Raw genomic sequence first — 72,089 nt, forward strand, 5'->3', positions numbered from 1 at the left:
AATGCTGTGGTGGGGTTGGGGCCACAGCAGAAAAGGTTCTGCTCCTATATCCCACCAAAGGTTTGACTGACAGGAGCAAGCCCCTTCTGCCACAGTGAGTGGGGTTAGCCAATCCCATTGGGACAAGACTATTCCTTAGATAACCTGATCTCATGCAATCAAGTCCTTTAAAGATAACAGCCAACACCTTGGATTGAACCTGGAAGCAAACTAACAAGAAGTGCAGCTTGGGCATCAGCACTGTTCTGTGTTCCATCCTAGGGGTGGCCAGAATGATCTGAGTTGCCACATTTTGTACCAATTGTAGTTTCAAAATACTCTTCAAGAATATAGCTATCCAAGCACTATAAAAAAAGAGGCATAACAGTGATTCTGTTCAGTAAGCAAAAATCTGCATGTTCACCATTGGCTACCCCATGCCCCATACTGGGAAACAGTACTATTGAGAAGTAAATGTATTTCTCTGACCTTAATAAAGTTCATACTCTTCCCTAAAAGGACAGAGGTGGAAGGTGGGATGCAATAATTCTCAAGATATAAGAGTTTTTAGGTGAAACCTAAAACAAATAGGGAGCCAGCTTGGGTGAAAAAGAGCAGATATTCAAGAAGCTGTTATGGGACCTGAAATTTTGGACAATTACATCCAGTCATCAACTTTTCCCTCTTTTACATGAGGATATTGAGAAAGTAACTAAGTTGTAACTTCTGAAGAACTTCAATGAAGTGGATTATTTGGAGCATTTCAGTCAGATTTTAAGTCTGGGTGCAATACAAAGATGGCATTGATCATATTTGTTGATAATGTTTGGTAGAATAGGGAAGGAGTGGTGCATCTATCTTGCTTCTTCATGATCTCTCATTGCTTTCAATACCATCAATCATAGTATGCTTCCAGACAGACTAAGGAACTTGTTCCTTTGTTGTGATGATACTTTTCTTTCCTCTGTGATTGATTCCAGTCACAGCTGACCTGGAAAAAAGGATCAGCATGAGGAGTGGCTTGGGGTAGTACATGTTTGACATAGTCCTATGTTGGTACAGTTTCATGTATCATCACTATGCTGTGATCCACAGTTATGTGTCTCAACTCCTGCTCAACTAAATGAGTCTGTAAAGAATTGGATGGGAAGGTGGAAAAGGCTTAGGCTGAACCTCAAAGAATAAGTGGATCTTCTGCCCCTGAGGAGTTTTCAGATCTGAATGGGACCTTCAAATGGGACTGGTGCACAATTACGGGTCTTCTCAAGTCAAAGCTTCTTCATGAGAAGTAGATTGACTGGCCAGGGGATCTTCGCTCAAATTCATCTTGTGCATTTAATTGTGCCCATTCATGAATCAGGAGCCCTACTCACAGTGATTCAGGCATTAGTCATACCTCATCTGGATTACTACAATGCATTCCTTTGCAGACCACTCAGAAGCATCAACCGATCCAAAATCACATGAGCAGCTATGGGTACATCTCAGTATAGCCAAGGAACATCTCTGCTATCTAAAATGCACTGGTTACTAGTGAGCTTCCGGGTGCAATTCAAGGTGCTGGTTGTCACATCATGCCATAGGTCTTATTATTTCTGGGACTGTTTTCCTTCCATGTTTTTCTGCCTATCCTTTAATGCCTGATAGGCTAGTGTGCTTTGCCTTCTATCAGCCAAAGCCAGCTGATGCATGTCTTCAGTGTTGTGGCCCCACTTACTCAAGATACTTACTCAATGATAAAGACCATTTATCCAGAGATCCAAAGAGCCCTAAACCTGCTGTCATGTAGATAAGTCTTAGGAGATCCGACTGTTTCCCATGCATTAGGCTAACCCAGGGGTTTAGCTGGGGAATTCTGGGAGTTGAAGTCCACAAGTCTTAAAGTTCCCAAGTTTGGACACCCCTGGGCTAAACATTGTGTGAGCTCATTGTGTACCAGTTGATTATTATAATGTTGGCTACAATCTCGTCTTTTTTATTATTTTGATTATTGTTGACTTTTCATGTTTTTAATTCATGCACCACCTGAAGCTACTCTCCATAGGCTGCCTACAAACGCAAGAGACAAATAGAAACAAAGTAAGTAAGTAAGTAAGTAAGTATCTTTAGCATTCTGATATAAAAGACCTGTGGTTCTGAAAATATTTCCACCACAATTACTTAACATAGAACTCAAAATCCTGAACTGTTCTGTGATGGTTTGTTTGTCGTAATAATGGTTTTCTTTTCTTGTGGTTAACAAGGTCACTTTCACTCTTTTTACAATGAATGTGTTTGCAAAGTATGACAGCGTTCTTTGTTGATTTTGTGTGGGGGAAACTGCATTTATCTAGGAGTGGGCATCACTGAATATAAAGAAACATTCAATGGAAAATTGCTATAAGGAAAGAAAGAATACAGGTCCATGAATGGTCCACACCACATGCCAAGCTATAAAACAGTTTATCTAGTTTTGTTCAGCACATGTTATTAACCCGGCCATTTTGATTTGTAACGAATGGTTTGATATTTCCTTTGAGACCCCAGCAAATTCTGGTTCACCCAATAAACCCTGGTCAAACATGGCTTAGTGTCCTAGTTGAATCCAACCCAATACTTTCTGAAAAGGAACTGACTGTAGAGCTCAGTTGATGGAGATTAAAGGTTAAAGACATATTGGAAAGAAATCTGAGATATTTTCATATTTATATACCAAAACAACAATATTGCTATGAACATACTCATTTTGAATGATATTTATTTTTCATTACTCATTGAGCTACATATTTACTTTTCCATAATGCAATGGGGGTGCATAGTCACACAATTCATTGAGAAAGGAACAGTACAGAAAACCAAATGAAACAGAGTATATAACCCTTGCTTTACTTCATTATGCAAAAGACAGTTGCTAGGTGATATAGGCCTCAAATATGCCTTGTTGTTTTGTTCTCTTTTTCTAAGAAGTTTCATATTCAATGGGTGCGCTTTACTTGAACACTACCACTGCCTTTTAAGAAAAAAAAAGTTAAGCAAAACTAATAAGCTTCCCCCCCCCCCCAGCAATAGAGCATGCTATATTTATGTTTAAAAAACCCAAAATTTGTAAAATTACTTCAGACAAAATTTAAGGAGGGAAACTCTACATGTAGGGACACTGCAATAAGATCAGAACATATGATTTTTATCACATTTTTCCAATTGTGAAACATGCAAGCAATCAGAAATAGACCTACTCATAAAGAGGGATAGCTAATTTGTTTGGGATTTTATCTTCTTCTTCTTCTTCTTCTTCTTCTTCTTCTTCTTCTTCTTCTTCTTCTTCTTCTTCTTCTTCTTCTTCTTCTTCTTCTTCCTCCTCCTCCTCCTCCTCCTCCTCCTCCTCCTCCTCCTCCTCCTCTTCCCCCTCCTCCTCCTGGCGTATTCCCACAAGTGAAGGGTCTGCTTTTCAGATCATTGAATGTCAGTTTGTACAGTCAGCTGCGTCTCCAGGGTGCAGGCACGCACCTTGCATATCTTTGTTGATGGTGTCTTGCCATCTCTTGCCATTTCGGCGCCTGCAAAGTCGCTGACCATTGACTTCTAGTTGGTAGGCTGTCTTAGCAATGGTGGAAGGTGCTGCTCTCCGAACATGTTCATACCATTGGAGCCGGCCTTCTCTCATCTTCTCTATAATTGGTGCCACACCAAAATGCTGTCAAATGATATCATTTGTGATGTGGTCAAGAAGGGAGATGCCCAATATCCAATGGAGCATTTTCATTTTCATGGCAAGCATCTCTCAGTTCAGGATTATAGGTAAGAGTCAAAAATCCAGAACTGGTTAATGAAAATTACAAAGGAGAGGGAGAGGGAAGGAGGGAGAGTGCCATTTGCTTTAGAGGTCAATATAAGAATTAACCTCTGATATTAAGCCAGGAAATGTTTAAAATGTTTAAAAAGCTCAGAGTTGTGCATTAGGATAAGCAACTTTCGTATGGTACTTTTTGCAACAATTAACAGATATAAATCTATTTATGCTGGCTATTGCTATGAGTGCTCTGACCACATCCATTGATTGATTCTGGGAGTCAATTGCTGATGTATTTCTTGGGGTGACAATAATTTGTCTCCCAGGCAGTCATGTTCTGGGACTATCGCTGAGAGCTGTGCAAATCTTGGAAGGACAGTTTTGCTTTGAAGAAGACCTTTCTTCCAAGCTGTTGTACAAACAAATTTACCTTTTCACTTCAAATAATAAGATGAAGTAAGCAACTTGCTTCACATTGCTTTGTTTCTAACCCCTTCTCAGATAACACTTAAACAGTATCCTCTTCTAACTTTGCCAGGTACTGCTGGGATCATTCTGGGAAGACTACTTTCTTCTCAGCCTTCCTGGGTGGCTTTTGCCAAAGTTGGAAAACTGTGGTTGATTAGCATTGTTGACAAGCCCTGTCTTATCAGGATTTGTCAACCATTGGTCAAACCTGTGGGAAATTGTTTGTTTGAAGTAACGTTTATCAAATTACCAAGTTTTGGCAAACAATGTGTGAGAACATAATGTTCACCTGTCTCCAAAGGCACAGAGAGACACAACACTGTTAAAGGTAAAGAAATCCCTGTGGATTTTACCTCACTATTAGTAGCCAACTTTAGGGAGAGGTACTCATCTGCATTTCCAGGGCATTAAGCCTGCACTATCTGAAGACATTTCTGAGGTCATGTGGCCAGTATGACATCATGCTGCAGCGTAGAGCATGAAACGAAACATGGAGTGCTGTTGCCTTCCCACCGAAGTGGTACCTATTTATCTACTTGCATTTACATGCTGCTAGGCTGGCAGGAGCTGAGGCAAGTGACAGAAGCACACTCTGTCATGCAGTGGTAGGACTTGGACCACCAGATTATAGACCAGTGATGGCAAACCTATGGCATGTGTGCCAGAGGTGGCATGCAGAGCCCTCTCTGTGGGCACGCAAGCTGTTGCCAGCTGCTCTTTTGGTTTTTGCGGTCACCAGAAAATGGCCTATAAAACAGCAGGAAAACGCCCCAAAAGCTGGTTGGTTTTCAGGCCCCTTTTGGGCCATTTTCAGGCAGTCTTTCAGGCCAGTTTTGGCTTGAAAAATGGACTGGAAAACAGCCTGAAAACAGCCCCAAAATGGCCTGAAAATGCCCCCCAAATGGCCTAAAAATGGCCCAGAAAATGGCTTGAAAACTGCCTGAAAAACAGACTGAAAATGGCCAAAAAACAAGCATGTGTGCGTCAGCCAGCTGGTCTTTGGGTTTCTGTCACTCTGGTGCGCACACATGGACATGCATACACGTGCATTCTGGTTTGGGCACTTGGTGCCGAAAAGGTTCACCATCACTGGTATAGACCTTCTCTCTTTGTTTTTTTAAGCCACTGAGCCACCACGCCTCTGACAGCACCATTGCAGAAGCATTTTTTTTTTAGCTTTGGCAAACATTGAGAAAGTGAGAAAGTGTTAAGTTAATGTACATTGCTGTTTGTTTCACCAAAGACCATCATCTCATATCACAGTACAAAGGGTTTCATGAAAGCAAAAATTAAGTTCTCTCCCACCTTGTGCATATAAAACCTAGTAGGGAATTTAGAAAGAAATTAAAAAAAAACAAAGGACCCTTTGTGTCAATGTAATAACACACAAGTGATCATACTATGCTATTTACTGCAGTACAAAGCTCATAATGTTTGCTCTGGAACTTATTAGCAGGCAGAAGGGGAGAAAAACTCAAGATAGTTGATGCCAGCTTCATACTCATTAAAGAATAACCCATGTAGAATAAATAAGTTGTGCCCAAGAGATGGCTCACAAAATTGGTTCTTCTCCTCAAGGCTTCTGCAGTAGTACTGTAGAAACCCAGCTAAATTCAGCTTAATTCCCTCAGTTTCTAAATGCCACATTTATGGGTCTCTCTTGCCACAGTCCTCTATTTGAACCCTTGTCCCAATTTCTCCTAATCCGTGTATTGTTCCAGATTCTTTTGCTTTATCAGAGTTATAACAAGACACACATAATACGGTCTTAAGGGGCAAAAAAATATCATTTTTAAAGGCAAGACTGAAAACATCAGTATTTATTTTTAGGAATGTCCTAGTTGCCGTAATTTCTCAAAGCTACTTCTAACAAAAATTTCTCAGCTAATTGTACTTGCCTTGCAATGCCTCAAGTAGAAATGATGCATGGCAATGCCCCCATTGTAATTGCTTTAAATTAAAAATCAATTATAAGCTTGCTAATTACAGGCTAGTAACTCTGGGTCAGAATTAAGAGCAGTGGCTGAACAGACAGAGGGCAGGCATTACACAACCTCGGTTTCATGGAGGCCACATTTATACTAAAGGTGGGTTAGTAATTACTGCTACTACTGACAGTTTTTAGCAAGAAACTTTACCCCGGAACAAACATTGTATCTTGCTTATGCTTAACCTAATGTAATATGACATGCAATGATTAAATGGCTTGGCAAAATAATTGATAATCCAACTCAGATATTCATCAGGCTAAAGATAGTGAGGTTGGCTGGCCAATGGAAACCATATTACTTTGGAATGAAGGTGCATAAGCTATAAAATATTACTATTTTATATTAATGATTCTTGACGAATGTATCTTTTCTTTTTATGTACACTGAGAGCATATGCACCAAAGACAAATTCCTTGTGTGTCCAATCACACTTGGCCAATAAAGAATTCTATTCTATTCTATTCTATTCTATTCTATTCTATTCTATTCTATTCTAATATGAAATATTACACTATGAAATATTACTCTTTATAATACAATACAATACAATAGTAGAGTTGGAAGGGACCTTGGAGGTCTTCTAGTCCAACCCCCTGCCTAGGCAGGAAACCCTATACCGTTTCAGACAGATAGCTATCCAACATCTTCTTAAAGACTTCCAGTGTTGGGGCATTCACAACTTCTGGAGGCAAGCTGTTCCACTGATTAATTGTTCTCACTGTCAGGAAATTCCTCCTCAGTTCTAAATTGCTTCTCTCCTTGATTAGTTTCCACCCATTGCTTCTTGTTCTACCCTCAGGTGCTTTGGAGAATAGTTTGACTCCCTCTTCTTTGTGGCAACCTCTGAGATATTGGAATAATGCTATCATGTCTCCCCTAGTCCTTCTTTCTCTTAAGCTAAACATACCCAGTTCCTGCAACCGTTCTTCATATGTTTTAGTCTCCAGTCCCCTAATCATCTTTGTTGCTCTTCTCTGCACTCTTTCTAGAGTCTCCACATCTTTTTTACATCGTGGCGACCAGAACTGAATGCAGTATTCCAAGTGTGGCCTTACCAAGGCATTATAAAGTGGTATTAACACTTCACGTGATCTTGATTCTATCCCTCTGTTGATGCAGCCTAGAACTGTGTTGGCTTTTTTGGCAGCTGCTGCACACTGCTGGCTCATATTTAAATGGTTGTCCACTAGGACTCCAAGATCCCTTTCACAGTTACTACTACTGAGTATGGTATCACCTATACTGTACCTGTGCATTCCGTTTTTGTTGCCTAAATGTAGAACCTTACTCTTTTCACCATTGAATTTCATTTTATTAGATAGTGCCCAATGTTCAAGTTTGTCAAGATCCTTCTGTATCTTAAGCCTATCTTCTGGAGTGTTGGCTATTCCTGCCAGCTTGGTATCATCTGCAAATTTGATGAGTTCCCCATTTATTCCCTCATCCAAATCATTGATGAAGATGTTGAAGAGTACTGGGCCTAAAACAGAGCCTTGGGGTACTCCACTGCATACTTCCCTCCATGTAGATGCAGTTCCATTGAGAACTACACGTTGAGTGCGGTTGGTCAGCCAGTTACCAATCCATCTGGTGGTGATGCTGTCTAACCCACATTCTTCTACTTTAAAATTGTACTTTCGTACTGTTTCCTGTGTGAAGTACTGATTGATAATTTTCATGACCAAACAAGAGTACTTAAAAGTTGAAGTGTTAAACATGGACCAAGAAGACTTAAATTCAACTTCTTACAGTAGAAGAGCTGTGGTTAGAATGCAGTATTGAAGGGCTAACTCTGCCCACTGCCAAGAGTTTGATCCTGACCAGCTCAGGTTGACTTAGTCTTCCATCCTTCCATCCTTCTGAGTCAGTAAAATGAGATTGTTGGAGGAAATATGTGACTCTGTAAGCCACTTAGAGAGTGCTGTGAAGAACTATGAAGCAATGTATAAGTAAGTGCTATTGCTATTCCTTAACCCAGTGGTCGGCAAGCCGTGGCTCGTGAGCCACATGCGGCTCTTTACACACTTTAATGCGGCTCTTCTGTGTGCCGGGCGCCCGCTCCCCTCCCGCCTCTCGGGCGGCCGCCCCAAAAGTCAGGACTCTGCAGCTAGCCTCTGTAATTGTGCCGCTGCTCCACGCCGTGGAAAACATAGGTGCAATTACAGTCCGGAGCAGGAGCAAAGCCCCTTTCCCAACTGGCCCTTCCTCCCTCGGAACGCTTCGGAGGGAAGCTTCTGCAAAAGCTCGGGCAAGTGACAACAAGTTCCCGCCGTTACGAAGTCTCCGAGGCTGTAATTTTCTGAGCTGTGCGCGCGCGCCTGTTTTCCACGGCGTGGAGCAGCGGCGAGTGATGATTCCGGAGGCCATCAGTGGGGGCAGGGTCCTCCCTCGCGTTTCTCATCTTCCTGGATGGCCCCCGGAATCATCGCTCGCCGCGCAGAATCTCGCCGCTGCTCTACGCCGTGGAAAACAGGCGCGCGCGCACAGCTCAGAAAATTACAGCCTCGGAGACTTTGTAACGGCGGGAACTTGTTGTCACTCACCAGGGCTTTTGCAGAAGCTTCCCTCCGAAGCGTTCCGAGGGAGGAAGGGCCAGTTGGGAAAGGGGCTTTGCTCCTGCTCCGGGCTGTAAGCTTCCCTCCGAAGTCTTGGGATGTTCTGAGGAGCCCCCCAAGGCAAAACGCCGCTGCCAGGTAGTTAAAAGTACCTCTCTGATTCTGTCAGACTCTGTCAGTCTCTCTCTGATTCCCTCCCTCACTCCCTCTCTCTGTTCCTCTCTCTGTCTGTCTGTCTGTCTCACTCACACACACACACACACTGTGGTCACCTTGTTGAGTGTTCCAATCACATTTGAAACACTCAACAACTGGCCTGCATTTATGGTATTTTGCAGCATTCTGCAGTCATAGGACCAATTTTGGTCCTATGACTGCTGAATGCTGCAAAATACCATAAATGCAGGCCAGTTGTTGAGTGTTTCAAATGTGATTGGAACACTCAACAAGGTGACCACAGTGTGTGTGTGTGTGTGTGTGTGTGTGTGTGAGTGAGACAGACAGACAGAGAGAGGAACAGAGAGAGGGAGGGAGGGAGGGAATCAGAGAGAGACTGACTGACAGACAGACAGACAGACACATACACACACAGAGAGGGGGGGAGAGAAAGATAGACAGACAGAGAGAGAGACACACACAGAGTGAGTGATTAAGTGAATGAGTGAGAGACAGACACACCCACATACACAGAGTGACAGAGAGAGAGGAAGGGAGGGGAGAGAGACAGAGGGAGAGACAGAGACAGACACACACACACACAGAGTGAGTGAGAGACAGACAGACACACACACAGAGTGACAGAGATGGGGGAAGGAGGAGAGAGAGACAGAGATACAGAGAGACAGACAGACAGATAGACACCCAGAGAAAATGACAGAGGGAGACAGAGAGGGAGGGAGGGAGAGAGAGACAAAGAGCCAGAGAGAGAGAGAGAGAAAGAAAAAGAAAAAAAGAAAGGAAGTGGGAGAGAGAAATGAAATTAAAAACAACAACATACAAACCTGACTTACTCAAACTACCCAAGGAAATGCAAGGCCAATGTTCACATTAGTGGTTGTGACTTTGTCAGTCATTGTCAGGATGTAATTTTCTCTACATTGTAAGGCAAATTTTATGGAATTTAACATTATCGATAAATAATATCGTTCTAAAGTTTTTGTTTTATTAGTTGTGTTATTTGTATCCTCCCGACCTATGTGGATACTTGCATGCAGAATATTCTCAATAAAAACTTATTGAAACTAAAAACAGTGTACCATCCTATGTATTTTCGGTTTTAAAAATGTGGCTCTCAAAATAAATTTCAATCGTGGTTTTGGCGAGATTTGGCTCAGTTGAAAAAAAAGGTTGCCCACCACTGCCTTAACCCAATTGTATCTCATAGCTTTACTTAGCTATTCTTAGGGGAGATACCATACGTATCACCTGGACTGCATAGAAGAAATGTATGATGAAAAATAAATAAATGAACATTCTTTTCACTTCTCACTTCTATGGCTTGTTTTTCATACATTTTGATATAAAATGGTTATGTATATCTTTGGCCTTTTAACATTATAACAACATGCTTCTAAGACAGTGCTTGATGCTAATTTTATGTTTCCTGTCCTCATTCTCTCCTTAATTCTGCCTTCACCCCATAGTTTATTCTATTTTTGTTCTAGTAACTTGCACTACTTTTACCCGGGGGGGGGGGGGAGGTTTGGGAGTTTTAATGCAAACTTTTTTCTTGGCATGGATTCTGGCATTTGTTGTTTTTCAGACCAATGAAAACTTTTCTCCGATGTTTCCCCCATCAGCCTTCTGGCTGAAATATGTGATGGATGCTTTCCCTTCCCTAGTGAAGTGCTGCATCTGTGGAGGATGCAAAGAGACTAGGCAACTGTCAGGTTTCTAAACATTTGTGTACATCATTTCACTTGCTGGTCTGTATCAAAGTTAGATCACTTGCTATCAGCTTTGCTGCACATCAGAGCCAGCAATTTCACTCATTACAGTAAGATTGTTTTGGTTAAATCAGACTCAGTCTACTCTTGCACCTGTTACTGCTTTCCTCTAGCTCTTCCTTGGAATCTTTATTCCATACAAATAGGTTCACCAGAACCTTTGCTTTGCTTTCCGCACATCCACAGCAAAGTTATTAAATTCTCCATTCTGTAATTAAATAGCTTCTGCTCTTTGGGGAAAACAAAACTTCGTTTTATGGATACAGCTGTCCTTAAATTGTGTTTCCTGCACAGCCCCAATACTACAGTAATTAGTAATTGTGTAAGTTGCTTTCCCCAATAATTTATAATAATGGCAATAATTATGAGATTGTCGGTGTTATGCCTGTGTTATTTAAATACCTGTGACTTTTCACATCATAATTAATATATTTTCTTCTTCATTTTGGAGAGTTAATGGCTAGACTGAAGGATGACAGCATGCCAAACCAGCTGTTGCATGAGTTTATCACAACAATCTTGCAGTTTTTGAAAAGCGGGGGTACACCAGAATCCATTTTCTGTTCAGAATGAACTCCTATTTATCCTGGGAAAGCTTAGGAGAGTACTGACACACTTTAGTCCTCTGTAAATGAAGAAATTACATAACCTGGCATAGATATCTCTTGTGGCTAACATAATTCCATTTTCCCCGACGTCTAATTGCAACACAAAATACTGTATCCAATGCTGGCTGGGGAATTTTGGGGGCTGAAGTCCATATCTCTTAACCTTGCCACATTTGAAAAACACCATTATATTCACAATATCGGGTGTCATAGAAATATTAGGGAGAGAGGTAAATACCTAGGCTCAGTTTCTATGGAATCGTGAACCTACAACTTCTATTATCTTTATTAGTAAACGTTATTGATCAAGGATTATGAGGAAAAGGAGAAAAATAAAAACGCCAGCTGACTATATACATTAGAGATACAGTATTTTTTTTTTAATTCTGAAGGAAAATTTGTAGATAAGGAGAATGACTTGCTGGCTGTCACCAATCTTATAGACCAAATTCCCTCTCAGAAAATCTGGATGTTTGATATTTTTAATTCCTGTTGGGATTTCCCCCCCCCCCCCCTCATGTTTTATCCAGTGTGATTTGATTTGATTTGTTTTATTTGCTTAAGGATAAAATTTCACTTAATATTTTATATTGAAAGACCAATATCAATAGATGAACCTCAGCTACATAAAAGACGAGTAAGGAAATATATTCACATAGGTCTTTCATATGCATCCATAAAGAGATTGAAATGGGTTCTTTTTCTCCAACAGATTTTAACTATACCATATGTTAAGTATTTATTTGCAGCAAGACTAAACAAACGTCCAGCAGAGGAGGGGTTTTTTTTAAAATCAATGACTTACAAGTATACATTTTAGAATGGAACAGACAGTTTTTAGCATAGCAAAGAATGCTGTTTTATTCCACAAAGCTTGTTGAGTACAAAACAAAAGAAAACAAAACCTTGAGGCTAAATAATAGCAAAGCTTCACTTTTACATTTTAAACTACATAAGGATTCTTCCAAATTGATACTTGAAATTGAGAATATATGGTAAATACATAGCCTGAAGTACATCCAAGTGTACACTGACTAGCAGTATGGTGCAGATCCAATCTGGGGCTGAATAGAATAGAATAGAATTCTTTATTGGCCAAGTGTGATTGGACACACAAGGAATTTGTCTTTTGTGCATATGCTCTCAGTATACATAAAAAGACAAGATACAGGAAATAAAGGAAAATAAAGGAAAAGTAATCAGATCCCATGTATGGCAAGCCCTCTTTACTAAAGGCTAGTTTCATTATATTCCTGTCTGGTCAGTCTAATTTTAGGTCACTGTGTCTAGAACTGGAGAACAAGTCAGAGAAGAAGTCGTCGAAGCAATTCATATGAAATAAGATTGAGGAGAAACATGATAAACAGTTTCATTTTCTGTTGCCTCAAAGTCTTGGACTAGAGGAGAAAGAGTGCATAGATATGGCATATAAATAAATGTGAGTCGACTTCCTTGGGGTTTGTGGGGTGGTGGGATCTCCCTCACTAGTGGTATCTAAGCAGAGACTAGAAGGTCATCTTTCAGGGATGCTAAAGCTGCCTCTTGCACTGTAATTTCTCCATTGAATATGAAACTGTCAAAGTCACTTCCAGTTCCTAGGAATCAAGGATTCTGATCTGATTTTGCATGTAAAATTCTTTTACCTGCTGTTTTCCCTGCTGTTCCACCTAACGATACGCCACAATCTGCATAGCAATTTCTCAAAAAGTGTTTACAAAAAGAGGCTTTCCCCACTTTCATGTGAGGATGCTTTAGAATTGCTTTCACATTTATCTTGGCTGGTTTTGATCTTCATTAATTGCTGGAGTGGCAGATCTCCTTTCTTACTTCAACTTCCTTCACAATTTCTTTCTTTTCTTCTCTCATCTTCCACCATTCTGTACTTTCTGGTCCAAACCCTGCAATGGCTTTCTATCCATTGTTTTGTTTTGTTCTTCCACGTACTTTTCTAAATATAATCTGACTATGCTATGGTAACAGCCTCTAAGGTAGGGGTCCCCAACTTCTGGTCTTTGGCCCAGTACCGGGCCATGGCCCATTGAGACTTGGGCCATGCAAGTACTGGGCAAGCATGCAAAGCTGCATTTCTGCAAGGGGCATGCCCATGCAGGAAACCATCTCCTCTCCCTTCCCACTGCCAGTCCACAGAGCCAGAAAGGTTGGGGACTGTTAGATACCCACACAAGCTGCTGTGGTTTTCACCCCAGTCCTCTGATTAGGCAGGAACAGAGGTTCAATCTGATTGGTTGAGAGGTCTGACAGCTCCCTATAAAAGGAGAGCTGTCAGACCTAAGAGTTGATGGATTGTACATACTTGTCTGTTGAATAAAGAGTTGTTGTTATGTTGAACCTGAGTCTGTCCTCTCATTGCCCTGATCTAACACTGGCGATGAAGGTGGGATCGAGAGGCAGATAAGGCGGAGAACCAGCAACCAGGCAATCCAGCAAGTGAATCCAGCCCGGAGCATCGGTGCGGCATCGAGCAGCCATTTTAAAGCGGCAAACTCAGATCGAGCTAGAACAAAATGGCCATGCAGGCCCCGCCAACTCTGTACGACCCAGTGGCCGAACACTGGGAATCCTACATGCTGAGGTTCGAATGCTTCCTCAAGGCAAACGACCTCATGGGGGTTCCAGACTCAGGAAAGAAAAACCTGTTCCTGGGCTATTGCGGCCGAGACGTCTTCGAGATGGCCAAAGACCTATCGGAGCCAACTCCGATCCAGGCAGTAACGTGGGCGGCCCTGCAGCAGACTCTACGAACACACTACGTGCCCAAGCCTTCAAGACATGTCCGCCGCCACGAGTTTAACGTGCGAAATCAAAAGGAAGGGGAATCCATCAATCAATACGTTGCAGCCTTACAAAAAGCAGCAATGTATTGCGACTTCCGTGACCTGGACAACCAAATCTTGGACCGTCTGATCTGCAGAGTGCGGGACATTCATCTGCAGAAACGCTTGCTGGCAAAATCCAACATGTCTCTGCAGATCGCACTCGACGAGGCCAGAGCATCAGAGTCAGCCGACAGGTCCACGGAAGCCCTGCAGTGCCAGCACATCGCACCTCAATCCGTCCTTAAGCAGGCGCGCGTCCACCACAAGGCCGCAGACCAGGAAACCGATGACAGCGAATGTGATGACAGCTACCGCATGCGCAGTAGCTGCACAAAGCCGGTGCGAAGATTTGACTCTCGTTTGCCGCCCTGCACAAGCTGCGGAGGGAACCATGCCCAGTCTACCTGCAGATTCCGGGACGCAACCTGCCACTGTTGCGATAAAAAAGGGCACATCGCAAAAGTGTGCCGGAGCGAAGTCCCTGCCACCACTTGGCAGCCAAACGCATACCGCCAACAGAGGCCCGTCCCAGGGGCCTGGCAAAAAAACCAAGGGCACCCAGAGAGATAACCCAGGGAGAGAGCCCAGAGAGAGTACACCCAGAGAGAGTACACCCAGAGAGAACCGTTGTTAACCTATCAAACTACAATAGGACAAGTTCGCACAAGGTGGCCAAAAAAGCGGAAAGTCACGGTCCTCATTGAGGACGCTCCCTGTGAGCTTGAAGTTGACATTGGATCGTCACTCACGATCATATCCTGGGCGACCCTAAAACAGGCTATCCCAAGCCTCAAAAAGCGGCAGCTTCTCACGCCAGACATCATGCTGCGCGACTACCAGGGGAACCGAGTCCCCATCGTGGGCCAGGGCACCTTCCGAGTCCAGTTCAAGGGCATCACCACCAACCTCCCTATGACCGTGGCCAGTGCACCACTGCAAAGCCTCCTGGGGCTAGACTGGTTCGAAGCCCTGGGCTTGGAAGTCACTGGCATCAACACCATCGCGAACGGCGGCGCCATGGCAATATTTAAGGAGTTCAAGGATGTCTTCAGCTCCGGCCTCGGCAAGTATGTGGGGACACCAATCTCATTTAATTTGGACCCCAACATCGCGCCTATCAGGCTTAAGCCCAGGAGAGTGCCTTTTGCCCTCTGCCCTAAAATTGATAGGGAAATTGACAAACTGGTGAGCCAGGGAATCCTAGAACCAGTCGACCATGCTCGCTGGGAGACCCCTATAGTGACCCCGTCAAGCCGGACGGGTCAGTCCGCATCTGCGCGGACTATAAATGTACAATAAACAGCACACTACAACAAAGCGCCTACCCTGTGCCCATTATACAGCACCTACTACATTCGCTAGGGCCAGGAAATTTTTTTGAGAAATTAGATATGGTGCAGGCATACCAACAGTTGCCTATAGATGGCGCCACAGTGGAGGCCTAAACCATTGTGACGCATAGGGGTGCATTCAAATGCCACCGCCTACAATTTGGAGTTAGTATCGCCCCTGGACTGTTCCAAAGCATCATGGAACGGCTTTTGCAGGGGATACCAGGAGTCGTCCCCTATTTCGACGACATCTTGCTATCGGCTGCAAATGAGGTGCAACTTTTAAAACGTGTCAGGGCTGTTTTGACCAGAATTCGGGAAAAAGGCCTCCACCTCAAAAAAGAAAAATGTAAAATTAATGTGCCCAGGGTAGAATTCCTAGGGTACATGATTGATGGTTCTGGGATCCACCCAACATCCCAAAAAGTTAAAGCAATCCAGGATGCCCCTACACCTCGCAATCAGACCGAGTTGCAAGCTTTCCTTGGGCTCCTTAACTTCTACAGCGTCTTTCTCAGGTAGAAAGCAACCGTCGCTGAGCCATTGCATCGACTACTGGCCAAAAACGCCAAATGGACCTGGGGCCGAGCCGAGGCCGCCGCATTCGCCAGAGTAAAACGCCTGCTCACAGCCGACTCCCTGCTGGTCCAGTACAGCCAAACCCTGCCGCTGGTTTTGACGTGCGACATTTCCTGCTTCGGCATCGGCACCGTCCTCAGCCACCGCATGCCCAATGGCGCTGAAACCCCCATCATCTTCTACTCGAGAACCTTGTCTCCCGCTGAACGGAACTATAGCCAACTGGACAGAGAAGCTTTGGCTGTTGTAGCGGGAGTCAAGCGCTTCCACGAGTACCTCTACGGTCACGATTTTGAACTTGTGACAGACCACAAGCTGTTGCTGGGGCTGCTGGCTGGGGACCGACCCACTCCGGTGTTCCTTTCTCCACACATGACCAGGTGGACTGTTTTCCTGGCTGCCTACACATACAAGCTCATACACCGCCCAGACTCCATGCTGGGACACGCTGATGCCTTGAGCCGTTGTCCCCTACCTGAACTGTTGGCCAACCCCACTCCTGAGACACCAGTCCTATTGACTGACTGTTTGGACTCTGGATCTGTCTCCTCTGCTGATGTTGCCCGCTTTTCTGCGAAGAACAATGTAATTAATCAGGTGCTTAACTGGGTGTGGAGGGGGTGGCCCAAGGGGCCTGTTGGGGCCGAATTTAAAATGTTTTATGCAAAGTGTGATGAGCTGTTGGTTCTTAAGGGCTGCTTACTGTGGGGGGACCGGGTGGTTGTTCCAAGCAAACTGCGACAAGCAGTATTAGATGCATTGCATGTGGGGCATCCTGGCATCGTCAGGATGAAGGCATTGGCTAGGAGCTACATCTGGTGGCCTAACATGGACAGGGAAATAGAAGAGTGGGTGGCTACCTGCGCTCCGTGTCAGGAATCCAGATCAGCTCCCCCAGAGGCGCCCGCTAAGGAGTGGGAGCGCCCTCAAGCACCCTGGTCTAGGGTGCACATAGATTTTGCAGGCCCCGTTCATGGCCAAACATTCCTAATAGTTGTGGACACATATTCAAAATGGTTAGAGGTAGCCCTGATGACCGCTATCACGGCAGAGGCGGTCATCAAGGTTCTACGGAGACTTTTCTCCACGCACGGCCTGCCTGACATCTTGGTCTCTGGCAATGGGCCCCAATTTACGGCCATGCAATTCAAGACTTATCTAGCTAGCCAGGGAATTCGGCATGCCCTGGTTGCGCCATTCCACCCGGCTTCCAGTGGTCAGGTGGAGAGAATGGTGCGATCTGCAAAAGAGGCCCTTGCCAGAATGGGCCCGGGTGATTGGCAAACACGGGTTGATCACTATTTACTAATCCAACATATTACTCCTAGCGCCACCACCAGGAGAAGCCCCGCCGAGCTTCTAATGGGTTGCCGTCTAAGGTCCCACCTAGACCGGCTTCACCCAAACTACTCTGCCACATCGCCCCCAGATTCCACTAGCAAGATTCGGAACTTTAGCATAGGGGATTCAGTATACGCCCACAACTATGCCAGGGGAACTCTGTGGATTCCTGCTACGGTGATAGGCATCACCGGGCCTCGCTCTTACTTACTAGAGCTGGAGGATGGTAGAAATTAGAGGAGGCACATTGACTAACTCCGCAGTCGCCTATCCTACTCCAATCTTAGAGCACCAGACGAAACTCTGACGCCAACCAGCCAAGGCCCTACCCAAAAGGAGCAAACATGCACTCCTTCCACAGACTTCTCAATCCCGAGAGATCTGGCAGACTTACCTGAGTTTGTTGCAAGCCCACAGCAAGCCCCGAGTGAACAAACTCAAAGGACTCTAGCCATGGCCTGGGGTAAGTTCCAGCAGCTTCCACAAAGCGGAGCTGAAGAGCACACAGGTCCATCTGACCTGCTCGAAACACCAGTTCAAAATGAACTGCGCAGGTCTGCCAGGGTAAAGCAAAGACCTGCCTACCTAAAAGACTACGTCACTAATTGGAACACTCCAACTAAGAGGGGAGAGGTGTTAGATACCCACACAAGCTGCTGTGGTTTTCACTCCAGTCCTCTGTTTAGGCGGGAACAGAGATTCAATCTGATTGGTTGAAGAGGTTTGACAGCTCCCTATAAAAGGAGAGCTGTCAGACCTAACAGTTGCTGGATTGTACATACTTGTCTGTTGAATAAAGATAAGGTGACCAACTTTTTTACAATGAAAAGGAGGACAAATAAATTGGGAAAAAAATATCGTAAATAAAAGAAATATTTTATTCATTGCAACAATAATACACTAAAATATGATATATGCATAATAAAAACATTTGTAACATTTTATATTGTAGCTATGCTTACATGCCTGTTAATTATTATTTAAATGAGTACTTTTTCATTGAATTAATATTTTTTGTCAATGTATCATCTTCTAACAATATATTGGAAATATCTGAACAAGAAATATCCTTCTTATTGAATTTTACGGCAAGTGCTGCAGCTAGAGTATCAACATTCAATCTCAATCTCAGTCTACTGCGTGTGTATGTGCCGTGTCGTGTTTCAGTAAGAAGTAAACAAAGCCACTTGCACGTGACGCTCTCTCTCAAGGTCTCCCATGCGGAGCGCATGCATCTCATAATCGCATCTTATACTGCACTATACCGAGCCTTGACGAATTGTCATGTCAAATACAAATACGTCACATAACGCGCAACAGATTAGTCTTCAAATATCGAAAAGGAGGACATGTAGGAGGACACTTTTCGAGGAAGGACAAAACTTACAAAAGAAGGACTGTCCTCCCTAAAGGAGGAGGGTTGGTCACCTTAATAAAGAGCTGTTGTTACGTTGAACCTGAGTCTGTCCTCTCATTGCCATATCCAACAGGGACCCTGGCTTTAAGTTTCCATTCTGACCCCAAGCTCATGACTTCAACCAGTGGTGGGGTTCAGCTGGTTTGGGTGAAAAATTCGGTTGTTAAATTACTGCCTGGCCCCACCCCTTCCTGCCTCACCCCTTCCAGGAGTCCCAACATGACCCATTTTGGCTCCCAGGTAAATGCAGCGAGGCCTACTAGGCCCGAAATGGCCCATAGGGGGCTGTGGTACGCCCGCCCCTGCAGCCTGATTTTACTCCCAGGAGACTGTTGTGAGGCCTACTAGGTCCGTGGCCAGTTTTTCTTCCCAGGTGGCTTCAGGGAGGCTACTAGGCTCAAAATGGGGCATGGGGACAGCAGGCCCCAGCCCTGTTTTGCTCCCAGGGAGGTGCAGGAGGCCGAGTGCTGCCTGTCACACCCCCTGGCCACACCCACCATGGCCACGCTCACCCAGCTAGTCATTAGGGCAGAGAACCGGTTGCTAAATTATTTGAATCTTACCATTGCTTTCAACCCACCTGACCAATAACTGAGGACCTTGAGGGAATCAGGGAGAATGCATTTTCTCTGGTCAAAACACAAATTTTGCAGTGAAGACCTCAGACTTTATTCACTTTCTTTTCTCTGTCATTTTAACAAGTTGTCAGTCCACTTACTTCTTTCTTTCCACCTTTCCTTCTCTCCTAAAACAGTTGACTGTAAGGTCTACTATTGGACAATTTAATCACGGAGCTGCTAATATATTCAACTTTGCTTCTCATTCTTCTAAGACAAGAAGCCTTCAATATATCACAAATAACAGTGTGTCAAACAGGTGCCAAATTTGTGCTTCAGTAGTAGTTTACTGATTAGAAACAGTTCACTCTTGTTATCTCTTCCCAAGATGTTACAATTACTTAAAGCCTTAGAAGGCCAGCTTAGAAATGTACACAAAATAGAAAATTCGTCTTATTTAGCAGAAAATCCAAATGTCTTTGTTCAGATATTGCCTGCAGTTCTTAAGATCTATCAATGCTTTTTTTTTAAAAAAAAAATGGCTTATTGCCAACATCCTTTTTTTTTATGAATTTGAAAAGCTTGACTATTAGGTACCCCTAGGAAAAAGACAAGATACAGCTCACTCAAAAAAGCTGTAAAAAATTGAAATCTAGCCTCTCGTAATGTGAACTGTAAGCATACCAGAGTCTAGAATTTATGAAGTATGGACCTTGCAGATTACAATTGCACAATTTTGATTGTTATCAGATAGGTGTTTGTTTTTGCATATTAACAAAGACATACAATGCATAGAGATTTGTTTTCCTTGTTTAGATTGCAGCCCATCCTTCAGTTCCTAAGTGCTACTTTAGCATCAATTGGAAGTATATAAATAATATGTACAGTTATATATTTGTTTGTCTGGGCCTTGGAAAGCAGTAAATCAGAAAGCTTTCTAGAGCTAATTCCAATTCCCAGAACAAGACCAATACATTTGAACTACTGTAGATTATTTGGATGCTATGTGTCAAGAGGTTTATTTAAATCAAGTTAGTTTTTTTTCCTCTCTCTTTCCTGCTTCTCCCATTCAGTTTCCTCCCTTTGAAATTGCTGCTATACATTTTAAAGAACAGTTATGAGATGCTATGGTAAAGCAGAAATAGAAAGTGAATACATTCACACAAAATAAGTATCTGAATGAGGGGAGGGGGAATCTTATCTACATCATGGAATCAGCTCAGACATACATTTTATTTTTATTTTTTTTGGCCCCCAGGGTGTCTCTATATCCATCTATGTATGTAAGTATGTAAGTATGTATGTATGTATGTATGTATGTATGTATGTATGTATGTATGTGTGTATGTGTGTATGTATATACTGTATGCATCTATTTATCTTTAAGTTACAAAAAAGCAAGAATGCTTTACTTCTCTTCAACCTGATTATTTGTAGAGTTGCATGATAATTATTGTATTCAGGTCCATTTTTTTCAGAAAAACAAAATAATGTATTAAAGGGTTCTCACTTCCTGCTACTTTGATTTCATACTTAAGAGAGTTTGCTTTTGTGTATTTGAACATGAATATCAAATGAATTTGTAACATTGTTTTGAACAATATTTTTGAAGAACAATATTTTCTTTAAAAACATAAGGTAAAGTTTCCCCCACACATGTGTGCCAGTCGTTCCCGATTCTAGGAGGCGATGCTCACCTCTGTTTCTAAGCCGAAAAGCCAGCACTGTCCGAAGATGTCTCCATGGTCATGTGGCTGGCATGACTAAACACCAAAGGCACTCGGAGTGCTGTTACCTTCCCACCAAAGGTGGTTCCTATTTTTCTACTTGCCTTTTTAACGTGCTTTTAAATGGCTAGGTTGGCAGAAGCTGGGACAAGTAATGGGAGCTCAGTTGGTTACGTAGCCCTAGGGATTCGAACTGCTGAACTGCCGACCTTCTGATCGGCAAGCTCAGTATCTTAGCCACTGAGCCACTGCGCCCCTAGTTTAAAAACACATGACACTATATTAAGAGTATATATTTTAAGGAATAAACCTTAAGTAGACCTGGTCTGCTTGGAGCTCATCAGGGTTCACTTCAGCTATGATGGAATGGATGGATGAATTTGTTTAACTATTCATGTGTATCAACTGTCCTCTTTCAGATTTGAAGCAATGATGCAGAAATTCCAGGTCCAGTGTTAGTTCTGGAGATGAGCTGCATTTGGGCCCACTCAATAATCACAAACCAGTTTCTACTTTCTTATACTGCCTGTGAAAGGCTGTGTCCCTGGCCTTTCCCCTGGAAATCACTTGTGGAAACAGCACCAGAGGAAATTTATTGACTTTCTCACCCTAGTTAGCTCTAGTGGAAGTTGTACATTTTAAGGGAGGATAAAGTTTTCCATTCATTAAAAGGCTTAAATTGTGTGCATTTTTCCTCTCAAAAATATTTTAAATTCTTCAAAAGTGTGCAGGTAAAAGCCATTCCTTCTCAAACGATCTGAAAACCTAGAAAAGATGTCTATAAATTTCAAGCCTTAGACACGTAATTAATCTTCATATATTTCTCCTAATGCAAACACACCTGTGGGATGTTTTCTATTGAAAACATGAAAAGGAAACCTATAATATATCTCAGAGTGATAGCTTTATCATGACTGACAAAGCTGCTGGAGGCTTCTCTGCTAGGAGAATAATTTGGGAGCATATAAAGGAAAGATTGATTTCCACAAAACCTGCTCTTTTCATTCTAACATTTATCCCCAGTGTGCAAAATCCTTCTTCTTTTCTATGCAGAAAAGTGCAGAGAGGAGTTTTTTAAATATTTCATTTACATAGAAAGAAACAGCGTAGGACAAGGCGGTGCAGCATAATCAACACCTTGAGAATGGGCAAGGTCCAATTTCCATGGGAAGGTGCAATTTGCCAGTGTGATGCTGTATCAATCAAATACTTTCCTGTCAAAACTCGTTCTTATTTTGGAGGCTTGGAAGAAGACAAAGTTGAACATGCGGAGCTTTTCAGGAAGTGCAGAGTGGAAACAAAAGGGAAGTTTTAGAGCCTTGACAGACGTTTTTTTAAACAATCTACCAACTGAAGTGCAAAATTCCAAACTCTCAGAAACATGATCAGTTGGACGGGGATGATTTCATAAAATAGTAAGAAAGTCTGGGGAAGAAACAGCATTGGGTTCTGGTTAGATTTTCCCTCCTTATCTCTTGAGCAACAGTATTAATTTTCATAGAATTTCAAAATAATGTTTGTGGAATTCTTGGTACTTTCTGAGCTTGGTTTTTCCCTTGCAAATATTTCAGTACCCACATAGGTAACATCATCACTGCCCTTCATCTATTAAAGAAGTCCATATTTCAACCCTGAGCTACAGATATTCTCTCTCTCTCTCTCTCTCTCTCTCTCTCTCTCTCTCTCTCTCTCTCTCTCTCTCTCTCTCTCTCTCTCTCTCTCTCTCTCTCTCTCTCTCTCTCTCTCCTCTCTCTCTCTCTCTCTCTCTCTCTTCTTCTGAGAAAAAAAATCTCCATATAATCTGAAACATAGGGGGTAGAAGACTGGATGGAATAGTCCCATCAAGAATATCATCCAGTACTTCACACATTTTTAATAGCTTAAAAGCAACACATTTTCACATGATATTTCCAAAAACAACCAGAAAAATGAAAAAGCAAAACAAATTATTATTGGTAAAATTTACTCTAGAATATTGGTCCCCAACATTTGCAGCTTGGTGGCCCAGTGGCGGGGGGGGGGGGAGAGTGGAACTGGGCTGTGCAAGCAGCAGGCCAGCGCACACACAGGAGCCCACAGCTCAACTTGTGTGAACGGTGGGCCAGCATGCATGTCCATGCATACGCAGCTCGACTTGCGCATCTTGCACATTGAGCTGCATGTGCATTGTGCAAACATGTCAGCCTGCCACTCACACAACTAGAGTTGCATTCATGCACCGGCACCAGCCTGCAGCTCATGGGGCCTGGTTCCGAATAGAGCACAGCCCGGTAGTGGACCATGGCCTGGGGTTGGGGACCACCTGCTGTAGGAGCTTTATTCTGCTATTGAGACTTTAGGATCCCTAATTTAAAAGCCTGGATTGATGACACATACACACTGCCAACATATGAATTAATTGCAGAAATTAATTAATTAAATTAATTAATACATTGTAGAAAATCTGATCAGATTGATTGGTATTAAAATTTGAGCTCATTTGGGCATACATTTTCTTTTTTCATAATTTTGTTTATCCTTTTTTTGTATTTTATTCAGTTTGATATTTAGTTATTGCTTTTGTTTTTATTAAGGAATAGAAAACCCTTTTAAAGGAAAATGTAGATTCTAATGTCACTACTGGACTAAAGATCCTTGAACTTCACAATCATGGTCCAAAATTTGAAGGTGATAGAATTTGAATTCCAGTAAGATATGTTTGTAAAGTTGTAATACACAAGAAATAGCTATACCTCATAGGTATTATAAAAGCATATTCATCACTATTTAAACCCATGCCTTTTTAGGAAAAACCCATTGTCTAGACAGAAACATCATGCATGATTTTTCCAGCCGATAGTAAAATTGGATAGTAATAATGCTTCTGGAATACATTAATCACGTTTAGAGTTGTCCATTCTTTTTAATTATTTTTGTTAAAAGAAGCCTGTGTAAGCAGCCTCCCAACATGTATAAAAGTAAATTTATCCCTGGCTGAGTCCTAATAAAATAGAATGGAAAAATAGTGAAGAGACTGCATGGGATACTCATTGAGATAAGAAACATTTCTTTATCTGTAACACCAAAAGAACATTTTTTTCCTAAAATCAAATAGTAAAAGAAATATTTGTACTGATTTCTAGTTACTTGAAGATTGCAAAAGAAAGAAAGAAAGAAAAAAAGCGGGAGTAAGAGAGAGAGAGAGAAAAGAAAGAAAGAAAGGGGAAAAAAAGAAAATAGGTACTTAAGCTTTACACCATTCAATAACAGTTTGCCTAGATCAAATAAATATACTTTGCCATAGCTTATAAAAGGATCTTTTCTAATTTAGCTATTTCCATTAATGTCTGAGTCTACTGATCAATAATAAGCATTGCTTAGTTTCCATGTTCATAAGAATCATCTCCTTGGCAGCTGCAGCTTCATTTTTGCAAAGTAGCTTTCAATGAAATCAAAAACAAAACAAAAAAACAAAGAAACTAAACCAGCTCGCCACATGCAAGTTCAATAAGGAAGTTATAAACATGCTCAGAGTTAGAGTAATTTAATTATTTTGCTTTGTTGAGCCAAAATGCTAAAACCACAAAATCATTTATAATGCTGGGATGGTGGAAGACATTTTAGATAAATCAGAATTTGCAAATGTGACGGCAGTTGTTGGTAGTGAAAAACAGCACCTTGCAATCTCTAGAACAAGTTACTGGATTTTATCTAGGAAGGTACATAAAATCCAAACTACAAGAGCCTGTCCAGAATTCTCCCCCTGAATATGTCTCGCATCTCCTTGGAGTTGTCTGAGGCTTTTTATCATCTTCCTCATCATCTTGAGTATGCACTTACCTTCTTATATCTGATGCGAAACATATTTACGGGTTTAAGGAATGTCCTCTGGGAGTTGGTCTCAGCCCCTTCAATCTCACTCTCCTCACTAACACCATTGTAGACCATATTTATCACAAGTATAACATATTCTGTTTTACTTATTTAGATGACTCACTTTCTCACATCCAACCCTAAATACCTTGCTGCCATTAGCCACAGTTCAAGGTCTTCAAACTTATGGAATCCCGATAAACTATGATAAATCAATGCCTGAACCAGTACAGAACGTTCATTACATTGGGTACTGAATGGTACTGTCAGGACTCTAGGTATTCCTAAAGAATTTCAAAGAAAAAGTACCAACATTCTAAAAGAAATTGATTGTAAGAAAAGGTATGATTGGAAAATAATACAATGCTTATAGGGCATTTAAACTTTCTTGTTGGTTTTTCTTCCTTTCAATGGTCTTTTCTACTCCCTCTGTATGCTATGTGTAATAAGTCTGATATACAATTTTCCAAATAATATAAACAGTTATTGTTAAAAATTATTAAAACATTGACCCACAGAATTATTGTTGATTTAAGAACATCAAATAGTGTTGTAATGAAATTCAAACAATCTAGACTTATCCATTTACAAGAACTATTGATTTACAATATACAATAATACAATAGCAGAATTGGAAGGGACCTTAGAGGTCTTCTAGTCCAACCCCCTGCCTAGGCAGGAAACCCTATACCGTTTCAGACAAATGGCTATCCAACATCTTCTTAAAGACTTCCAGTGTTGGGGCATTCACAACTTCTGGAGGCAAGCTGTTCCACTGATTAATTGTTCTAACTGTCAGGAAGTTTCTCCTCGGTTCTAAGTTGCTTCTCTCTTTGATTAGTTTCCACCCATTGCTTCTTGTTCTACCCTCAGGTGCCTTGGAAAATAGTTTGACTCCCTCTTCTTAGAGTTCTGAGATCTCGTCTGCCAGTTCCTTCAGAACCCTGGAGTGTAATCCATCCAGTCCTGGTGATTTGAACTCGTCTAGGGTAAACAGGTGCTCACTTACCATTTTCTTCCCTATTTCAACTTGTGTTCCTAATCTGATTTTTGTGGTGCTGTTTTTGATAGGTTGAACTGTTTTATCCCTTTCTGTAAAGACAGATGCAAAACATGAGTTCTGCTTTCTCCCTGTTGCTTGTCACGTTCTTGCCACTTTCTCCCAGCAATGGACCACTTTCTTGCCACTTCTTGCCACTTTCTCCCAGCAATGGACTAATTGTTTCCTTAACTTTTTTCTTGTTTTTAACTTGTTGGAAGAAGTTTTTTTTGTTATTTTTTTCTTTTTGTGGCAAGCCTTTCTTCATTGTGAGCCTTAGCTTTCCTCACTTCATCTTTACATGCTCGGGCTATTTGCTGGTATTCTGCCTTAGTTATGTTCCCCCCCTTTCCACTTTTTATACTTATCTTTTTTGTCTTTCGATTTGTTAGAGAGTTCTTTATGCAGCCATGCTGGTTTCTTTTGGGAGCTGTTATTTTTCTTCTTCATTGGTATTGTCCTAGACTGGGCTTTTGTAATCTCATTTTTCAAAATTTCCCAAGTTTCTTGAGTTGTTTTCCCCTTGAGGATTCTCAATCATGGAATTTTTCCCAAGCTCTCTCTAAGTTTATTGAAATTAGCTCTTTGTTCTACTACTTGTGTTTGCATTTGTTTACTTTGTTATTCATTATCAACCTTGTATTGTATTTTCTGATAGTATGTTTGTTGTGCACAAACACTTGGATCATTTACCATGGATTTTTTTCCATGTTATCTACTATGTATTTGTATAAACAAAACTTATACTATGTGGCATCAGAAGACAACCCTGCCGATCATTCTGCCTGCCTTTTGCCACCTGAGGTCAACGAAACTGCTAGTAGCTATACCCCTCTCCTATTTAAGCCTTGGGTGCCCAAGCTTCGATGTAAATGTAACTATAAAATGAATAAAGAACATGCATTTGAAACATGAAAATTTATGCCTGATGATTTCTTTCCTCCTGTTTTTGATATATTGCAGATGGCATGGGATATATTTCATGATACTTCAATTATAACTGATAAGGGAGAATTAATTGAGAAACATTGGATTGCAGCTACCCAATCCTTTCAGGAATTGTGGTTGCTTGCCCCTGTAGTTGCTTCTTTAACAATTATAGTGGATAACAATATAGATATATCAATTGCAGATAATCGATCAGCATCCATTAGGCCTCCAATGCGTATGTTGTTTGTCTTATTATGGCACTGAGGCTGATCCATCACTATCCCCTCATTATTCAATTGCTAGTGGAGCTCAAATAGGTGATCAGCCCCTGGTCAAAGATGATTGGCCTCCAGTTAAAAGTATATCTATTCATGAGTACCTGCCCCACTCCTGAGTGGGTCACTACCTATATTAGGAGAACTGATGGAGTACTGCACATGCTTGGAGATTGGCATCTTCCTGGTAGACATTTCCAATTAATTCAACCTGATCTGTTATTTACATCATCCACTTTGTAAGTTATCAAAGCCTCCTTGAGTAATGCAATGAAAGAGAATAACTGAATTTTATGGTACCATACCAATGTACTTCACTGGTGAGAACAAGCAGTATTTTCTTATCTTGGCTGGCTACTCCTGAGGGATACATGGGAACTATTCCTACAATAGAAGTAGTTTTTGAACATGGTTGCATATCAGGAATTGGAGGACCTACCACCACAAGAACTTCTAGAAATCCTAGAAAATCTTCACAATAGATGATTAGCACAAAAACCAAGATGTTTTATGTTTCCAGATCCAGACATTCCCCATCTCCTAGAAAGAGGTTTAAATCCAAATCCCCTGAAAAAACAAAAATCCCGTAGAAGGTTAAAGAATCTGTCAGGATTATATTAAAACCTGGAAAATCCATTTAATCCTGATTGGCAGATTCCAGATTTAAGACCTACACGTTTGGACAAAAACATAAAACATGAAATACCTTTGAGAAATTGGGACTTGATCTTACCCATTAGGTTTTGGCCAAAAAGGATTAAGTATTCTCAGGCAGTCACTAATAAATATCTTGACCATGAGGTTGATCATCAGCTAAAAGTAAAAGTGTATCTAAGGCAGTTACAGATATTTCATACCGAAGAGAGAATGGGTACACTTTTTCATTTATTGATACTCCTTGTTCTTGGGAACAGTCTTCATTACACCATGGGGAAGGCTGAAAGCTATCAGGAAGCAGCATCAGAGGGAGTAATATTTCTCCTTCATTGCATCTACCAAAAGTTAGGAAAATGGCTGCAAAACCCACCACCAAAAGGTCTGACCCTGGCCCAGCAAATAGCGAGGAAAGGAATTTGTTTCTTCCAGAGAATCAATTCCTAGCTGAGACTTTCAGCAGTCATGGATAGCAGCTCCAACAGACAAAATTCAAGGAGACTTGTCTTCGTCACAATGCTCGTTGCTGTTCAACAGGGCTATAGGACTTTACTTGAACAGGTAAAAGTCCATATTCCAAGTCAAATAAATTGTAGTTTATGCCCTGGAGGTTCAACATGACAACTGAGAGAAGAAGAACCCTGTTACAAGGAATGGGACAAAGCAGAACTGGCTGGCCATGAAATGGGACATTTTCAAAAAATAGGCTCAAATTGCCTGGACAATTGGGACATTGAATGAGTCAATCAATTAAGAGAAGGTGTGACTCCAGTGTATGTGATTCCAAAACGTGTCAGCTTTCCTATTGGTCATAATTGATCACAGAGTTTTGTACACATATGTCAAATTTGCTGACGGGGAATGCCAGATCTATAATAAAAGAGACCAAGAAGCTCATCAATCAGAAAAACCTATCGAGAAAGGAAGTAATACTGACCACTCTTGAAAACAGATATACAAGTCTTAGAAAATGGTGGCTGCCTCATTGAGTCATAGAGAGAGATTTCTCTGGCATCAACATCTGTTTCAAAGCATCTCTCAAAAGGTCTTGCATAATCCTATCAAACACCTACAAATTCCACATGTGATCTTCATCAGGTGACTCCTTAAATTGGTTGTATGACAAAATTGAATTCTATGTTATAAAATTTGAGCTCATCCTCCCACAATTTTCTCTCACAGCCTTAGTATTTATCAGGTTACTATAACCTTATGGCCTTAGTTGTTCAAACTAAGAAATGCTATTAAGTTATTGATGCTTATGTCAAACTTGCACAGAAAGTATATATACTTAAAGCATATAATTTCTGTCAGATTTGCCCTCAGAATTAATTTCAACTACTGTATTAAAGTTATTTCTATTTTTCAGAATCAATGTAATGCTATTGGACTGCAGTTTCTATTAGAAGAGATGGCATTGGTGGTAATTGTGGCAGTAATCACATAATTAAATAATTAAGTCTGAGGTAAAAGTTCTGATCTTCATGGCTCCATTATGGACCATAGAGAATGGTGGCTGATTTTTCCAAAGGCAACAGAATTTACATTTAGAATAACTTTTCAACCTCTCAACATTCAGGCACATATTTTGTTTTCAAGGCATATTTTGCCACCACGACAAGCAATTGTACTTTCAGACACCTTTGTATAAAACGTTGAGGATGCCTGACACCACAGCCTCATGGGGAAATATATATATTTCCCCTGAAAAAGTCCTATCAAATAACAAGACTGAGGTACTACTTCTTAACAATAGTAGTTTTCAAAAGAAAAAAAAGAAGGAACTTGTTTGCTGATAGTGCTTAAAATGTAAGTTTTCTGGTTTTACAAAAAGAAAAAAAATGGCTTCTCTTATGAAAGGCACTGACTAAAAGGAAAATGGCTGTTGAAATGTTTCCTCAACTAGGAAAATTGCATTGCCCACAAGTATACATTATATAATAGTATCCTATTAAAAGCCACCAGCAGCATGGACTAGTTTAGAAATATTAGTGAATGAAGATTGTTTACATATTGGTCTTTATATAAGAAGCTTTATTTAGAACATATGATTTCTAATCTAGTATAGATAAATATTTCCAAGGACAGAGCAATTCAAGGAATTGGGCAGACAATAACCATAATTATTCATCTTTTAAAAACCCAAATCTTTGCATCATCAAGGCTGCATCCCTACCACTGTTGCTAGCAACAGGAGTGAGTTTGTGCTTATTAATTATATTCTAAAACTGAACTGATTCCAGAAGAAATTGTATTGTGAGGACTTCCAGACATCAGCCTTATCTTTAAGTCAAATGCTTTAAGGACCAGTGATCCACATCAGTTTTATTAGTGGCTTTGGTCCAGTTTTAATTAGGTGATGATCCGTATATTATAGTGTGCTTAATAAGAGGGTAATAGTGATTATATGGATACTGCTGTTTTCCTCAAATATTACGCTTACGATGTTCTTCATTAAGCTCTGGGCTTTTCTGGGTCACCTCCGTTTTAAGTGGGAAAGTAGGTAAGAATGTTAAAGTTCATTGAAAAGGAGATCATTGTAGCAGCAACTCTCCGAGCATTATGACATACAGTTACAACCTACCTATTTTATTCATTGTGTGAGTTGGATACCCAAATTTCTCCCTGTAATTAACTGTAGACTAAGGGCCCATTAAGATGCCAGGTGATAGCCCCTGGCTGCAGATTATTGGCATATGCATGGCCTTGGAAAGATTAGAAGACCAATAAAATCATTTCAGTGTGTATGCTGTGAGACTAAAATTTGGTGGGGAGAGAAAAGACAAATGGAAGGACAGAGCAAAGAGAATAGAAGATTTGATGGCTTTAATCAAGAGATTTTTATATACAGTTTTAACCATGTAACAGCCAGCGAAGGAATGAATTAACAAAAGAGTGACTAGAGTGGATTAAAGTAGTAACTCAAAATATCATCCCATAATCATCTTTTTTTTAAAAAAAAATAAAAAAAGGATAGGAAAATTATCAGAATTAGCAGAACTGTTTTACTCAGAAGAAAGTGCCACTCAATTTAATCTTGGTTGATTTCAAAGCACTCAGATCAGAGGTGGTATTCAGCAGGTTTTGACCAGTTCTGGAGAAGCGGTAGCGGAAATTTTGAGTAGTTCGGAGAACCAGTAAACACCACCACTGACTGGCCCCGCCCCCATCTATACTCTGCCTCCTGAGTCTCAGCTGATTGGGAGGAACTTGGGATTTTGCAGTAATCTTTCCCTGCATTGGGGAGGGAATAGAGATTTTACAGTATCCTTCCCCTGCCACACCCACCAAGTCACACCCACAGAACCAGTAGTAAAAAAAAATTGAATCCCATCACTGACCCAGATTGTCTAGTTTGTATTTAAATGAGACATCCCTAACATTTTGTTTACAGAGCAGAAAAATCACCTAGAAGAAGGTAATGGCAAAACTATGGGATATCTCCAGGAAGGACCCCTTACCTTTTTCAAGACTAAAATCAAATTACATTTATGTGTTGGCAAATAAATCCTTTTGGAAATATTTACTCCTATGCAAGACATATGCATATTCACGATTTCTATGAAGGAAGAGGAGGTTATGATATCGGGAGCAACTGTAACTGTAATGTAATAATTAATTTAACTTATTAAATTTCTAGACCGCCCCCTCTCCCCGGAGGGACTCGGGGCGGTGTACAGGAATAAATTTAAAAACATACAAACAATCATATACATAGCTAAAAATCAAATTAAACAACCCCTGTATGAATTTATAAAAATTAAACACATTAAAAACAGACCCTAAAACCAATCCTAAAAATTTAGAAATAAAACTGAGGTGGGAAGGTGGAATTAGGCCAAGCCGGCTAGCTGGAATAGGTGGCTTTTAAGTTTCTGATGGAAGGAGCGGAGATCCGTGGTCATTCTAATGTCGGGGGGAAGGTCATTCCAGAGGGTCGGGCCCATCACAGAGAAGGCCCTTCCCCTAGGCATCGCCCTCTGGCACAGCCTAGTGGACGGCACCCGGAGGAGTCCCTCTCTGTGTGAGCGAATCGGCCGAAGGGATGTATGTACCTATGTAGCTATGTATGTACCTATGTAGATAGGTAGGTAGCACAGGAACAACCACCTATCTGTGCATTTTTCTTCTAGGTATGGGTTGCTGCTTAGTGTGAAGCTCCATTTTAGAAAAAAGTCAGTCTTGCTGCTTTGTTTTGGGGTTGTTGGGGTTTCTTAGCAATGCTATCTAAATGGGCATAATTATTTTGAGTAATTCATAGTTTTAATTTATTTTAATTTATTGGTTTCTCCCCCTCTGTTTTAATTGTTGAAAGCCACTCAGAATTATATCATTAACCTATAAATAGCTATATAAACTATATTAATTAATATTTCTCAATTTTCTTGTAGGGAGCCTAGGATATAGCATATGAAACACTGGCTACCTCTGAACAGCACCTCATGAAGTTGGTCGAGCTGAGCTTTGGTGGATGATCTCTGCCCTAGACCAACATGTTAATGGTTATACATATTAACCACATATATATGGCTTCAATGAATACGTCAACCATTGTAAGACCATATAGTCATTGGCTAAAAAGCAAGGGCTAGAAAAGTGACTACTATATATGTAAATTATACAATTTATTTTAATGGATCTCAGGGATTGCTTTTTTGTCTTATCTTCTAGATTGTATCATGAAAAAAAAAACAGATTTAAAAAGAAAAAGAAAACTAGTAGGGAAATATAAAATGGCTTGTCAATTATAAAATTAAAAAGGGATACAACTATTTTTTATCCACCAAGAAATTCTAATTCTGTTTGAATCTTACAACATTTTCTTTACGTAGCCTTCTTTGCAACAATAATAAAATATAGCAAAGCTAGTTTGTTTTAGGAGCAAGCAATTCACACTTGCTCAATTTGTTATATTTTTCTTTTAAATGAAATAATATTTGAGAAATACTGCAGGAAATGTTTTCTGTACTTAAGGAAAATTCTTATAGATGCACCGCAATAGTTCACAATGATTAGACTGCAGATTTATTATTAAATGTAACATTCTTTTTTAAGGTTATAATGCTTTTAAGGTAGTTTCCACAACAATAGCATAGCACTATAGTCATATAAATAACAAAATCAGTAGAATTATTCAAATTAGCTAAAATCTAATTTGAACTCCAGATTAAGACATTCATGTGCCCTGTTCAATTGAAAAAAAAAACCAATTAGGTTATTTATTTATTGGAAAAAATACAGAAAGTGAAAAGGACAACTGTAACAGATGGCCTATAGAAAGACTGGACACAGAGAATAACAGGAGTTTTAGTACAAATTAGGCAAGATTAAGAGTTCAGGAAGAATATAAACAAAAGGGTATGTAATTAAACAAAAGTAAAGGAAGACAGAGAAAACTGCAAATCAAACTTAAAAAGAGTAGCAGAAAACATATGTCTCTTTATTGATTAAAACAATGATTTTACTGAACCCCCAAATCTGTTTTATAATCAACCATTCAGATTCAACATTTTTTAAAAAAAATAACTTTCAAATTTAATCAAAGCAGCTAACCAAATTGACAATTCAAATCAGATGAGAGATATTGCCTCTATCTTTAATAAAGCTCAAGCATGAACCATCTAAATTTGTAAAACAAGTAAAGAGATGCAGGATTAGTAAAACAAGTAAAGAAATGCAGAATTGGAATTGACATGGGCAAGAGTATTCTGTCTTTGCCCTTAAAGACACCTTTTTTTCTAAGGCTTACATAGTATCCATGCAGGTCAGGAAAAATGCATTTGAGTTAAGGAAGCATTAAAGAAGAAATGTTTAGATGGACCTGTGTTGCTGCCCTTTCTTTACCAACTTAAATCAGACATACATGTCCCTGAGCCTACATGCTTCTGATGAAAGCTCAGGAAAAGATACAGCTAATTTAACAAGCCACCAACATGTACATCAGAGGTAGGTTGCCAATTTTTCTATTAGCAGTTCGGGCACGCTCCTGTGTGATGCTTCTTTGCATGTGCAGAAGCGTCCGGGCAGATGGGCAGAGCCTCCCGCCACCCCAATACCGGTTCGCCCGATCTGGGCTAAACCGGGAGCAACCCACCTCTGAAGTACATAGAGAAAGGGTGTCAAACTCACGCAGTGACAGCATCGTCAAGTGATGTATTGGGGCTTCCCCCCCTTTGCTAAACCGGACGTGGGCATGGCCAGAATGCGACGCATCTGGACCGTGGGCCAGAGGTTTGACAGTCCTCACATAGAGTGACCAATACCAAATCCAAAATACCTTTGCTTGCTTTGATTCCAAATGCTGCATAACAATGAAAAGACCGAAGATTGGAAATATAAAAGCTAGAGCTATCACTCTGCTAAATAACTAATTCCCACAACACTGTCTTATGCCCTGGGATGTTAAATCACCTAGTAGGGCTGTATTACTATTACTATTATCCTTCTCATCTTTCCTATTACCGTAGCTTCTTATGACTATAACTTTGTTGTTTGTATCTCATGAGTTATGCTGATTGCTTTTATTTAGTATCCTATTATGGTTTATGTTCATTGGTTATTTGTTATTTAGTATCCTATGACTATCATTGGGTGTTGTATCTTATGCTTTATGATGATTGTATTTTATGATCATGAACATGATTTATCACTTGTTGTTTGTATGTACACTGAGAGCTTATGCACAGGAGACAAATTCCTTGTGTGTCCAATCACACTTGGTCAATAAAGAATAAAGAATTATATCCCTATGGCGGTTAAACATCAAGGAAATCTGTTAATTTTCCTCCAATCCCAAGGCTTATATTTGCACTTATGAGTCCTTTATTTTGTACTTATTATTTTGCTAATAAGTTGATTTACTTATAATTCACTAATTTTGCTTATGGATGTAGTTATTTTAGTCCTCCCAGGGAAAAATCAAATGACCCAGCTGCTTCTGCTGCATAACCTCTTGCAAGCTACTTTGACTGGAAAGTGGGTTTTTCTAACTGCTAGAGTTACTCTTCCCGTAAAGAAAGTGAAAGATGCCTTTAACAGATGTATTTAATCAAGAATACAAGCTCCTGCTGCTCTTTCCTAAAAGTGAAAGCAGGTTCGGGGTGCCCTTCTGGATGTCTACGGAAAATGGAATACTTCTTGCTCCATTACCCGCTGTGTATGTATGGCCAGTAGGATGACTAGCTGCTAAGCACTTTACTGCCCATCTACATCTAAGTCAGTGCTACTTAAAGCTAATCACATACTAACTACATATCCCAGTGACAAAGCTGCATTCCCACTCTGTCTGTATTGATCTCCCATCAGTCATTTGTAAGTGACCGTGCCAGACATGGCCCTTGGGCATTTTTCCAATACAGAAGCCACTTAACATTAAAATTGCAGGATTGCTCTTGGCTGTTTTACAAGCCTTTATCAAAACCATTTAAAAATCTACCCTTAATCATAATGGCTTTATGAATTCTTTTTACCTTTGAGCCTTGACCCCCCCTTTAACATGACAGAAATATTTGGATCGTCACTCCCATCATAATCCTCTTGGATCACACTGCAGAATGCTGGTTATATGGACCGTTCATGATATTTTAAATTATTTATTTGAAAAATCCATGAAGGTTTACATTTAGCCAGGGAAGGATACATTGTGATGGTTTAATTTTGGAAAGTAGCAGTATTCCTTATAAATGGTATTCGTTCTACTGTTGCTCTATGTAGTTTAGAGAAAGCCGCAAGCAAAATCAAAAACAAATTGAACATGAAATTGAAACCCCTCCCGCAAGCATAGGTCAACTTCGCCTTGCAGTTGCTACTTACCACTGGTGGGATTCAATTTTTTTTTACTACTGGTTCTGTGGGCGTGGCTTGGTGGGCATGGTACGGGAAGGATACTGTAAAATCTCCATTCCCTCCCCACTCTAGGGGAAGGTTACTGCAAAATCCCCATTTCCTCCCAATCAGCTCGGACTAGGGGGCAGAGAATAGATGGGGCAGGGCCAGTCAGAGGTGCTATTTACTGATTCTCTGAACTACTCAAAATTTCTGCTTCTGGTTCTCCAGAACTGGCCAGAACCTGCTGAATACCACCTCTGCTACTTAGTAAATGTATAACATGCTCTCCTATGAGACATTCAGAACGACGAACAATTAAATATTCAATTAAAATACTTTAGCAAGAAGAACAAGATCAAAAGACACGCATGCATCATACAATACAGTACATTTAGAGAGTGACAAAGCATGTTATAGCCTTAAAAGGCAGATGATATGGAACTGTCTCTGTGACCAGTTGAAAGCAAAATAACTGTTAAGGGACTATACTTTGAATACTTAAAATTTTCTGGATGTACTGTATATGAAACAAGGCTTTCAACTGGGGTTTTAAATTATGTGTGGCTGAGGTCTTCCCATATGGAAAAAAGGAGACTTTTAATGGTTTCTTCTGCTCTTTTCCTCATTTGGAGGAAGAAGGATCTGAAACATGGCTTCTGTCTAATCTGAAAATAACAGAGACGCAGTAGATATAAATTCAGATTCAGTCTTCTCTGAACAAAGGCCTCTGTACCTAAACCACAGAAAATAAAATTTGTGCTACACTTCCTGGAATTTAGGTGCTTGTGTGAGTAGCTTTAAGCTCTCAGCCTCTGACTCAAGCATAGGCTTTTTTTGGGTATAAAGAACTATTTAACATCTCAGAGATTGAAAGATTCGCAACCAATAAGTTATTCTTATGTGTTGAGATATGGGAGGCCTGGCTGGTGCTCACCAGCTTGTGGAAACCTGTTGTGGGCCAGAACACCTTTCCCAGCCAGACCTAGGGATACATGGGTCTCCTCCCTTCCTTTCATTCCCAAGAAGCCCATCTCACCATGCCTAGAAGGCCTTAGCCAATGGTGCATGGATCTCTTCTCCTGCAAGAGGCCTGATCTTTTCTCTGCCCTACTATGCACAGGTCTCCTTAACTTTCTTGCTGTGGTTGACAGGCCCACCCAAACGATATCAGACTTAACTATAAAGCTAGCAAAGGTAATCTTCAGCACTAGAGAGGCAAACTTTCTCAAAGCTGGGCAGGAACAGGAAATTCATTGGCTGAGAGAGAAAGCTAACCAAGGCTTTCTGAGCATGGTGGGGTAGCAAGAAGCCAGGGAGGGAGGGAGGAGGTCTGTATCCATTAAGTGTAACTAGCTAAGCCCCCCGCCCAATGAGGTGGTGGAGTTTCAGCAATTCTGTGGTTGTAATGGTGGATATCCTGACAAGTACTCAAATTTTGATCATGGGAGTGCTTCAATGATCAGAACTTCAGACAGGGGTCATAATTTCCTTCATTCACTGCTGTCATAATTTTGAATGATTGCTGAACAAACAGTTGTAAATCAAGGACTACTTGTACTTAGTTAACTTATGCTTGCTGGTGGAAAGAAAGCCTCTAAGCCCATGATGGTGAACCTATGGCATGAGTGCCACAAGTGGCACGCAGAGCCATTTGTCAGGGTACGCTCCGGAGCGCAAAAAACCCAGCCGTATGGGCAAACTGGAAGTTTTGGAAACCAGAAGTCCTGGTTTGTCCCATAGGGCCATTTTTCGTCCTCCGGAGCCTTCAGGGAAGCCTCCTGAAGGTCCCTGAAGGTCCGGAGGACTAAAAACAGCCCTATGGACAAACCGGAAGTGATTTCCGATTTGCTCATAGGGTCATTTTTCGCCCTCCGGAACCTCCGGAGAATGAAAAATGACCCTACGAGCAAACTGGAAGTCCATTTCTGAACTTCAGGTTTGCCTGTAGGACCGGTTTTTCATGCTCCGAAGGCTTCAGGGAAGCTCCTGGAGCCTATGGTAGCCCTCAGGGGGGGGAGGCTGTTTTCACCCTTCCCAGGCTCCTATAAAGCCGCTGGAGGCAGTGGATGGTGAAAAAACCATACCAAAAATGGGAGGGAGTGCTGCTCATGTGCACATACATGATGGGGTCATGTGCATTGCACTATGGGTGTGGCACGCCTGTGCACGACCCCCCTGCACTCCCCCCACTTTTGGCACGCGAGCCAAAAAAGGTTTGCCATCACTGCTCTAGGCTGCTAATGAGATCACCCTTGAATCTAGATGGCTGTTCTAGATCCACACTGGAAGACTATCCAGATCCAAACTATCAGATTAAATGGTATCTATAAACACAATGGAACGAGGTGGGTTCCTACCTATTTGGTCTAGTTTGGACTCATGACCGTACCGGTTCTATGATCGGCAGTGCCATCTTGATTTTCTGTTCTGCACATGCACAGAACAATCTTCATTAAAAATATAATTTTTATTCATTTTTTTATGTTGTGCGCATGCGCAGATTGTTTTAAATGAAAATGCACACACAAACGGAGTGCGCGTCTGATGTGCACAATTTTTTTTTACTACCAAAATGGTAGTAATGGCGGCCGGAACCCACCCCTGCAATGGAAGCTTGGAAGACTAAGCAGCGTAATTCTATCTTACTAAAGATACTTCCAGCAAAATCTACCTGCTGCATTTTGCATTAGCTGTAATTCTGCCTACAAAAGCAAGCATATTATAACATTAAAGGGAGTGATTCAGGAGACAGGAGATCTATTGAGGACTGAGTAATCCTAGACCAGTTCCTCATTCTCAATACTAATCTCCAACAAGTTGGCTGAAAAATGAAAACCCTTACTGCATCTTACTGCATTGAAAAGGTTTATTGTAATAATTAAGAACAGTGAAAAGCAAATGGATCTTGCAACTAAGTGAGACAAATGTAGAAAGGAAGAACTGTCTACAAGAAGAGACCATTCCTTATTACATTTCTACCCTTTTCATAATGTTGTTTCCTCCAGAAAGGAGTAGCTTGCCGGATATTTGTAAATCTATTGAACAGATATTGTTTAATATAAATGCAACTGTTCAGCTGGATATTGAATAGTTTAATTGAAGAAAGGCATTAGACCGTTTTTAATCCCTATTGTTTGGTGAATACTTATTTCTGAATTTTTATTTATTTGTTTTCAACAAAACAAAATCTTCAATTTCAAAACCAATATATTATTCTACAATTATACATATTTTTCCCCTCCTCCTGCCCCCTCTCACACACATCTCTCTATATAAATATGGGGCCGTATAATAGTATAGCTATACTGAATTAAAATTCCTGGATAGAAGCTTTTTAAAGTGCTAATCTAAGGGAAAGGAAAATCAACATTCAAATGGTAATTATTTACAAAGTAAATTGATCAATTTGTCCTAAGCTCCATGAAAATGAACTGAGGTCAATCCACTTTGCCTATTAAGATCGTGAAGATATCTAGTTGGATTACTTTCACAGTAAAAGCATGTTTTCCACTGGGGTTTCACAAGAAAATAGAACATCAAACTCTGTTAGGCATCAAGAAAAAGAAACTTTTTATTTTATTGCAAATTACCCAGCCAGTAAACTGCTCATGTAAATATTTTTCAGTTATTAACTGCTAATACATTTGCCTTCCCTCAGGTCTATTGAACTTAACAGAACTAGTTACTATAGCTTCAGTTTATTACTATTTCAATAAATTGTAATCTTTACTCAGAGTTATACAAATTACATACTACGGTGAATAAATAATTGGAATAGGCTTGATCCTTCAATTTTGTTTAGTAGGTAAAATGCTAAACAATGTCCAAGAATAGAATCTTACTTTGGCTATGAAATTTATCCACAAGGGTTCTTAGGTCAATTATTAACCATAAGAATAATTTATCACACCTTGTTGTTGAGGATAATAGGGGTTAGGGAGAGGGGTGGACAAGAGACTAAGTAAATGCCAAGAACACAGGAGGAAAATAGGAAGGAAGGAAGGAAATGATAATAAATAACTACAAACAAAGAGCTCAGTATATCAGCAGAGAGAAAGTAAATCAAAGAGAAATGTCCACCAGAAAAACTTAAATTCTAACATATTTGCTACTTCCAAAGCTCCATTGGTTCATGTGAACAAGGTTAAAAAAAGCCTGATAGATTTTGTTTTTCATATCCCATTTCCCACACAAAAACCGAAATAGGGGAATCAACGGTACCAAGTTCAAGTATTGATGTCCAAGTTGTTCAAATCCATAGTTTCTCATATGTGTGTGTGTAAGGCTTACTCCATAACACCACATTTGGGAGCTTATTGCTAGTGCAATGAATATTGCTGTATTTCTACAGTCATTATAGGAGCATCCAAAGCAGGTATGTCTGTCACCCACAAAATTATTGTTTTTTCTCCCTTTAATAGGCCAACAGACTACTAACTCGGGAAGGAATTACATTTCAGATGCAAGAACCCAAATTATATTAGCCTTTTTACTGTAGCAAAAATGTACAGTTATTTTAACAAGATGTGGAAAGCAATCGAATTGCTTTGCCCTTCCTTGCCCACTCAGAGATCTCCAAAAATCCTCCAGGGTGTTTCAGTTTAATTCCTGATCTGTAGAAGTTTTTTTTAGAATGAGAGTAAATAGAAATAACTTTGGTTATAAAGGTAAAGTTTTCCCCTGTCTAGCCGTGTCTGATTCTAAACGACTGTGCTCATCTCCATTTCTTAGCTGAAGGAGCCAGTGTTGTCCAAAGACATTTCCATGGTCATGTGACCAGCATGAGTATATACTAGGGTGCAGGGAAAACTGTTACCTTTCCACTATGTGGTGCCTATTTATCTATTTGCATTTGCAAGCTTTTGAATTGCTAACTTGGCAGGAATGGGGACAAGAATGGGAGCTCAGCCTGTCAGGTGGTATTTGGTCTTGAACTTCCAACCTTCCAGTTGACAAGCCCAGCATCTTATCTGCTAGGACAAGACTTATTTTGAAATCATAGATTTAAAAGAAATCATCCCGTTGCAATTGTCTTTGGTCAGAAATAAATGGTTTTGCCATGTCACTTCAAATATATGATAAATAGGCCACCTACGATTTTCCAAATGACAGCCAATCATACAAAACCAAAATAAAAGGACCCCAAAATCTACTGAATACTTCACTTTCAATAAGGACTTTCTCATACAAACAACAGGCAGGAAGCATCATCACTGCAATGAAACATATAGTGATTACTGACTAATCATAAATACATCTATTCTAATTTAGGAAGCAATTCCAGTTGGAAATTCTCAACTTTTGAATGGCAGCGTATTAATTGGGGAACAGAGTCAGAGGGGGTCATACATTAACCTCGGAACTGCTTGAGGGATTACAAAGTGCTTGGAGAAACTGCTTAATGAATACAATACTGCAAAAAGCATGGGACTTTAAAACCAGACAGAAAGCAACCGTGATATACTGTTCAATTCTTTCTAAATTTATTCTGAAATAAATCACATAATGTTCAACCGGTCTTTCTTGCTTTGCATTTCATATGGTAGCTTGAAAATATTGTGGCCAAATTATAGCCCACCATGTGCACAAAACTGTAATTCTGTGATTTCAAAGTAAAGCTCATTCAGTTCCTTTGACTTAAGCTAAGCCATAATTCCACCTATTATCTACCAATCCAAACTCTGTTTCATGATGGCTGTAAGAATAAAATTCAGAAAGTAAATGAACTGAATGGTTCTGTTTGGAGGCATTTTATAACAGATGGTTAAAATACGATAAAAAGTATCCTTTTCAGTTGCATGTTCAGCCTATTTTAGTCAAAGAATGCCCTACTTGACTGTATACAATTACCGTGATAGCTTTCTAAAAACCCAACAAAATACAAAGTTTCTCTTCTTTTTACACTAGTTATAAAAGGAAGCATCAAGATAAAGGATGGGTCCTCATTTTTACACTGGCAGGCAATCAATAACTTTTTGCAACATTTTGTTTTTCTGCTAGACCCTTTGTTAGATATTAGCATATATCGTAGTAAGTCTCCCCTCTGGTCCGCTGCTACAGCGGGAAACAGGTATCGCTCTGATTGGTCGAGGGGCGTACCCGATCCCTATAAAAGGGGAACCCTCCGACCACAGAGCAAGCTGGATCACTACTACTACTAATAAAGAGCTGTTAAGTCACTTCGTGTCCGCAGTCTGTCTCTCGTTGCCCTGATCTAACACCCTTGTTATGGTGACCTACTATACAACTAACTAGATTGTATAACTAGATGGCCCTCTTACATACATTTTTCAGATTTGCTGAACCCATATTCATCTCTTCCTTGATTACCATCTGGTGGGTGGATTTCTTTTTATACAAAGGGTAGTAATTTCACATCAGTGAGGTATAAAAGTAGTGTTTCCATCCTCATATCCACTCTTTTGTATCTTGATCCAATCTTTATCAAGCATGTGTATGCTGCTGCTGAAAGATACAAATTATTCCCTTCCCCATATTTCCTGGCCTGATGGTGTTACGTAATATGGTAATGAAACATTTGCAATATGGAAATCTAATTCAAAGAATTCTGGTAACACTCCACATACATTAAGCCATGTTGCTTAACTATTCAGATAACCAAAAATATTTGTTTATACACATGCATACATACATACATACATACATACATACATACATACATTCCTATATATATTCTACATTTGTACCATTGCTATCATCATTTTTTTCTCCATATACATAAAGTAATATTTTATTAGTTACACTAGATAAATGACACATTAGGTCTTATTTATTTACTCACTTACTTATTTCTTATTTACTTACTGTATTTATTTACCTGGCTAACTAAAAAGCAGAGATATTGGAGAACCAATCAGTTTTGGTTTTTCTCCCCCTCTCCAACTTGCATTCTTCTTTTTTGAAAAGTGAGAATTATTTCTATTTTTTTCCCTAAGAAAACAATTTTAAAGAGTTAAATGCAAATATGAATTCTGATTTCCTGGTGTAGGCAGTGAATGCATTTTAAACACTATTACTTAAGTCACTGGTTGATCCCCACCCCTTTGAAATTTGCTGAGCCTTCTTCCAAATGCTCATTTGACCCGTATTATTATTTGCAACTTTGATACCATTTGTGGCTTATTTTTTATGAATCCTGGTGTAAGTAGTATAGCATATTTACCTAACTAGCACAAAATATCTGGGTTGGCATATGGCTAGTACATACTTTTAAACCCCAGGCATTAGGAAAAGGCATTAGATACAGTTACTAGTATATATCAAATGTTGAAAGAAGCTCTTTTGCTAACTGTAAACCAGTCAACCTCAAAATTCATTAAATTGGCATCAGTTCCACCACTTGTGACTTATGAAGTTCCATCAGGTTCATCGTATGAACAAACAAAGCCAACTTTCAAATGCTTTGGGATTTAAGAACAGACAGGAAGGGACTTAAAGAAACTTTAGGGTGGCATGAAAAGAAAGTGTTTCGGCACTACACTTGTACTATCAGATGCAGTAAATGTGCCTCATAATATCTTGCTCATTTCTATTTTACACACAATGAATCACTCTTCGCATATTGCTTGAATATATATTAATTACAATAGTCTTATTGGGGTTAATCAACTAAAAAAAAGGAATTTGGAAGCCTCAGTTATGAATTCCCTGAAGTGCTGCTGTTTTACAAGGAGCCATGTGTGACACACAGACATTTTTGCTGTAATCTACACCAAATCTATAGAATGATCCAGCAACTGTAGAGCTATACCTATGAAAGCTTTCTTATTACAGATGTATATTATCTATGGGCAAATGCCTTTTAAGAAGAAATGTGACAAACATAGCATGTCTGCATGTATAACTTAATCTTATCTAGTTGAATTACTCCTAACCAGAACTCCTAGATCTAGAGAACAAGGTAATTATTTACTCAATCCAAATGCCAAATGACTTCTCCTAAGCCAAGACCTCAATAAAAATATAATCATAAACTTACCTGCAAAGAAGACAATTAATTACAGTATATCTTCTCCTCATTATTCATAGAACAAGCTTCCAGGAATTCCTTAGCATTTTTGGATTTGGCCTGGTCTAGGTTATAATTTTCCAGCTGAAACTACAATTGATGTCCATGTGTTGTGAGATTAAGATCTTTCATCATTTAACTATTAGTTGGTTTCATGGATAGTCTCTGCAAGTTGTATGTGATTGTTACAATTCCTGTTTTTTCTTTTTAGACCATTGGGTCTTTTGATTTACTTAGTGAGTTTTGTTTTGGAGGATATTAGTTGGTTTGTGTGCTGTGTGGTTATAATTTTATGTTGGTTGTTTCTGAGGTATTTTTGATGCATGATAGTGTTGTCCTCTTCATTGCTCATATTGGTTGTGTTGTAGTGGATTGAGTAGACAGGCACTTTTTGATAAAGTTGCATTATTGATAAAGAATCCATTTTGTTGGAACATGCTGTACAGGCTGTCTGTTTTCTTGTTCTGGTTTTCTGGGTTGCTGCAATGGTTTTACTCATCTGAATAATATTCTTAACGAGTTCCTTTCAAAGGAAAGAGCTTGAGAGGGTAAAGAGAAAAATGTTTTGGAAAAAGGAAAGAAAGGTCATTTTCAAAATCCTTGATGTTGTTGTTCTTTAAAAAACAAGACAACACATACAGAACAAAATCAAGGAGAAAAAACAACTTTCCTCAATTTCATCAAGCATGTCGTTTGGTTAAAAGTCTTTGTGCAACAGTTTTTACAATTAAAAATAAAGTCACTTGTTAGTTGTGAAGTCATGTCTGACCCATTGCAACCCCATGGACAATGTTTCTCCAGGCCTTCCTGTCCTCTACCATTCTAAATTCTAGACTGATGCAAAAAAAAAAATGATCTCAGTTCTTCATGATTTGGAAAGGGAAAATTAGTTATTTCTGACTCAGTTCAAGGTGAACAAGAAAATATAACCCTTTCCTAACTTTCAATAATAACTTACCATCAAAAATGTCAAACTATCTTATGATAGCATGACTTTTATAACTGGGTGTAACTCACATGTTACCTTATTTTACATAAGATAATCTCATCTTAAATTAATACTTAAAATGAGATTGGATCAAAGTAAAAGTCACTAATACACTCATTGCAAATATAATAATTTCACAGCCTTCCTTTAGAAGAAGCCTCCCAATTTTTGCAGAATATCATAAATAAGAATAGAAACTTATAAAAAAGAAGTCAAAAGAACAGTCTAAAGCAAGTTTTTATTGAAATGGCATAGTAAAATATATTTCTTGGCCAGCTTGAACATAATAATTATGATGCAATAGTAAAAGGTCAAGCAGTCAAAAACATGCCATAGACCAGCACTTGAAGAGTAGCAATGAAGGTCTTGGAAAATATATTCCAATGCGGGGATGTATCTATAGCTATGAAACTCAGAACTGTGAAAGTCATAGTTTTTCATGTGACACACTATGGGAGGAAGAAGAAGTTGGGCTTTGAAGAAGGGAGATAGGAAGACTATTGATGCTTTGGAATATTGGGGTTGGAAAAATTCATGGACAGCCAATAAATCAATCAAATGATCATGAAGTAAATCGACACAGAGTTGTCACTTGAAGTACAAATAACCAGGTTCAAATTATCCTGCTTTTGACACCTTATACTCTGTTTCCCTGAAAATAAGACCTCCCTAGATAATAAGCCTTCCCTGAAAATATTGCAACACAACAGCAACCATGAGTGACCACGCTCACTGCCTCCTGCACCTCAAAAATAATAAGACCTATCTCTAGAGCAGGGGTGTCCAAACTTGGCAACTTTAAGACTTGTGGACTTCAACTCCCAGAATTCCCCAGCGCTGGCTGGGGAATTCTGGGAGTAGAAGTCCACAAGTCTTAAAGTTGCCAAGTTTGGACACCCCTGCTCTAAAGAATAAATTCAAGGAAATAAGGGCTGTCACAAATGAAAGAATATTAATGGTAATCTGAACACATAATGCTCAACAAAATATTTAGTTATGTTTAATGGATAACCAGTGACTTTATTTTTAATTGTAAAAACTGTTGCACAAAAACTTTTAACCAAATGACATGCTTGATGAAATTGAGGAAAGTTGTTTTTTCTCCTTGATTTTGTTCTGTATGTGTTGTCTTGTTTTTTAAAGAAAAAAATAAATAAAAATTATTAAATAATAATAAGACCTACCCAAAAATAGGGCCAAGTGCTTATTTTGGGGGGTCAAAAGAAAATAAGACCCTATCTTATTTTTTGGGAAACACTGTTGTAAAACCTAGCAATCCAGAAAAGGCCATAATGCCGGGAAGGAGGGAAGGAAAGAGAAGACTAGGCTGGCTGGCAGCAAGATGGAGAGGTCAGTTACAGTGGAAATGATGCACTATCAAAAGACTTAAGGATCACGTTAAGGACAGATCATCATGGGAAAATTTACCTATGTGGTCATTGAGAGTTGACAATGGCTTGATGACACACAATCTAATTATAAAAAAGACAGAAAGGAAAATCCTGATAACTTTTGGTGTTAAAACAATTTTTCACTTGATTTTTGTGGGGGGTGTGGGTGTGATTTCAGGATAATAAAGTTCAAAAATTAAAATTATAATGGCATGAGCATTAAATCCTATCCCAGATGCTTTGCATATAAAATTGTGGAATCTTGGCTTGCAAGACTAGGGATATAACACTTTCTCTTACAGTGCAACTATATGTTTCTTTGAGGTTTCCTTCACATAGCTTACATTTTACAACTGTATGAATATCATCTGCCCTCAAACATTTATACACAGTCCTAGATAAATCTGCTCAAAAATCAGCCCAGCTAAGTTCAGTGGATCATCCTTTCAGATCAATGTATTTATATGGGATTGTGCATTGGAAAGACTGCTGTCAGATGATAGTTGGGGAACTGACCTTTTCACAGAGCCAACAGGACACATGGAAATCCCTTAACCTTTGGCTGCAGATGCTGGAATCCCTACTTCTAGATGATAATAACCGGTAAAATTTGAAGCATCATATTCAGTGTTGTCTGAAGTACCAAAGGACCAACTTGCTTCCATAGAGATAAGAACTTCTTTCATTGTTTCAAATGACAACGTGTCACATTCTGGAAAAAAACGAGGTCAGGGTTATTCTTAGAGCAGTTTCTCTCAATCCAAATATGAAGATATCAAGAAGAAGAAAAAATGAAAGTGTATATTGTACCTCTAGACATTGGCTGATTGCTTAGATTTTGGTATATTGCCTGAAGTTTTCTTCTGTGTTATTTATACCATCTAAACATGCCAAGAAAGTCTGCAACTGTGTACTCCTAGGAAATGCAGGGGAAGCTTTTGCTGTTGCCAGTTTATTTATTATATAATATATATATATATATATATATATATATATATATATATATATATATATATATGTATGTATGTATGTATGTATGTATGTATGTATGTATGTATGTATGTATGTATGTATGTATGTATGATGTATGTATGTATGTATGTATACACACACACACACACACACACATATATATATACACAAATATATATATACATATATATGTTGTATTTGTGCTGATAAAATAAAGGGAGACTAGTATAGATCCATTTCGAGCTATTTAGCTCTCATCAGCTAGCCATACCCTTACTGGGATTCGAACCTGGGCTGTATTATACACTAGGCAAGAGTCTTAACCACTATGCCACAGGCTTCTCCTCCTTTATCAGCTGAGCCAGGGAAATAAGTATGTGTTTGTGTTACAACCCCTGGTATGACCTAATATGGGAGGGAGCTCACTCCTCCCTCTTTCTGTCCTTTCGGCTCATCACAGAAATGTTTTCTGTGATGAGCCGAAAGGACAGAAAGAGGGAGGAGTGAGCTCCCTCCCATATTAGGTCATACCAGGGGTTGTAACACAAACACATACATACATACATACATACATACATACATACATACATACATATATATATATATATACACATACACATACACATACACATATACATATATATATATATATGTGTGTGTGTGTGTGTGTGTGTGTGTATTTGTATTTGTACTGATAAATAAATAAAGGGAGACTAGTATAGATCTATTTCGAGCTAATTAGCTCTCATCAGCTAGCCATACCCTTACTGGGATTTGAACCCGGGCTGTATATATCTTAGGCAGAAGTCTTAGCCACTAAGCCACAGGCTCGCCTCCTTATCAGTTGAGCCAGGGAAATAGGTATGTATTTGTGTTACAACCCCTGGTATGCCTAAATATGGGAGGAAGGTCACTACTCCCTCCCTATATATATACATACACATACATACATACATACATACATACATACATACATACATACATACATATATACATACACACACACGCACACACACACACAAACACACACAAAGTTAATTTCGTTTTTTGAAAAGGGTTCATAGTGTTGTTGAATAGAGCCAGAATGCCATTTTCAATAGAAAACCACCAGTTACACTTCAGACTCACTAGATTTATTGTTAATACAGCGGCAGGCAACATCAATTGATATAATGTAGTATTGGAAATTATCCTGGCCACTGCATAATAGCAACAGCTGTTATAATCCAGAGATCTTTTTAATAAAAGGAACCATGACTTATTGTCTTTATCTTGGTTGAGGCCATATATGAAGAAAGAGGTAGGTTTGTAATTGTGTGTCAATACCCTGAATATGCCTCTTTTTTGTGGGATGCAAGCAACAGTTATTTTGGCTTGCAAGGCAATCTCTAGATTAGAGATCTGATAAAACACTGAATGCACTTGGGATAAAATGGGGTTTTGGATCCTCTCATGTGTTCTGGAGAAAGAGCAGGAATGGGGAATAAGTGCGCTTTGTATGCACAACATGTAATTTTCATGATTCCAACAGTGTTTCAAATGTACAGGTTTCAACCTGTATCTTTCCAATAACAAAACAATGTTATGTCCTCTGCCATTTGTGGTATCAATCTTCTAAGCTTCTTTCTAATGAGCTTTGAATGGACTGGTCCTAGCAACTCCTTTCTTGTAAGATCTCTCATATAATCCTGATGCCCTCTTTCTGCTTCTTTATTCCACTTCTCTTTAGTTATCAGCAGTGTTATCCATCTTTTCGTTAATAAAGTTTCATAGTCTATACATTCTTTACTTTCTTCTTCTTCTTCTTCTATGTCTTGCCCTTTGAAATAGGTTTCCTCTCCATTTATTTCCTCTTTCAGTATTCCATTCTTTGCATTTTCAAAAACAAACCAATTACCATAAATGTCAGCAAGTTTAATCGCTTTATATTCATTTTCCACCTCAATTCTTTGAGTTTTAATCTCCTCATTTTGCATTTGGTGAACATCATCAAATTTTCAATCACGTCTTTCTGTTAACTGTTCCAAAAGTTCCAGTTTTTGTTCAATCTTCTCATATGTATTTGTTAATGTTAATAATTCTGAAAATATTGTCTCCAGGCTTACAATCTCTACATTTTCCTGACACTCTGCCATCTTAAACAAAGAGCTTTCACTTGGAACGTTTTTTAAAGTTAAAACATGGATTCACAAAAGCTGCTTTTCCCCTCTTCTCTGGTTGAAAACACGTTTCAAAGAGACATTTGGCTTACCCCTATCGCTCTGTAATGAGCTGTCAAAACAAACCGCGAAGAAAGGGAAAAGTTCTGCTTGAATACACAAAGCTCCAATCAACAAAACCTCCCTCCCTGTCAGCGTTCAAAATACCATGCATGAAATCAATCAGAATCAAAGGCAGAATCATCCTTAAAGTTCCAATTTAATCATACAGGCATGTTAGCATGTCTATGGAATTCCAACTCTGATTTTCTTCCTGGAATTCCACCCAGTTGAAAGTTCATAAACTTATGCCCACTCCCATAAATCCATCACACTCCCGGCACGTAGCACTTTTAAGATATTTCTTTTTATATCTGTTTTGTATTTCAAATTATAAAAAGAGGTCCAGTCTTTAAATGAATTTAAAAATAATAATACTCACAGCTATGAAAGAGGAAAACTTTGGTTTATAAATCATCGAGAGTCACAGAAAAAAAGGATAGAAACAGAAAACTTAATCTGTCCATTTTAAAAACCTTGTAAAGGTTTCATCCATGAAGATAGCATATAAGAAAATGAGATAGCCACTGTCCAGAACTGTTGCAAGATTAATTTCGCTGCTTAAATTTTCTATTCTTCAATTTAAATCAATTTTTAAATTTTTATAGGCAGTCTCTCTTTTAAAACAATTAAGGTTCCTCACCAGCTGGAAACACTTTCACTTTCCATTCCTTCCATTTTGGAGCCACCCCGACTTCATCAGCCTTGGCTGGATTTTTTGTCACCGGCTTGAAGAAATTTTTCTTGCTTCTTTTGGGGATTTTGCGATATCCCTGAGTTCAGCAAAGGCGTATTTTTCCTGTTCACTGTCTCTACGGGACAGTTTAGATCCGTTTGGACACCCCCAGTGGCAAAAGTGTCGATTGCGATCTCAGAGCATTGAGATCGCACATCGTATCGTTGCGACTTCGGTCCTGCCCCTCCAAGAGAAATACATCTTAACAGCATGAACTAAAAATGAAATGTACAACAAGAAAATATATATCTGTAAAGAGAAATGGGAAGGATTTAATAGAATTGATTAAAGATGATCTGATTTGTTGAGTAAAGTTGATGAATATAGACAGGGAAGTGAAATTATGTATTTAATTAAACTATAGGAAAATAGTAATAGTAACTGTGTCCTCGAGGTTTCTATGGGTTCATTTAAAAATAAGAATCCATAGGTAGAAGGTAGTTTCATATTTTGTTTTAGTGAATGATGATAATGGAAAAACCAGTAGGCTTTGTGCCTAAGGCAGTGGTGGGTTCCTACTGGTTCGGCGAAACTGGTAGTGGTTTGGTGGCTTGGGTCGCTGGAAGTGGCAGCGACACAGACCTGCCACACCCCCAAACTGGTTCTTTGGGTGGTGCCATAGGTGCCACCATCTTGTTTTTTGCTTCTGAGCATATGCAGAGCACATCAAGTGCATGGTGCACCCACAAGCAAACTGACAGTAGTGACTGCCGGAACTCACCCATGGCCTAAGGCAAGACTATAACTTAATATATATCATAATATCCCAGTTATTATCCTGGTGGCTTAACCACCACATTGAACTGAGTGTCATTGCTTAATAATAACTCTATATTTCATTACTTACTTACTTACTGCTCAGCATAATTTTTGGACATTTGGAAACTGCATCTAGTATTATTGGAAAAGCTTCAGGTTGATCCTTCTATAAAAGGATGATTAGCTAGATGCTCTGACTTTCATTGACATTTCCATAGGGAAGTCAGATGGTGGTTACTAGTGTGCTATTTTGCGAAATAATATTGGTTTGCAATATTTTTTTTTAAAAAATGGTTGAAAACATGAGATTTTTTAACATCTTCTTCTGCAATCGAATTAGGTTCCATGAACGGACAGTGAATATTTATCTATTCCTTTGGGGTTCAATAAATACCCTTTTTGGATATCATGCTATCAACTAAATATGAGAAGGCAGGTTTAATTGTTCAAGCTTGTTCTTGTCATCCATGCCATGCCCAGTATGATACAACCCCTTAATTTATGCTTTCTGATACAAGGCCAATGGCTAAGTGTTGCAGTCATGAAGAAAGGATAAAGCGGAATATTAGCATTGTTTAATTTTTCAGTATTTATATAATTGGAAATAATAGCAAGTTATAGGACTGAATGTTAGAAGTACATGGATTTAAATTGGGATAAAAAGCAATATTGAAGAAACAGTGGCTTTCTTCTCACTGTAGTAGACCAGATAGAGATTTGGCCTGCATGTTCACACTGCTTATGGTCCAAATTAAGCACATTTTCTTAGCCCCGGTGAAAAAGAGTGCAAGTTACATATAGCATAAAGCTTTAAATACATAATAACACACAGTTTTTTTTAAAGGGAGTGAATGGAAACATGGAGGCCAAGGAGGGAAGCTGGTACTTTGAGGCAAAATTTGGGATAGTAATGTACACAGGATATATTTTAAAAAAAACATTTTCCCCAACCTTTCATTTTCTTTCCCGCCACCTCTTAATACATATATATGGCAGATATTTTCACATGAGGCTTTCTTGAATAACTTATCCCAAGTAAAAAAAAAGACTTTTTGGAAGGGATATCTCTTTTGGGGTCCTAGTATTTTTCACTTTCAAAAATAAGATGTAGTCTATTAGGGGAGCTTGCCTCACCAATATTTCCTTCCATAATTTTTGTTAAACACAAACAGGTTTATTCAGCTATTCAGTCAATTATTTTTCCCTTGCCATTATTTGTTGTAGGCTGAGGTGGGATGAAGAGCTTTGAAGTCACTTCTGAGTGACAAAAGAAAAAAGAAAGGAAAAGAAAAGAAAAGAGAAATGCTCCATTTTTTTTCAAAGTTCACAAGCCAGGTGTAGATATTTGTTAATGCTATGGATATCCAAATTATTAGTAAGGTAATAATGGGCAAGGGCATATGAGCATTTAGATACGAGCAGCTCTTTCCTCCAATATTACAATCTTGATTACTAAATTGTCATTCCCCTCTACCAAATTTGGAGTTATAACATTTCAAATTGTTCTTATATTGCAACCCTATGAACCATGCTGCTTAATGTGAATGAAACTACATCATGTAAGAAATGTCCATAATATTCTGGTCAGTGGCATGACAAGCTCAAAAAGAGTCACAGAGCTGTAAATTAGCTGGTTGGAGGAGGTGTAGGGAGGAAAGCAGGTGGAAAGCATCTCTTCCAGTCCAGGACTGAGGTTCCTAATAACCTTAATGCTGTAGCCAGATTGTCACAAAGATCATCATGAGGTGTTCTATCTTGGCACCCTGTCAAATGCAGAATATTTTATGCAAAATCCTTTTCCGAGAAATAATAGAGCTGTAGTGAAATCATTTGCATGTTAAAGTGGGGAGGGTTTCATTGAAAATACGGATTGGCTTCCAACTAGGACACCTTGTAGAGCCCTACAAGGGTTACACTGAAAAGAAATTGATTGTGTGGCATTAGCTAATAGCAAGCAACACATACAAAGGAGAGGTCACAGGCACAAGACAGAAAAAAGGTAAGGCTTAATTGATTATTCTGATCTGCTTAACTAGGTCAAGGAAATTACTTACGTCTGTGAATATCAAAGGAGCAGAAGCTAGGAGCAAAGGGTTGTGATGGATCATGTTGGGCAGGGGAGTACTTTTCTTGTACTCTGAGGTTGTATCTTATTTATTGATGGACCTGGGTCAGATGCCTACAACAGGTATGCTTACAACTGGAAGGAAGAACTGAAGATTTTCAGCCCATTTGTGGGGAAGATTGAAGGTGGAGGGAGTTAAAGTTAGACATGGACATGCTTTACTTTGTCATGACTAATTCATACATTTCTAACCTTCCTTTTGCAAAATTTTGTTCCTGAATTTCAGCAAGATGAACTCAAGGTGCTATAAGGGTGATAATACAGAGTTTTGGGGTCTGCTGGTTATCCAGGGTCTAGGACAACTTTCTGCAGCCACTCACCACAGCCAACACACTGTGGGATAATTGTGGCCAACTTGCTATGGGACAATTCAACACTGTATTAATCATTTCATTCAATTACTTTTATTTTTGGTGACCACATTTTCATCAAAATTATTGTAACTCATATTTCTGGATTAACTTTCTTTGTTTTATTATTATGGGACACAGTTCTGTCAAAATTAATTTAAATTTTGTATTTGTTGTATTGCCCTGTGGCAAGTTGTCCCATGACAACTTGGCGTGTGAGTTGTCCATGACAAGTTGCCTATGGTGAGTTGCTCCATTCCACAATATCCATTCCTGAAGCTGAGCTGAAGATATTTGCATTCTGGAATTCACAAAATGGGATTCAGTGAGTGATGTCCTATCCTTTGATGATTACTTTAAGAAGGCATCATGCTCAAATTTTTTTCCTAATTTCAAAGACTTACATTACTATAAGAAATTACATTTCCCAAGGCAGAAAAGATATTGTAGATGCATCATTACTTGTGGAGTCACATGTAAATAACATTGTGTTCTTAATTCGATATCACTCACCCAACAAGCTATCTATTAGGCAGAATTTCTGGGTAATGTCTTTCTATCATTAAAGAACAGTGTCCTGCACCATTGATAGCATAGTAAAAGGTGGAGTGAATGAGAAGTTAGAATGTATGCAGAAGTCTGGAATCATTTATTGATGACTGCTAGCATCTTTTTAACATTATTTTTTCCTGGTTGATGTCTGTTTTCCAGAAAAAGGCAACAAGCTTATTGCTCTTCAAAAGTGCTTTAATCAGTTCTCAGGATTCTGATTGGCACGGCTAGTTGTGTGTTCAATTGTGAATTATTCTATTAAAATGTGAAGCAACACAGGCTCTCTCCATTCAATTTGCACAAAACCAAAGAGGCAACCATGGGTTCAGAGGTTGGAAAAGTGCCATGCAATGAACCCTCTGCTCAAAAACCCTCTACTTTGAAATATTGTTTATTAAATGCCAATTTTGAAAAAAAAAAGAATATGCTGAGTAAAGTTTGCTTTGAGGGAAAGTATATGTAAAATCTGATAGGTTAATTTATTTTCATGAGGATTTTAACACATTAAAAGATGAAACAGTGATGGATCAAATGGAAATTGATTTGCGTATTGCTATCTCCAAGTGTATATTACCTAAATATCCGGGTGGCAAGTTTGGCTTAGAAAAGAAGTGATGAGTGTGATAATTGTAAATATATTCTATAACTGTAAGGCAAATCCTATACAGCAATATATTTGCAATGAAGGCATGCAAGAAGGACTTTTTCAGGTGATACCATTCTTGCAAATGATGAGGAACTATAGTGATCATAGATTTGCTAGGTCACTATTTCACCTTTTACAATAGGGAAAGATTTTCATCTGCTTTGTTTATTATACCATACAGAAATATTAAATCAGAGGTACTGTAGCTATTTGATTATAATGTTCTCCCTCTTAATTATTTTCTGAAAATGAAACAATCAGGTTTTGTTTTCCCTGAGAAGTAGCTCCAAATATTTTGTAATACATCCCTCACATCTGAGTCAAGTCCCCGTGAAATAGTTTAGGCAGGGCCTGCTCTAGACATTTTGGCAGTCTCGGCACAGTTATTATCTGGCACCCCCTACGGTTTGGCTGAGCTTCTAATTTTGTTAGGAATTTCTTTTCTTTCTTCAAGTTTTTGAACTTTACACTAAGATGGTTTTTTTTTCTCCCTCAGACATTTTCACCCTATTTACACAGTCAGTCATTTTAATTACATCAGCACCCATAATCGTCCTATGAAAACAATTTTCTGAAATCACATTTAATTGTTGAATGGGCTTGTTACTCACAAAGTGCAAGTTACTGCTTTTTTATTGTGTCTATTATTATTGTGTTGTTAGGAAGTCTTTTCAATTTTGGCCTCACTTAAAGTATGGTACTCCTAAGCCTGTTACTACTCAGACTTAGTCTACAGTCGGCCATGAGTTTAGGCCGATGAGACAGAATGAGCAACTTTCCCCCTGGAACTAACAACAATAACAGCAAGAAGACAACAGCAGAAACAGTGGGCATCTGCAGGAAGAGGTTAAAAAATGTTGACCATAACTTTACTATCAAATCCCTTTGAACTGTGCAACAGCCAATGACATCCTTACATCTGCTCGAAAGCATCATTGCTAATGTTGCTTCTCAAACATGCATGTTCCTGGATTGCTGAGCTACAGTGTCAGCCCAGGAAAAAAGGCATATTATTAAAAAAGGTGATAATGAGTATGGTATGAGTACACATGCCGATCCTAGAGCACCTGAGTGGAAGATTCTGATCTGAGCATAACAGAATCCTTCCCCATATCTATATCTGTGTCTGTGTCAAAACCACCGTCAAATCTGCAAAGCATTAGACAGCAGGGGAAGAAAAAAAATGAGATATTTTCTTCATGAGCAGAAAATAATGAGAAGAGAACATTTAAGATGAAAAATAATAAATGATTAGCATAGCATATATGTATAGATACATGTTTATTCAAAAATAACTCCCACTATGATTCTTCACTATAGTAACTAACAATTTTGTGACTTTTAATAATAGCTGCCTGAAGGAACCATCTTGGTCTGTCAAACAATACAATTTCAATCGAACAAGCCTTGGATTTCAGCTCCATTTTGATTTTTTTTTCATCACTGGAACTCTTGATATCTCATTTCATGTAAATTATTTCAAGTCATTTGAAGCCTTCTGCCCCAAGCCTGGTTTTCATCAAATGATTTCTGGTATATTGTTTGAGATCAACAGCACTGAGAGAATATATAAGGTGCTGTCATCTCGTTCTTTCCAGACATCTGCCAGTTCTGTTGCTAACAGAACTGACTACATTATTTGCAGAGGAATTTCAGAGTGAGGTGGTTAAATATGCAACCCAAAAATGAAACACAGAATTCAAATTCTGATGCTGCTTTCCAGTCTCAAAGCATGTGCTTAATCATCAATTTAAAAAAAAAGGGGGGGGGGGACTAACCTTGAAAAGAAAATGCCAGCATTTATTGCTAGGATTTTGTTTTGTCTGTTAACTTCACTGTATCAAAGAATGGAAAAAGTGATAGATTCTTGCGCTAATCATACAGTCTCTCCTGTAGAGATGCTCTGGGAATCTCAAAACTCTCGCGCCACCCTATTTTTCCTGAAATATTTGTCAAATGAAGAACAAATGGCAGGAACAGGTGTGAAAAGTGGACGAGAGCATTTGGGCAGAATGCTTGATATATGACATTCCTTGGCTTACAACAGCAAAATACTTCAGCCTGGCACAGAACGAGCATGAGTGTATTTGTCAAAAGATGTCCAAGGAAGACTTTCATTAATTCTGAGGAGGCGAGGGTCATTTGAAGTAGCATGACTGTATCTTTAATACATTAAAAAGGTGATATAGGAACTGTAATAGATCTTCAAGACATATTTATACTCTGAATTGCAACATGTCTGATTACCTACCCTTGATCTACAAGACATACAGTATCTCTGATGTTAGATTTCTGTACATTTTCTGATATTTGTCTGTCTACAGAGATTGCTACCTGCATCTCTTCAAATAACCCACTGGGAAGGATTTGGTGATCTGAAACGTATCTCACTCCGGTTCTAAACTGAGAAAGGGAGTAAGCTACTCAAAGTATGCTCTTTGACAATGGCTCAAGTCAGCTTCTGAGTTAGAATACAAGAATACAATAGCAGAGTTGGAAAGGACCTTGGAAGTCATCTGGTCTAACCCCCTGCCTAGGCAGGAAACCCTGTATCGTTTCAGACAAATGGCTATCCAACATCTTCTTAAAGAATTCCAGTGTTGGGACATTCACAACTTCTGGAGGCAAGCTGTTCCGCTGATTAATTGTTCTAACTGTCAGGAAATTTCTCCTCAGTTCTAAGTTGCTTCTCTCCTTGATTAGGTTCCACCCATTGCTCCTTGTCCTGCCCTCAGGTGCTTTGGAGAATTTGGAGGGAGAGTTTGACTCCCTCTTCTTTGGGGCAACCCCTGAGATATTGGAACACTACTATCATGTCTCCCCTAGTCCTTCTTTCTATTAAACTAGACATACCCAGTTCCTGCAACCGTTCTTCATATGTATTAATCTCCAGTCCCCTAATCATCTTTGTTGCTCTTCTCTGCACTCTTTCTAGAATCTCCACATCTTTTCTACATCGTGGCGACCAAAACTAAATGCAGTATTCCAAGTGTGGCCTTAGCAAGGCATTATAAAGTGGTATTAACACTTCACGTGATCAGCTTAGTTAGGACCCCCTTTTGCATTCGGTGAATTATTGCTGCTACTTAAATAAATATTTATATCGCTGACTGTTGAACACACTATTGTGACATTTTATTGTTTAGATTTCTTGGGGAGAAAAAGGTTAAATATAATTACCTCTTTGTTCTTAAGTGATAAAAAGTGGGTAACATCTGTGCCGACTGCTGGGTATGCAGCAATAATAGCTGAGTGTTAACAATAACACAATGACCCACTCATGTGCAATGTCACTGCCTTTTACCTGAGTATCTCCAGCAGCTAGGAAAATAATTCCTATTCACCAAAGACTAATTTTCACATTTAAAAAATCTTTATTATGGGTCTACGGCAATAGAATTGCTTGACACAGTAGGGAACCCATACTTAGACTGGCAATATAAGTATGAGGAAACGCCTCAAGTCACAGTCAAGCTGGGCAATAATTCAAGCATCTGCAGCTACCAATTACAGCTGAGGACCAGCAGATGGCACAAGACTTCTCAGAATGAAACTGAGCATGCTCACACAGCCAGCAACAATAAATTATTCAGATGTGATGTTCCTTTTTTTTCAGATGTTTATGAGAGTTCTGTGTGTTTCATTATAAACTCAGGGCAAGCTTACAGAAGTCTAAGAAAACACTTTGTTAATAAAATTGTAGCATGTTCTCCAGCTATCCCTTGTGTTATGATGTTGTAGCAGAATAAAGGTATCAGTCAAATCATCTTGATGATGTCATTATCCAGCAACCATCGTTCTGTTTGGTTCCAGACTCTGATGTTACCACTTTATACAGAAACAATATTTTGCTGTTGACTTGAATCCAACTCAAGATCATGATTGCTTCAATATTGAATGAGATAGCTGAATGCTCTTAATTCCTCTTACAGAGCCATCCTATTAGGAAGGATCCACAAAGCACCTCTGTAGATAGATGAACTGCTTTAGCTAAAGCTCTGTCAGTTTCACACTCAGATGGAAAGATCCACTGTTTCTCCCTACTTCTATTTAAGATCTGGAAGGTTTTGGGGTCTGGCCCCATTCCTATTACCCACCGCACAGCTTGCAATACAACTGTCATTCCTGTTGTTAGAACTTTGTTGTTAGAAGACAAGGATCTTGAAAGAGTTTCCTTGGATAGTGAATGCAAGTTTGGATAATCCCTTAATGGCAGACCTCCTCTTCTTTGTCCCCCTATGACCCAGGAATGTTTATCCAGGATTGTAATCTTAACAAATATGATGGAATATTAGAGAAATAAACAAGTGTATCCTTGGAGACTCATTTGCTTTGCATAGCATAGTATTCTTCCTAATGCTGTATAACTTCAGATAATTGGACTGAATTATGTCACATTTGTCCTCACGTTGTCAAGTTCGAATGTTCTGAGTTGACCAGTGCGTAAGGACAAAGAACATTCAATGTACTAAGCTTCATGGTCTTGTTCTCTCCATATATTTTTGTACTATGGCCGGTCCTGCTGTCAAGACCTCTTTTGCCCAAAGAGAATAAATAATTTTTAAAGGTCGTAAAGGTTATCAGTGGAAAAGCTGGGGATAGAAACCAGACAATGTGCTAGAGGAGAAAATCCACCTCAGTGGCTCAACCGGCCATAGCAGAAGGACTGTTTTGAAAATTAAGAGTGACTGTGCAGCTGAAGAACCATTCAGGTTTAGAAACAGTGATTACCAATGTCTGAATGAAATGTGTTCTTGGGGAAAAAATAGATTATTTTCATCAATTGGGATCTCTTTTTTAATTCCATCTTCCACGCAAGGCATGGCCCAGTTGTATATTTTATTAATTATTTCATATTTGGTAGCTCAATTTCCATGCTTTTTTTTTAACGTGAAAGGCACTAGAGTTATGACAATATGAATGACTGGCATGAGTGATGGTCACTTTTGACAAAGCTAGAGCAGAAACATTTGAATCAGTAACTCCTCTGTTTTATACAGCTGATATCTCCATAGTCAAAGGTAAGGACTGCAGTTCTAGTCACTTGCACTGGTTCAAAATATATAAACCAGATTTGCTTTATTCTGGCAGCATCTACAAACTGCCCCATTGGTATTCTCTTATTCGATCTAGCTGATAAAACATTTCTTGGTTAATATTGTACAAGCGTGGCCGGTGCATTATTTATAAAATGTTTAACAGCTTCTACAGAACTAGTTCACAGCTATAAGACCTTGATTTAGATCCAAAGATATCTTCTCCTTATAAATAGATTCCTGCTCAGACACAGTGACCCTACAGAGGCTTCCTCCACAAGAACAAACTATAATTTTCACTGCTACTCTAGCATGCAGCCCAGCTCCACGACCCTTCGTTTCTTTTTGGGATTGCAATATTAGATTTTCAGGAGAAAGAAGAAAGTAAGGCAATAGCAGGACACTCCTCTACTCCTCTATTCCTTCAGACACTGCATGATTTGAACTAATTTTGAGGATCCATTTTGCTTCATTGGTTATTCTGTGTTTCTATTGTAAGGCTTGTAGGCAATGTTGGAATCTCAATAGTCAATACTTGTATGTAGATATCTTTCTAAAATAATAAATAAAACGTAAATTAAGGATTACACGTCCAGTTTCATGAATGTGTCAGGACTTTTTAATTGTTCGGTATTCTCCTCTCACAAGGTCAGAGAAGGCATCTGACTGAAGGAGTGTTTTGTTCTTCCAGGTCTATTCAGGGATAAAAAGGCCCATTTCCAGGCAAAGAGTGAATGCACAGTGGAATGCATATACGGATGTCTTTCTGGCAAACGTTGAATATACTTGCTAAGGAAGCATGGTGGGATTGGATGATAGGACTCCACTGGGCAGTGCCAGATTAAAAGGAAGACAACCTGAACAATCAGCCAATGCACAAGGAAGATGGCAATGGAGCACTCTTGTGGCCTATTGGCCACCAGCTCCTCCAACAGCTGAATCAGATCTGGAGATGGCTGATGAGGAAGAGGAGGAACAGATGGGTCCAGTCCCTGATGTGCAGATGCGCAGAAAGCAGAGAAGAGGAGAGCAGTGGAAATCTATGGGTTGATCCTTGGGAAGGAAGATCCTCCGCTGCTAGCGAAGACCTACTCTAGCTCTGGGGATAAAAGGAAGGGGGTGGAGATGAATAGATGTGGCAGACATCTATTCATCTCTCCTGCCGGACAGCCCTGAGGTGAAAGAGAAGCTTTTTGTTGAGGCTGCTGGCGCACCTAATAAAGGAATAATTGTTTCAACTACAGAGGGTTTGTTGTGTTTGGGGAGTTGGGTCAGAACAACTACCTGTATATAACCATTACCGTAATGGGCACTAGCGGAAAATCTAAATGCATCTAAACACTCATAATTTCAGGAAAAGACAACTCTCTGAAGAGTTGCCATTTTGATAACTTAGGACAATCCAGCAAACACAGTATTTTTGTCACAGCACTCAAAAATCTCAAGCTTGTGAATTTATAGCCACCATAGTGCCCGTAGACAAAATTGTCTTCAGCATTTTTGTTTCCTTTTTATTTTCTGAAGCCTGAGTGGGACATCCTCCTCTTCCCTTTAACCTTTAACTCTTTCGCCTCAGACTCGATACTGGTTGACACCATAATGTTTCATCATAGCCCAGGATGTAAATTAATTATTTTAATTTATTCCTGTCGCTGACCATTTTTGCAGCCCAGAGTAAGGTTTGTATCATTTCCAAGGATAGTGAATATATAGATAGATGCATAATATGGATACATCTGTCCTAGGGATTGGAATATAAATAAGAAAACGAGAATGCATGGATCTGGATGTGTATGCTAAATAACAGCTCTTTCTTAAAATTAACTGTTCAACTCTAGGTGAAACGTAGTTAAAATTCTAATGTATCATTAGGATTAAATGGCTAATATTTAAAAATAATCTTCTAAGTATTAACAATCTGCAATTTTAAAGAACATTTGTTAATTGAAAGTATATGAATTTATTGGTCTAATTTTTGGCTACCCTGTTCCTTTCCTTCCATGTTCATTTAACTGAATTTATACCTACATTTTTCTAGGCTACAGAGCACATTTGTCCATTAAAATAGCCAATTATAGAGGAGGCCACATTAAAAATGGCTCGAATATTTTCTGTTGCATAATAGCTGTTAATTTTTTTAAAAAAAAATCCCTATTTTGAACATGTGTGATCCATGTGAGGTTTCCCTGCTGTGCAAGTTTACTTAAATTCTGCAAGAGAGCTCTATTTTTCATGTCATAGAGAAAAATAGAAAAGCAAGACAGCTGTGGTATCTTTAAAAACAAGGAAAGTTTTTGTGGTATAAAGTTTCACAGGCTATAGTCTGCTTTAACAGTTAGCCTTCCAACAGCTACCTGGAAATATATCCCCATTATTGGAGAGACCTGATTGTAAACAAGGAGAGGAGAATTAATGCAAAATACAGAGATAGTTTCCTTATCAACAATGCCTGTTTATAAATCAATAGTTGAGCGAGACAGGTTATTTTTGCACCGATAGGCTTTATAAAAACACAAAAGGGCTAAGCATGAGAAAGAGAAGGAAACACTGAATACATCTGGTTCATCAATTTCATATTGCAACCTGTTTTTGAAATTTCTTTCTTCCAGAGCAATTACCTGTAGGTGACATCCTTTTAAGGCCAATAATAGATTACTATGTTCTCCTGGCATCTGAGTCTGCTTCAAAATCTTGTTCATGGGACTGTATTAGTATTTTATGATCTATTGCAAGGATGTCACATCTGTTCAGATGAGTGAATTAGGCAGGACTGCTGAAGCTCTTTAGAGGTGTTGCAATACAGGTAACACCTCTTTTCGGTTCATTTAGTGGCTGTTTGAAGTTACAATGGCACTGAAAAAAAATGTTTATGATCATTTTGCACACTTGCGACTGTTGCAGAATCCCCATGATTAAAATTCAAATGCTTGGCAACTGACTCATATTTATGACAGTTGCAGTGTACCGGGGTCACGTAATCACTTTCTGTGACCTTCTGACAAGCAAAGTCAACGGGGAAGCCAGAGTTATTTAACAACCGTATTACTAACTTAACAACTGCAGTGATTCACTTAACAACTGTGGCAAGAAAACTCACTTAACAAGTATCCTGCTTCGCAAGAGAAATTTGGGGCGCAATTTTGATTGTAAATACTACCTGTAGTTGCAAGGGACCGAACACTCAGTCTATAATATCATTGTCAGTTGTAGGGCATTAGTGATACATTAATGAAACATTTCAATGGTTTTATATGGGAATTATAATTAGCAAAAAGGTATTAGATTATTATTGTGTATCAGTTTGGTCCTAATCTGATTTTTCCTTTTTTAAAAAAACTATTTAGTACTGCAGTTTAATAAGTGCATCAAAGCTTACTGGATACTGGAGAGATCAAACTAGCTTACAAGAAAGTTCAAATGAAGAATAGAAAACACATGACGTGGCAAGGCAAAAATTTTACATGGCCAATGCATTACAAAAAACAGAAGGCAAAACAGATAATAAGACAAAGAGCAAGAAAATTGAATAAAGAAACAAAGGGACTAGTTTTATCTGCAGAAGACCAAGACCTAGAATATCCAATGCCAGAACTGAGAAGAGGAGCAACAGACAGCAAATGCCACCTCTGCAAAGAAGCTAAAGAAACAGTGAACAATTAGCTCCTGTGAGAAGATCACACAGACCGACCACAAACAACGGCATGACCTAGTGGCAACAAGGATGCATTGGAGAATCTGCAAGAAATGTCATTTTCCTGCAAGCAAAAATTGGTGAGAGCACAAAACAAATAAATAGAGAACAAAGAAGCTCAAATGCTCTGGGACTTTAGAATTCAAACAGACAGGCACCTTCTATATAACACCCCAGATTTAACAACTGTCAATAACAAAGACAAAAATGTCTGGATAGTGGACACAGCAGAAAGCAGACTAGAAAAAAATAGGGGGGAATCATAAAATACCAAAAACTATAAATAGAAATAGAATGACCATGGCAAAAGAAAGCACACATAGTGCTAATAGTGGTAGGTGCCTTGTGTGCAATCCCAAAACCACTGGAGCAGCATTTGAACACTATTGGCATTGACAAATTCATCATCAGTCAATTGCAAAAGGCAGCTTTACTTGGAACAACTTACATCCTGCAACCATATCTTTTAATATTATTAAACAACCACATCTGCCTATCCCAGTTCCTTGGGAAGGACTTAACAGGTGGACAAAAATTCCAAATCCAGTCAAAGCCTATGGTTGACAGTTGCACCAATAACAAGGTATTAGATGTTATGGTCATCAATACATAAATGTTTGGTTTTAAATTTTAAATAGTCATTAAATAGGTATGGTTATGTCTTATATATACATAGTGTAGACATAGATATGGATTTCATGATGAGCTCTGGATCAAAGTTGGAACCGTATATACATATGAGCACGTAGTGATTAGTGGCTTTCTAATAGTGAAAAATGTATGCTGACCAGCTCTCCTTTTTTTACTCCAGAGCTTCCTCCATTAGTGGAATAAAATATTTCAACTTGCATATTTGAGTCCAAGAACTAGAGAGGCTAACAGGATAATGGATACTTCATCAAAGGGACACCTATGGAAATCAGTAGAAAATTGTTTTCAGGGTAGAGGTTACCATATAACCCTGTTCTGTTCAGTTCAGGACGTATCCAGATAGCTTTGGGATACCGCTTGGTGCATTGCCCTGGTATTCTCCTTCTGCTGAAAGAGATCTGCCTTCCCCTTGAGAGTTTAGTTGAAAATTTTCTAAGCCAAGAATGGGGGGGGATACATTGTTAATAAATTATATTCATTGATTTGTTATCTATCTATTTAGGTTCATTAGCCTGTTAAAATGCTATTTGGCAGTACGACAAAAGTGTTCCCTGTTTATTAAATAGAGTAGTGTGCTCAGTTCACTGAAGTTAGGCTGATTTACATCAGTCTTGAATTGGGATTTATTTCTTTCGGTCTCCATTTGTTTCCAATCCAAGGTTCCTTGTACTCTGGTTTTCAATTTCAAAAATTCCAAACTCAGCAAATGTGGAATGAATGAAGCTAAATAGAAATTGTGCCATTTTACATATGCCAGTAACTAGCTTCATACATTTTATTACCTTTCAAGTGAAAAATATGAAATGACTACAATGTGAATTGAATCATTTTTTTCCTGCTATAGCAATTGATAAAATGATCAAACTACTATTTCCTGCAAGGGAATGACATCCATTACATTAACCACAACATAGTTACTAATAGCCTTCTGTTTTCAGAGCTGAGATGAACAATGGACTTCTGTGGAAGGTGATGTAGAAGATAACCAGGCTGACCCCAAGGGAGGAGTCAATACAATACAATTCAATACAATACAATAGCAGAGTTGGAAGGGACCTTGGAGGTCTTCTAGTCCAACCCCCTACCTAGGCAGGAAACCCTATACCATTTCAGACAAATGGTTATCCAACATGTTCTTAAAGACTTCCAGTGTTGGGGCATTCACAACTTCTGGAGTCAACCACGTCATCAAGTCCCTTTGCACCCAACAATCTCTAAGTCCAGTCCACTTTGAATTGCATTAATTCTTATCTACCGCCTATTTACTTTGACCATTAGTAGTTCTGATTCTTGTAGAGAGCTTTAGCATACAATAAACCTATATATTCATATATTGCCTGGAATAAAGAAATCATTGTAACCTTAGAGAGGTTAAGAGTCACAAAGTTTATTTACTCTTGTGCTGGTTGGAAGATTAGAAGTCACTTCTTTATATATTTCTTTTTTGTTTAATATATTCTTACTTTTTTTCTTTTTTCAGTTTCTTTTTAAATTCTTCCTTGCATCTTTTCTTTCTTTTCCCTTCAAACTTCAAAGTTTAACTTGAATGAGATTTTTAACCAAAATTCTTAATCAATAGCAAAAAAAAAAAAAAAGTTGGCATGAACAATCATTTTTCTTCATTCCAGATAGATATTATATGTAGTGTGAAGTATCTCTCACTAATAAATGCATTTAGACTACAAATTCCACCTTAGACTGACTTTAAAGTGTAGACTTGATGTCTAAAATAATGTATGGTAACTATTTCTCTGGAACATTTTTTATTGCTTAGTTACACTTGAGAAAGAATTCTGAAGAAGTTAAAAGTTTGTCTCTTTCCAGTTTGTCTCAATACAGTCTTCAAGTATGGATCTTGGCTATATGATTGGATCGCCACTGCTATGATTGCTTTTTTATAGTCTGAGGAACAAAACTGTTGAGGATGGAGCCATAACTAATTGTCAGAACATAAATAAAGTTGAAACTCTAAGAATTTCATAGGAAAACATTTGATAAAGTAAAATGTCATCTGGGAAATCTTGAACATAGACGTAGTTACAGTTTCAAACTCCATCTGACCATATGTGGTAAATATGTATTGGGAGGGGAAAGACAAAAAGTACTGTGGTCAAAAGAATGAGAGCTTTTAAAAAATTGTCTAAAGATTTAAGTTTTACAGAGAACGGAAGCAATTATAAATGAAAAAGTAAAAGAAATCTGTGATTTTATCTATCTGAGAAATATTAATAGAAACTATTACTAGTAGGATGTGGCTCAAATGATTACAATGAGGATAAACCTGGATTGGCAGGAGGGAGAGAAGGCTGGATTTAAGATAGCTCTGCAAAAGCAAATCTGATGACCATATCAGAATGAAGAGCCAGAGAGTAAACCAACATTTTAATCATTCCTCTCTGTATAAGAAGAAATGCTCCAGAGAGCTGCTTCTCATGAGGAAACTGCAAGACAGTGGTCTCCAAGAGATTTAGAGGTCCAGAGATGTGGGAATAGCCATGTTGCTAAAACTGCAGTTGGTGTCTCTGAAAAGACCCTGGGTTTGCATACGTCCTTTTCTAATTGCTTTTGGAAAATGCTTGTTAACTACTTTTAAGCTATTAGAAATCATTGGATCAAGAAATCTGACAGCACTAGATAGGTTTCCTAGAATCTTTAGCAAAATAAGTTTTTTCACTACAAGTTTAAGAGCTTATTTATTTATTCGAATAAACAGGAAATGGGTGATTAAAATGTCAGTGTTTATTAAGTTTTTAAGGAAGTGACAAGTTTGAAATAATATTTTGGAATTAGTTATAAGAACCCTTCCTGTGGGATAATGCTAAAAAATAGTATTTTAAAACTGGACATTAGGGGGGACTAGAAAGAACTAAAGTCTACCATTAAAGGGAAGAAATGAAGGAAAATATTTTACCATTGGAAGAGAAATACATTTTACCTAACAAAATCAAGGTTAATTTGGAAGTGGACTTAAAAATGACAGGTACAAGAATAACCTTAGGCCAGTCACTCTCTTTCAGCCCAACTCACCTGGGGGGTGAGAGGGGGGGATTTATTACCCCCGAAATAAGCACTTGACCTTATTTTCGGGGAGGTCTTATTATTTTTGAGGTGCAGGAGGCAGCGAGCGTGGTCACCTCATGGCTGCTGCTGTGTTGCAATATTTTCAGAGAGGGCTTATTATCTGGGGAGGTCTTACTTTTGGGGAAACATAATGGGTTAGATTATACCTCTCCATCAACTCTGAATGAGAAACAAAATGTCTTCGAAGAAAAAAACTAGAAAGTACCATTGTGTCTTGAAAAAGCACCTTTGGGATTCCCCTCCTTTCCTTTTTACTGTTTTGAAAACTAGGGAGGGTCCTTTGTATCCAAGTCTCCTTGGCTTCTGTTAACTGAGATACCTTTATATAGTCTGCAGCTCTTCCTCCTGGCTCCCAAGGTGATCCCCAGATAACATTACAGGAAATATCTTCATTATAGTGATACACTTTCTTTAGTACATAACAAAAGGCAATCCCCCTCTTACTATGTGTACAAAACACACACAACACACACACGCCAAAAGTGGAATAGCTTTTACTCTTTTTGAAATACAAGGGGTGGAAACTGTGTCAGGACTTCTGGGCCTCTATTAAATTTATAAAAGCTTGGAAAGTGTCCAATAAAGCTAGTGGGGACCAACGTCAGCTATTACATCATTTTAAGAAGTAAGTAACAAATTTAACTAGAAATATTGCTTAAGGTTGTATTTATACTTTGTGCTTTAAGTCTCATATTTTGTCACTATTATTTATACTCTCTGTACAAAGCCAGTGTGTATGTGTTTCACATTACTTGCAGTTTCTTTGTATCAGAGGTTCCTCTAAAATTAGGAGTAGACTAGTATCAGTGATCAATCTTATTTTGCTTTAGATGTTATTTTTTTAATGTGGGATATCCTTTTAAAATTGTTGTCTATGTTTTGAATAACTATTGTTACCTCTCTTGCTATTAAAAGTTTTACTTAAAACTTTACTTTTTAACTTACAATTTTTAAAGTAAAGTTTGAGTTTCTTTATCTCTTGTGAAATAGTCCTGCTCCAAAATGGAAATATGCGACGAGGTCAGAAGATGGCATTACAGAATATATTTCATTTGTTCCAGAGGTACTATTCATCCGGTTCTGACCAGTTCTGGAGAACCGGTAGCGGAAATTTTGAGTAGTTCTGAGAACTGGTAAATACCACCTCTGACTGGCCCACCCCATCTATTCTATGCCTTCCAAGTCCCACCTGATACAGAGGGAATGGGGATTTTGCAGTAACCTTCCCCTGGAGTAAGGAGGGAATGTAGATTTTACAGTATCCTTCCCCTGCTATGCCCACCAAGCCACATCCACCAAGCCATGCCATGCCTACCAAGTCAGGCGCACACAACCAGTAGTAATTTTTTTTAATCCCACCACTGATTTGTTCACTCATTTCCTTTTAAATTGTCAGATGTACCATGATGTGGGAGCAGTCTTTTTTCACACATTGTGGTTAGAAGGAAGACAACAGAAAAGCCTTTTCCTAGAAAATACTGTATTTTTTGGAGTATAAGATGCTCCGAAGTATGACACACCTAGCTTTTGGGGAGGAAAACAGGGGGGGGGGGGAGTGGAATCTGCCTCTACCTCCCAGCAATTTGTCTCCTTGCAGCAAACAGCAAACAGTACAGAAGAGATACACCTTATGGTGTTACTATTCAGACTATACTTTTACAGATGCTGTTAAAATTAATGTTGCTTTCTGGATGTGTATACATTATTCTCTGCTATTTAAAAGAAGATACAATAGCATTGGGCCTCTTTAGATCAAGCATTTATTTTAAAAAGTTTCTTCAGTTTGTTAAGTTGTCTAGAACAATAATAAAGCAGTCTTTAAAAAATAAGTCTAATAATTTGAACATTCTATAGGCATTTATAGTTATTGACTTACTTCCTTGCAGCAAACAGCAAAGAGTCTGTTTCAGTTTAGCCTGATTAGAAAAAAAAAATCTCCTTCTGCCTCCCAGCAATTTTCCTCCTTGCAGCAAACAGCAAGTTTCACTTTCAATTTCAGTTTCAGCACAGGCTCCCGATGATCAGCTGTTTCAAGCTGCAGGGATTGCCATAGCCTATTGCCGCCTTCGCAAGCCCCATTTTCTCTGTTTGCTTCAAGGAGGTAAATTGCTGGGAGGCAGAGGCCAAAGGATGGGGACAAGTAGGTGGGGCTACATTTGGTGTATAAGATGCACCCAAAATTTCACCCTCTTTTAGGGGGGGGAAGGTGTCTTATACCCTGAAAAATACGGTAGGTAGTAGCAATCGGTACACTCAAGTCTCATACCTAAGGAGGAAGAGGAACAAGTGAATGAAGATTCAAATTGCTTTTGAGGTTGGAAAGGGTTTGACCTCCTGCAGGACCAGGACTGCTGCTATTTGGTGTTAGCGGTAGACCGAAGTAAACAACAGTTGTTGCTGGTTTTTTTTAAAAAAAAATGTTATTTTGTGCCTGAGATAAGGACATGAGGAGAGGAACAGATAAGATAGGATTCTTTTTGTCTTTATTTCCCTATATTATTTTAAACAGAGATAGAAAGTGACTTGCAAATGTGTGTGTGTGTGTGCGCGCGCGCACACCAGAGGTGGTATTCAGCCAGTTTGGACCAGTTTGCCCAAACTGGTAGTTGTGGGTGAGCCCGCCCACCCTCCCTGGCTCTATGCTGTCCTATTTAGGCACGTTTTTGAGGCCGGGCACATGTGCAGAAGGGGCATGCGCAGAAGTGAATGGGACAAACCAAATGTAAAACCCACCACTGGTGTGTGTGTGCACATGAACGCACACAAACACAGAGAACTTTAGTTTAACTTCTGGGGTAGTTAATTTTTGTGGTAGGAGGCCATGATCTTCTAAATAGTATTTAGGAGTGGGAAGACATCTTTACTTATCTAGAGTAAAGAAAATGTCCCAAGGAACAATATGTCAGATTCTGTGAATACCATTCTGGGAGATGGAGCAGATAACTATCCTAACAGAACCCAAGAAACAAACAAAAGAGTGATAGGTCACTTTAAACCCCTTGGTTTATTAATGAAAGTGGAAATCTATGTATGTATGTATGTATTTGTGTTACAACCCCTGGTATGCCCAAATATGGGAGGGAGTTACAACCCCTGGTATGCCTAAATATGGGAGGAAGGTCACTACTCCCTCTTTCTGTCCTTCGGCTTATCACAAAAGACCATGCAGGCAGAAAACCATATTTTTATTTTTAATGTTGCCTTTTTATATTTGTGTTGTATTTGTACTGATAAATAAATAAAGGGAGACTAGTATAGATCTATTTCGAGCCAATTAGCTCTCATCAGCTAGCCATACCCTTACTGGGATTTGAACCTGGGCTGTATATTATATCTTAGGCAGGAGTCTTAGCCACTAAGCCACAGGCTCGCCTCCTTATCAGTTGAGCCAGGGAAATAGGTATGTATTTGTGTTACAACCCCTGGTATGCCTAAATATGGGAGGAAGGTCACTACTCCCTCTTTCTGTCCTTCGGCTTATCACAGAAGACCATGTAGGCAGAAAACCATATTTTTATTTTTATTTTTTTATTTTTTTTAAAAACCAATAAAAATATGGTTTTCTGCCTGCATGGTCTTCTGTGATAAGCCGAAGGACAGAAAGAGGGAGTAGTGACCTTCCTCCCATATTTAGGCATACCAGGGGTTGTAGCATAAATACACACATACATACATACATACATACATACATACATACATACATGCCGAAACGTTGCAAAGACAATCTCAACCTTACACGGGAAAAGACCCGAATACAACAAAACCAGCATACCTACACCCATGAAAATCTACGAATATACATATATATATATATATATATATATATATATATATATATATATATATATATATATATATATATATATATATATATATATATATATATATATATATATATATATATATATATATATATATATATATATATATATATATATATATATATATATATATATATATATATATATATATATATATATATATATATATATATATATATATATATATATATATATATATATATATATATATATATATATATATATATATATATATATATATATATATATATATATAATCGAACTGAAATTCCATAGAAAGGACAGATAAAGGAACTGGAGCCAGCAGAAAAAAAAGAAAAGATTGGGCCTGGAGGACAAATTAAAAGGACAGAACTGGGCAGGGGAGGGGGAAATGACAAAATGTCTTTTTCATTCAGAAAAAGAGAAAAATAAAATAAAAGGAACACACTTTTCAATAAGGGAGAAATTAAAGAATGGAATGTTTCTCTTCTATAGTCAAGTCTACACTCATACTTGCATTCTAAAAGCTCTCCACCTTTTAGAATACAAGTAAGAGAAATTCAGACCTCATCTTTCACCTCCACTCTCAGCTATTATAGCACCTTTAAAAAGATATGAGTTTAAATGAGAAGACCTACAAGCCAGGGAAACCCTAATTATTCCCAAAGGTTTGGCTTTCCAAATGTATGAAGTAAATGTTTTTGCAGTTTTCACTAATACAACCAATAAAACAGTGGTGGGTTCCTACCAGTTCGGACTGGTTCAGCCGAACCAGTAGTGGTTTGGTGGCCTGAGTCGGTGGAACCAGCAGCAACCCAGGCCTGCCACGTCCCTGAACTGGTTCTCTGGGTGGCACCGTAGCACCACCATCTTGTTTTTTACTTCTGCGCATGTGCAGAACAATTTTTATTGCACTGTGCATGCACGTGCAGTATGCATCAAGTGCTGCGCAGGGCACACACACGAGTGAACTGGCAGTAGTGCCTGCCGGAACCCCACCCCTGCAATAAAAGTGAATCAGGTGTTTGCTGTGAAGCACCACTGGAAAGACGCACCAAGGCTGCCCCTATCAGCTCAGTGTAATGGCGCTAAATACAAGCGTATCTGGAACTGCACCAAGCTACCAGCTGTTAATCTGTTTCTCTAGCTTCTTTCACATACCCCATTGTATGCCAGAAATCACATTACACATCTATTATCAAGAACTAGAGTGTTAAAATGACAATTTGGTATTTGGGTCTTAAAGGGCAGCCTGCAATGGCATACCATATGGTCATCTCCTGCCCTTTAATGTTCCTATGCAATAATGTATTTACAAGGCAACAGAGAGACTTGTGGA

The sequence above is a fragment of the Natrix helvetica genome (genome assembly GCF_964273705.1).
Source record: "Natrix helvetica genome assembly, chromosome: 4".
NCBI classification, from domain to species: domain Eukaryota; kingdom Metazoa; phylum Chordata; class Lepidosauria; order Squamata; family Natricidae; genus Natrix; species Natrix helvetica.